At 36.7% G+C, this 52,838-nt stretch overlaps 3 protein-coding genes across 11 annotated transcripts; 2 read left to right on the forward strand and 1 right to left on the reverse strand.

The window, feature by feature from the left end:
- Window positions 1-5,515: 5,515 nt before the first annotated feature.
- On the forward strand, window positions 5,516-17,444 carry elovl1a (ELOVL fatty acid elongase 1a). 4 transcript variants are annotated; one of them, XM_077221728.1, is made up of 8 exons: window positions 5,516-5,781; window positions 13,435-13,526; window positions 13,730-13,920; window positions 14,457-14,537; window positions 15,031-15,087; window positions 15,219-15,324; window positions 15,996-16,135; window positions 16,712-17,444. In XM_077221728.1, the coding sequence occupies exons 2-8, from the start codon at window positions 13,466-13,468 to the stop codon at window positions 17,021-17,023; spliced, it is 948 nt and encodes a 315-aa protein (XP_077077843.1). In that variant the 5' UTR covers window positions 5,516-5,781; window positions 13,435-13,465; the 3' UTR covers window positions 17,024-17,444. The 4 variants fall into 4 exon arrangements, with proteins under 4 accessions (XP_077077843.1, XP_077077688.1, XP_077077768.1 ...); XM_077221573.1 differs by lacking the exon at window positions 5,516-5,781 and adding an exon at window positions 11,544-11,873; XM_077221653.1 differs by lacking the exon at window positions 5,516-5,781 and adding an exon at window positions 11,551-11,755.
- Window positions 17,445-22,723: 5,279 nt separating this feature from the next.
- On the reverse strand, window positions 22,724-31,598 carry cdc20 (cell division cycle 20 homolog). Its single transcript, XM_077221823.1, has 11 exons — window positions 31,333-31,598; window positions 30,351-30,562; window positions 26,788-26,930; window positions 26,560-26,656; window positions 25,103-25,228; window positions 24,821-25,017; window positions 24,082-24,176; window positions 23,784-24,009; window positions 23,564-23,689; window positions 23,358-23,475; window positions 22,724-23,255 (listed from the first exon to the last, which is right to left on the reverse strand). Exons 2-11 carry the CDS (start codon window positions 30,538-30,540, stop codon window positions 23,095-23,097), a joined length of 1,479 nt encoding a protein of 492 aa, XP_077077938.1. The 5' UTR covers window positions 30,541-30,562; window positions 31,333-31,598; the 3' UTR covers window positions 22,724-23,094.
- Window positions 31,599-32,339: 741 nt separating this feature from the next.
- On the forward strand, window positions 32,340-52,479 carry cc2d1b (coiled-coil and C2 domain containing 1B). 6 transcript variants are annotated; one of them, XM_077222314.1, is made up of 27 exons: window positions 32,340-32,456; window positions 32,647-32,780; window positions 33,004-33,091; window positions 33,380-33,521; window positions 35,202-35,302; window positions 35,402-35,515; window positions 37,071-37,208; window positions 37,307-37,610; window positions 38,690-38,820; window positions 39,409-39,487; window positions 39,611-39,664; window positions 40,170-40,312; window positions 40,542-40,614; window positions 41,144-41,271; window positions 41,353-41,482; window positions 42,309-42,481; window positions 43,683-43,808; window positions 46,310-46,368; window positions 46,459-46,575; window positions 46,757-46,830; window positions 47,081-47,139; window positions 47,221-47,272; window positions 47,865-47,964; window positions 48,189-48,279; window positions 48,448-48,570; window positions 51,636-51,674; window positions 51,759-52,479. In XM_077222314.1, the coding sequence occupies exons 3-26, from the start codon at window positions 33,029-33,031 to the stop codon at window positions 51,645-51,647; spliced, it is 2,586 nt and encodes an 861-aa protein (XP_077078429.1). In that variant the 5' UTR covers window positions 32,340-32,456; window positions 32,647-32,780; window positions 33,004-33,028; the 3' UTR covers window positions 51,648-51,674; window positions 51,759-52,479. The 6 variants fall into 6 exon arrangements, with proteins under 6 accessions (XP_077078429.1, XP_077078353.1, XP_077078576.1 ...); XM_077222238.1 differs by having other exon boundaries at window positions 32,343-32,456; window positions 32,672-32,780; XM_077222461.1 differs by having other exon boundaries at window positions 32,343-32,456; window positions 32,672-32,780; window positions 40,173-40,312.
- The last annotated feature ends 359 nt before the right edge of the window (window positions 52,480-52,838 follow it).

Here is a 52,838-nt window from a genome sequence, read left to right on the forward strand (position 1 = left end):
AAACTGTAGGCAAACACTTTTTAGTCACCCACTTAGAAATACATGTTTTCCCTCACTTTTAACTAATCCAAAGTTTCAAAGATGTGTGATTTTAAAATACTCATCTGCATAAAGGACTAGATTACCTGATGTTCCCAATCTCCAGCAGAGGATGTTTTCAAGTACTGCCTACGTAGGAGTCAGAGTGCCACCGCTGGGGACAAAAGATATAATAAAACTAATCGCACATTGCATAACATGGGTCGAGGTCACTGACAGACACTGTGCAATCATATGCTTTATGAATGAAGCTAGTTCTTTTATTTAGCATATATGCTATGTACAGTATGTAGAATCATCAGTCAAATCGTCAAATCATGCCAAGTCCCATTTATGTATAGTGCTATAATACGTAGATCGTTTCAAAGCTGCTTCACACTAATAAGAGTGTTAATTTTACATTCATCAATTATGAAACAAATTCAATTTCAGCTGTAAAGCAACTCTACGAAAGATCCCAGCAAGCAATTTTAAGAATGTTTTGAATATTTTCTAAACATTCCATGAACGATGTACAGATAATGTTTTTGTGCTAATGTTTTGAGAACATTATTAAAGACCAGATAACTCTGAATGGACGTTCTATTAACGTTACTAGAAGAATGTTTGTTCATAACTTTGAGAGAACTTGCCAGAATTTTTGCCCCCAGCAAACAAATTTAGGTTCTGGGAACATTCTGGGAACGTTAGTTTTTGGTTCCCAGAACGTTCCTAGAACTTTCCCTTAACGTTAGGGGAACGTTCCCGGAACGTTTTCCTTACGTTATAAAAATGGAACCAAAAAATAACCTACATGGAACGTTCCTATAACGTTCTTGTCTGGTTCCCAAAAAAATAACCTCATGGGACCATTCGGGAACGTTAGGGGAACGTTCTGTGTTTGCTGGGCTGCTGCTTTTCACTGCTAATTTAGAAGAGTTTCTGTTATGTTGGGGTGTTTTGGGGGGTTACCATCAAGGTGACGAGTGGATCATGAGCTTGGTTTGAGAAATGTACTATATTATCGTGCTCAATCAGCAATTTTTATGCTATGCTAATGCTATCAAAGCATTGTGTTACCAATTAGCAAGTTAGCATTTCCTGAATTAGCTAGTTAAAGTTAGCCAAGTTTTCTCTACTACAAATATTTAAGTTGAGATTACATGATAATTTATGTTAAATTAATGAATTGGCTTACTCAAATATTTCAAGTTAAGAGCAATTACAATGTCTGAGTACAATATAAAAATATGCAAGTTCTTACTTAAACTTTGAATTTCTCAATTTAACCCTAACCTTAAATAATCAAATAAAAGTTTCGCCAACTTATTCGAGTTTACAGTGTGTCATTATTCTGCTCAATTAAGTTCAATAACTATCAATCTGGCAAAGTCCATCAATTATGACACAAGTTCAGTTTAGCTAAAAGCAGCTCTACAGAAGGCAATAGTGTCATTATCAGCTCAAGTCAGTTCAATGTTCATTCAATTCAGTTAAATAAATATCACTGTTACAAAGTTTATGCAATGTCCAGCTCAATTCAGTATACATTTGTTCTCATTCGATGACCGTGCAGTTAAATCGATAATATTAATAAATAATATTACTGAATATTAATTGTTACTTGTCATTTCTTTGTAATTAATTGTGAAATTTACTAGCAATTGTTTCTACACCAATTATTTTCAGTGTATAAAATGTTAACACTGACAGTGATGCTTTTCCTCTTTGTAAACAACTGTGTCATTTGGCTAATTGAAATTCAGCAGGGACATTAGCGGTGTTTGCTTTCGTACAGTTTTTTTTAATCTCTTCCATATTAGGAAGGGGAATGTCATCTTCATTCGGTCTGTTTAACGTAGATGCGCTTAAGACTGATGATCAAATCCACTACTGTCTTTGTGAAGCCGTGCTGTGGCACATTTTTACAGAGGTTCCTGTACAGTAGCAGGCAGATGAGCTCGCCCATTTTGACTGATTCGACTTGGAGCTGGAAGGGAATGTGTAATGAGTCTTCCGCCGTCAGGACCCAAGACCATCCACAAAGGCCCCGAGTTGCCATAGGGATGGCATATCCATGGCAACAGAAGGAGCCGGGGGTGAGCGGGATTAACACCAGAGAGTTGGGTAACAAATGACGTTAACGGGTGAAGAAGAAGAAGTGACACATTTCCTGTTTGTGTGCTGGGCCCTTCAATACACCATAGTGTCTTTAAGCATAAAATTCAATATAAAAAATATATACTTACTAATAGACAAAATAACAGAGAGGAACTTATGTAACAAAAATTCAATTAAGTTAGGTAACTGAAATGAATTACATCAATAGTGCATCTTTTTTGTCAGTTCTACAGGTGGCAGTTCATCCTGAGATATAAACATCTTAAGTAGCATTAGAGAAGGTGCAAATACAATAGGCTAATTAATTTACTCCATTGAGAGCAAAATTAAATCAGAGCCATAGCTCAACAAATCAGATAAAAAAATTAATTTAAAAAACATTACAGCAGCATTGTAAACACCATGGCAGACGTCAGTGCATAAAAATGACAGAATAAAGAAAAGTGACTATCTGCTCTGTGCTGCTTTGGACATTTCAGTTTGTGTGTGTGTGTGTGTGTGTGTGTGGGGGGGGGGGGGGGGTCATGGGTAAACCCTACGTTACAGGGTTAATTGTTAAATAATTCAGTAATTCAATTCATCACACATTACCATTTCATTATTTCACACAATGTGTCAATAATGGGTAAAGCAAAGCTGAATATACAGTAGGCCTACATTTACCGGTTCAAAGTGTAAATTTGAGAACAAATAAAATACAAATCGCAATTTTGGGCAAACAAAAGTGTATATTTGTATACGAAATTTTAACATAAAACTGTATCCATATTGCACTACAACACTATTAGTGTAATGAACAATTCCATCAAAAAGCGGTATGTAGTATGTACACTCTGAGAAAAAAAGGTGAAAAGCTGTCACTAGGACAGAACCCATTAAAAAGGTTATAATGTTTACATTTAGGTACTAATATGTACACTTTTGGTACAAAGGTGTACCTTTTGAAAGGGTACATGCCCTAGTGACCGGTTTTGTAACTTTGTCTGATAGTGTACCTTTAATCAGACAAATTTGTTGAATTGCAGTTTTTCAGGTTTTTCTTCTAGCTTCCTGACCCTGCATGTAAACTGGCTTTTCATTCTGTTCAGACGTGGAGTTGTGCTCTCCTGCTCTACCACTGACTTCTTCATCCCCGACTCCAGCAATCCCCTCACATCATCCTTCTTGTCAGTCAGACCTGCATGAAGGAGTCCGCTATCACAGATCTGGGCGTTTTGACGCAAATAGTCAAATACTCCTCCACAGAAACATGTTCCTCAGTCTGACTCATGCCAAGGAAGTAGTCCGCCTCAAAGAGATTTCTTATAATGACAAATTCTGCAAATTGCAAACAATTTTGTAATTACTAAAAGCATACATTTTTCTAATTGCCATTGCCAATTTAATATGATCTTATTCATGAAATATTTCACACAAGGCAGAATCATTAACAGCCCACATCTGTAAACAATATTACTGTCATGGAGGAAACGAGCACAATGAGAGCGTGTAGGTGATGATGCTCTGCGTTGAATGAACATTGCAGAAACATTGCCTATGCTCTGCTGACTGAGGAGGATGCGGTGGGATGAATGAACAGTGTGGGCCGCCATCACTAAAGAGCTTACGGCCCCCGACAATAATTAGCCCGTTGGACCTGAGGCATGTAATTGCGACATCTATTTAAGTCTGTGCTATTGATGAGGCACTCTGACCTGCCGAGGAAGAGGATGGCCTTTGTTCCCTCTTGGGTGAGAAGTCCACTGAGGCAAAGCTACCAGCTGTGAACTCAATTACCAGAGAGGTGAGCTACCGGCTCTGTATCCATATCACAGCTCTGCAAGGCTGTTTCTCTGGGAGGTGAAAACTGCAAGATACAATGAGATTCTGTGAAGCCTTGCCACAAACATTTTGAGAGATAGAACAGATCTGAATATTCTGTGTCATTAACAAAATAAGGCCCTAAAGTCTGAAACATTGACAATTTCGGTACTTGCATTTATTGTTATGGTTAAAAAAACAAGTTATACCGTAAATTAACAAACCACAATAAGTAGAGGTAATGGCCAACTATATGATAAAAGTAGTAATTAACTGAAAGGCTGATTTGTTCAAAGGACAAGGATATTTTTTATGTCAGGTCAGGGTAAGTTGTCACCAGTTTTGGGGGTAACGCATTACGAGTAATGCGAGTAACGTAATCAGAAGTAACTAGGAAAGTAACAGGTTACTTATAAATTTACTACAAAATATCTAAGTTACTTTTCAAAAAAGTTACGCAGAGGAGTGTGTGCGCTGTGTGAACATGATGTGGTTATAGTAGTTATAGACTAAATGTGAGCATTTACTCATCTTACTTGAACAAAAACAGATTCAGTATTAATCAAAATGAATAAAAATAAACTCAGAATATTACACACACATGCAATAATTAATTATTTTAAATTACACAATTTACTTTTGAATTTAATCTCACTTTATTAACCAATGTCTTTGCTACTGACCTTCGATGATCCAGTCATAATACTAAGACAAAAATGACTTTAGATAAACATTACATTTTTGTTTCTTTTCCTGTGTGTCCAATTCTTCTGCAATTCAGAACAGCAGCACAGCTGAAAGGTTTGTTTGAGCTGCGCCCTCTACTGTACAGATGTGTATTTTGCCTTTCCTTTACATTTACACTTTTGGTGTAAAAGGGCCTTTAGATTTTCCAAAATATAACTTTTTTTGTTATTAAAAAATAAACAAGCAAGCCCAGCCCAGGTTAGAAAAAAAATAGCACAAAAGAAACGTAACACTTTCCATACAAAGTAACTAATATAATGCAATTTGTTATTTTTTTAGGAAGTAAAACAATATTGCAAGGCATAAGTAACCCAAAACTGGCTATCACATGTTTTATCATTTTTAACACTAACTATAACTGCACTACCGTTCAAAGGTTTGGGATCAGTACTTCTATTCAACAAGGACACATTAAATTGATCAAAAGTGACAGTGAATACATTTAAAATGTTACAAATGGTTTCTATTTCAAATAAATGCGGTTCTTTTTAACATTCTATTCATCAAAGAATCACGAAAAAAAGGTATCACGGTTTCCATAAAAATATTAAGCAGCACAACTGTTTTCAACATCGATGATAATAATAATAAATGTTTCTTGATTATCAAATCAAAATATTGGAATGATTTCTGAAGGATCATGAGACACTGAACAATGGAGTAATTATGCTGAAAATGCATAGATTACTGTGTTTATATGATCCTATTTAGGCTTTTAATTGTATAGATTTTTTTTGACTAATAATTTAATAATACTTTTTCAGGCACTATGTTGTAGACTTCGTGGAAAGTGTACCTTTTTGCTGTAGTACAGCGACGCCTACTGGGTGTCACTTACAACACAATACGGGAGTAGCAGCAGCACACAGAGACCATTTAGCTCATCAAAGTCATGTACATTGATTTTAATAACGCTTATCCGTATAAATCATGTTGAATTGCTCTCATCAGAAACAACTCTTTAAAGGTGTCCTTATACAAATTTATTGACATAATAAATTAAATGAAATGTCTCAGAAAAGAATGGATACAAAAACAATCCAGACCTTCCGGACGTCCAGACTGTTTCCTGCGTCATGACGCATGATTGATCAGGTGGGAATTTGGTGTATCTTTTGTACATGTAAACTTTTTCGTAATTTATTCTGTAAGGTGATATTTGTGGCTTTTACAATACTTTATCAGCAAGGTAGTACGCCACAAATGGGTTAAATATTCTGGCATGTAACTCGGTGAACTGTGGTGACCTGTGCATGAGCGTGTAACCCACGATGCACTTTCCTCAAAATGTTTTTCTGTCTATGAATTAATTTAAAATACAAGAAAATTCGTGTTATTTTCTGTATTTTCCTCTCTCTGAATTTTGGATAGTCTTCTTACAATTCACTTCTTACTAAAATAACAGATAACAGGCTAATTAACACGACACTTGAAAACTATTAATGTAGTTTATTGAGTTAATGCTTGAGCATTGCTAATGGATTTGGATTGAGTTTTAGGTGATAGAGGTGTAAAGTTGTGCTTTGTTAAGGACTTGAAGAGCTGCATCTTTTAAGTTCATTGAGTCTTCATTTGCTTTTCAGACTCCAGTGTTTCTCAGATTCAGCAAATGTTAGTATGTCTTTTGCAGTGGTGAAAAGAGTATGAAGAAATTTGCTGTCGAAACTCAAACATATGGCTCTGATTAATGTCCTCCCTTTTGGAAAACCCAGCTTAAGCTGGCCTTTGTGTTCTAGAACGTTCTGGCTGGTTTCTAGCTGGTCTGAGTAGCAACCCATGTCCTACTATCAAGCTTGACCACTTAAAGATGCTGGTTTGTTGCAGCTCCAAGACGGTCCGTCAACTAGTATTTTAGTCAGTATGCTCCAACTAGTATTTTAGTCAATATTTGTCAACACATGCATCTTTACTTGAAAAGGTCCAAACTTAAACCGGTTAAGGCATATTATTCTCTTTAAGCTATTATTGTGTTCAACCTTTCAACCTTCTCTAATATTAAGTGATTTGAATGGGCAACAAGTGGACTGCAGAATAATTTTTTTGGTTCTGGTAACAGTGCTGCCTTTCAGATTTTAAGCAAGTTTAACTTTGATGCTTTAAAGTCACCATGAAATCAAAATTTACTATTCTTATTTTTTTATGGAATTGCAGTATTGTTTTTCTTATAAATTATTTATCTGTGCACATAATTTATTTTAATACATGTTTATTAATGTGTTTACTGGCATGAGGGCGGGACAACCTGTCACTCACATGAGATTAACCAATAGTAAACCATAACCATCCAATCAATTCCCAATGGACAAAATCAGGTTTTGCCCTACTTTTTTTTTTCCGAGAAGCTGTTGCACTCAGATTATGGAAGCTTGTTTCTGCCACTGAATAAAAAATAAAAAAGGTAATTGCGACTTTTTATCTCTCAATTCTGACTTTGGTATTCAGAGTTGCATGATATAAGCTCAATTGCAAGTTATAAAGTCAGTATTGGGAGATATAAACTGCCATTTCTGACTTTTTTGTTTTTGTTCGCTATTCTGAGTTTATATTTCACGATTCTGACGTCTTTGCTCAGAATTGTGAGATATTAACTCACAATTCTGGCAATTTTTAAGCTTATGTATCACAACTCACAATTGCGAGTTAATATAATGTAATTCTGACTCTTTTTTTCTCTCAGAATTGCGTGTCTATATCTCCCATTACTGAATTTATAACTTGAAATTGTGCTTATATCACAAAATTCTGAAAAGAAAAGTCAGAATTGAGAGATGTAAACTCGCAATTGCCTTTTTTTATGATTTATTCTGTGGCGGAAACAAGCTTCCATACTCGGAAATATGTCAATAGGGAAAAAAAAAGACTTTCACAACTTCTGTTTCATGCTGACTTTAGCGATGCTTTAAGTTGTGCTTATTTTTTGAAGACAGAAGACATTCCGTGTGTCCTATCGCATACCATCCACCCTGAATAGCATCCGTGATCGAGTCGGTGACATAATTGCTTTGGGTTGCTGATGACGTTGCATAAATGAATGATTGAGGTGTGGATCTCTCTGTTCTCTGTGGTTGTAGTCATCAGACATCCTCTTTGCTCTTCTGACCAAGTTCATTATTCATTCATGATGTTGTATTACTGAAGTTTCAGTCAGTGATGTTTTTAATGGGGCTGTGTTTTCGTCGATTGACACGGCTACTCCAATTTCTGTTGTTCACCCAGTGATTTACAAGATTTCAAATCAAGTGAAGTGTTGCAGAATTGAGATTGTACAATAGAATCTGTGAATTGCACAAGCGTCCTTTAGATGACATCAATTAATTTGGCTAAAATTAAATTTCCATAGAAATACCTAAATAATTAGAATAAACAACAATGTAAAACTTTGACTTGCTATTTTTTATTTTAAAATTAATTTAAACAGCATGATAGCAGCATTATGATTTTAAGAGACTGCATGGAATAAAAAAATAATAATTTTCCAGACTAGAGAACTATTCAAAATGAACAAGCAAAAAAGGTGCTTTAAAAAAAGAAACCATGTCCATTTACATAACCTAATACACGTTCTCTTAAACACTAACGTTACGTTTAAAAAAAGAAAGAAATTAATACTTTTATTCAGCAAGGACACATTCAATTGATCAAAAGGGACAATAAAGACATTTATAACATTACAGGGGATTTCTATTTCAAATAAATGTTCTTTTGAACTTTCTATTCATCAAAGTATCCTGGAAAAATATCACGGTTTCCACAAAAATAAAAAAATCAGCCTATAAAAAGGTAATCAAATAAAAAAATGTATTGTGTTTTTGATTAAATAAAATGCAGTCTTTTAAGGCTTTTTTAGGCTTTTTAGGCCATAATAAAAATTATGGTGTGCATCAAAAACATTAAAAAATCTTACAGAATACTGACCCCAAACTTTTGAATTATAGTGTATATTTATATGAATCCCCCCCAAAAAAACCTAAAATCTTTGTTGATAGAAATTTCTTTGTTTATAGGAAAAAGTCCATTGAAACGTATTGTCAAATACACAAATAAATACAAATTTAAATAGATCAAATAATTAAAATCTAAGTTTTCAATTTTTAACAAATATTTAAAGATACATCTAATGTGTGATATCATGCCCTATTATTTACAATCCAACTTTTACCTTTAGTGGTTTATGAGCTCCTTAAATTTGCCCGAAAGAGAAAACTTGAAAGAAACAGTCCCGTTTCACTACTTTTAATAGTGGTCTTTCCCTCATATACAATTTAAAGGATGACTTATTTTGAGCCAGTGTGAGACTGATACCGAAGGATACTGAATGGAATCCATCATCATTTCTATTCAGAAACTGCTGATGTGTCTATTAGCACATGAATGCATGTATTAGCCTCCTGTTTCTGAAAGTCTCTCTCCAGCATCATAGCACTTCTTATGGATAGCTTCCATTCAGGTCTAGTCATCATTTTGATTCCTGAAAACACACCCATTTACTGTCATTCGAAATTACGTTAATTCAGTTTTCAGTCACAAGGGCTGGAACGAGAAGCAAAGGTTTATTCAGTAGAGTAATGAGAGAAATGAGAGACGGCTGATTCTTTAAATTGAATCATGTATGACCAACTGTGCTTTCAGACTCTCCCAGGTCATTAGTGTATGAGGTTCCTTGTTCAGTTTGACCTACAATTTGAGTATAGCTGTGGTTTGTTGTGTTGATGTCCATTATTTTCTTGGTTTAGGTGTGTTGAGGACAGTTCTTCTAACACGTATGATTGGCTAAAGAAAGAGAACTTCTAAAAATGTACCTATTCTGAGTATCTATTGGATGGTAGTCATTTATCAATAGATCTAACTGCATAATTATACATTATTAAACATTTGGTGTCTACCTGAGTCAAAGCTATAACCAGCACTGCTGTGGCTGGTGACACAATTGATCAAATGTCCAATGTGATCTCCTGGCTCATAGAAGTTGGTTTACTGCAGTTGAAGCATAAATAGTACTGGGATGGGGAAAAATAGGTCAGAGGTCACCAGATGATGCCAAAAAAAGTAAGTCACGTTTATCTCGGTCAGTCAGGTGTTGGGTGAAAGTACAGTGAAGGAAATGTATACATATGATCCTCAGGTGTGAGGTGTGAAGAATAAGGTGATGATAACCATCTGGAATGTAACATGAATTCCTGGGAGTGTGACTCATAATCGTAACGCAAAGAAAATCACACCTCGACTGCTCGCCAGGCATATAAATGAAAAAGTTTTAGCATCAAATCAGAAAATCAGATTGATTTCTGAAGGATCATGTGAAAAGACTTGATGCTGAAAATTCAGCTTGGCCATCACAGGAATAAATTACATTTTAAAATATATTATAATAGAAACGCCGCCCCTTCAAGTGCTGTGCTTTTTAATATCGCTGAATCAAACTGGCTGTTATCTACTGAGGTCTATTAGAAAAAAGGTTAATTGGGGTTCTATAGAGTGTATGTTTTGATATAAAAGGTGTTCTGGAAAGGATTCCCAGATATGAGTGAAGGTATATGGATGCTTATCTGTGATTTTCTTTACTTGGCTCTTGATTGGCTTCAGTGTTTGTCCTCAACCAAAGAAAGTTCAATCAACTGGTCATAACAATATCCAAGCTTTTTCTGTAGAAAGGGGTATTTTAGTCATATATGATGAATGCTATGATTACCCAGGTTAGAATGTGTATTTATGTAGACGTGAAATGCGATTGATTAAATGTAATTTCTTTTCAGCGGTTATGACATGACAGTCAAACTGCTTTTTGTGTCAGAGAAAATGGTTCGAGCTCAGAGACTCCCCACTCATGTCAGGATTTTTGTCATTCTTCACCTCCTCCCGGACTGCTACAAGAATGCGTCAGTTTGAGGATCCCACACCCTGTCCTCAACGTCTGAGGAACGGGTCAGACCAGTGCTACGGGAATCCATTGAAACTGACTGGTAGTGTCCCTGTGTAGAAAAAGTGCCACACTGGGCTCACTGACTTATAGACGTATAGACGTGTATCTGATGTCTGTCATTGTTGCTGTTATGATTTAAAACATTGTGACACAGCACATCTAGATAGAGCTTGAAATAGAGGCTCAGATTAGCCATTAGCGTAACACCTTAACACGTGAAATTAAACTGATTCAATTACACTAGATATCTTGGTTTTCTTAGAAAAGGGTTGCTACAATGTAACTTCCACATGATATTGCGTGGCAAAAAAACAAAAAATCTGCTTCAGTGTTGTTATTGTTAACTAAAACTTAAGCTATTCAAATATATTTTATTTGAATAGAAATAAAGTTGAAATAATATAAAATGTAATAAGTTGAAGTACTAAATTTACTAAAACTAAATTTGAAATAAAAATGACTAAAACTGAAACTTGAAATATATTGTATTTGTATAGATTTATAAAAACTACAATATATAAATAATACGAAATAACACGAATCTGTACACTTATTCTACACACATTATGATTTATTTTATTTATTTAGTATACCTGTCATTTATTTAGTATACCATAATATATATATATATATATATATATATATATATATACACACACATATATATTTTTTTTCATATGTTGCCTATACATTTCCATTTTTCTCTGGCTTTGCATATAGGCACATATTTGTGACCCAAGGGAAACACAAGACTTTTCATTGTTGAGCAGTCTCTGCTCAATTCTCGCCTACTTCCACTGCATAATAAAACCTAACCAGTATTAGAGGCAATCCCTGATCAGCCTCTCTCTAGAGAGAGCCAATCGTTGAGTTTTGAGGTGGGTCTCAGAGGGCGGTTCCTGTCAGTTGAATGCAGGCTACAGTCCCGAAACCAGGCGGGTGTTGTCTCTTTTGAATGAGCTGCTGCTCAGGTTTATATTAGGCACTGGGAGTGACTCCTCTGAGTGTGGCCTGTCTCTGCCTTGGCAAAACTCCCACTTATTCTATCACTGGGGGAAACGGCTGTGATTGAGGGCCACTGAAAGAAAGGAATAAGGACACTGGAAAGAACCAAAGTTCAGAGACTGTTTCCACTGCTTACTTGGGTCTGTCATCCATTTATTTGCCCCTGTGGGGCAGTATTATTATTTATTTATTTTTAGATATATTTTTAAATTTTACTTATTTATTTTTGGCTGGGTTGACTGTATCAACAGAAAGACAACAGGTAAGCTTAAAACATACTTTTGTATTTTTCGTTGAGTCTCTCACTGTCTCCTATCAAATTGTTTCTTGGGATAGTTTGTCTATTTTCTCCTTATTTAGGTGACAGAGAAGTGTGATGAGACACTTGATCTGGTCAGCTTAACCATCTTTGCAGCTCTCAGGATTTAGTTTGTTTGTGTGTGTGTCCCTTCTGTTTATGATTATGTTTTCTGTGTAGGATTGACTGTTTTTGACTCATTTTCGTGATGTTGTCATTAGCAGTTCCTGTCTAGTGAGTTAATCCGATTTTATGACGGGATAGATATCTTTGTTTCTACACCTCACCAGTTTGACTGGCTTTGCACTATTCATCAGAGTGCAGTTTGTACAGATGACATCAGCTTTGTTGATTCTAAGACCGAGAGGACAGTAAGAATTTTAGTGGATTTTTGTATTACAACAAATGCGTGTCTCCCTCCTCTTTTGTGTTTCTGTTCTCTTCTGATGAAACGGGTAGTGATGCATTAGATGTGTAGGCAGATAAGCAGTGAAGGGTCTGTTTAGTGTGTTTTGTCATCCTATCCTATTGTTTCACAGACAAGGCTTAAGCTAGTCCCAGACTAAAATGAAGGTTTGAGCTGTTTTAACTGAAAGCAACTCGCACTGATCTTAAAATATGTCACTGCCATTGTTTTGTCTCCAGTAGTGTTTTTTTTTCTTTCTAAGGCACGTTTATAAAAGCTACTTAAATGTCCTAATTGAACTAAGGCCTAATCCTGGCTCAATCTAAGCCCTGTCTGTGAAACCAGGCCTAAATCTTTATAGTCCTGTTCGGGTTTGTCTGGTCGGATCCCTTGCGGGTTTTGAGCAGTAGAAACACACTAAATAATCTGTTCATTCATTGACATACAGAGCTAGAAAGATGGTGGCTTTATGTTGTTTCCCAACATTTTTGCATGGGCAACAGATGTGAAATACTTTTGGAAAGTTGATGTGCTGCTGAACTATTTTAAATGACATTTTTCAAATTCTTATGCAATTATGCACGCAGAACTTCATTTAAAAGACTTCATGGTATATTTGTAGGAAGTACTATATAGTACTACGTGATATATTAGAGGTCTCTTATATTTGTACAATAAAAAATGACCTATAGTTATGTATTAATATTTTATTAATTTTAAAAAAACGTGACTGGATGACCATTTACTAGAATAAATGAGTGAAGGCAAAATGTTGACCACTGATCAGTTACAGGACCAATTTCCCTAATACATTCAAATCAAGATTTTGGGTTCAAAATTTGTCATTTAAAAAAAAACTGAGCCAACTACACATTGTAGTACACTCAATAGTTGGTAATAATAATAGTTTTGCTTTGAAAACATCATGAGCCACTCAGGTTGGGCTTTGTATCCTGGTCACATGGCCAGCTGTCTCTTGTTTGCTTTTGCTGGACTGCCATTGTTGACTCTGACTCCACTGTCCTCCTGATAACGGCATACTACTCTGACCAACCCTTTACTAGCTGGATTTTTATTGTTTGCTTGCCTAGTTTTAACACATTTACTTATGTCCTCCAGTTTATTGGTTGTCTGAAGAAATAAAGACAAGATGTTGCAAGAGGTGTTTTCGAGCATCATGGCGTTCTACGACTATCTTCTGAAAAGAACTGGTAAGACCTCATTGCATCGTGCTTGTTAGATGAGCAAAAACCATCAATATCACTGGCTTATGTGTTGTGCTATTAAAAACTATTAAAGCTATCAAATTTGTTGTAAACAGCACTACAGTTTGGCCACTAGTAGATTCTACTTTAGAAAGATGTAATACAGTCTTGTTTCATGTGGCTGATCGGTTGATGTGTAATTTTCTCAGATGCCAGAGTACGTGATTATCCGCTAATGCAGAGTCCCATTCAGATGACGCTCATCTTGCTGAGTTACGTCTTCTTGGTTTTATGTGTGGGACCACGATTCATGGCCAATCGCAAACCTTTCAGCCTCAAAACAACCATGATTGTCTATAACTTCTCTATGGTGGCCTTCAACTCCTACATTGTTTATGAGGTAGGAAACCTTTTCATTTTTCGTGTTTGGGAGAGTAACTAAACTTATTAATGTACCTGAACTGATGTCTTTGAGGAGAACTGCTAGAGAAAGATATAGTCGATTCAAAAGTGAAAATCTGCTCACCGTACAATAGTATTTCTTCTGTAGATCACAAAAGGATATGTTTAGCAGAATCTTCAAGTTACTCTTTTTCATATAATGAAAGTGAATGGTGACCATTGCTGGCAAGTTCCAAAAATGACAAATGGACACCATAAAAGTATCATAAAAGCAGACTTGACAACGTTATGGTCCATTTTTATGATACTTTTATGGTGCTTTTTTTGAGCCTATGGGCATCATTTACTTTCATTATAAAAAAAAGAGCAGTGGGAGCATTCTGATAAACGTCTTTTGTGTTTCACAGAAGAAAGTGAATCAGATGTTTGGAACGACATGAGGGTGAGTAAATTATGACAGATGAGAAAAGATGAACAAACCATGTTATTGTGCTTTTGTGTATTTTTTTTTTTCGATCTGTCTGACGCTTACAGTTCTTGATGTCTGGCTGGGGAACAACATACACTTGGAGATGTGACCTCTGTGACACCTCCAACAGTCCTCAAGCTCTCAGAGTAAGTTTGTTTCATTCTAATATGTTCTTTGTTATTGAAAGAAATGAATACTTTTATTCAGACGGAACGCATTCAATTGATCAAAAATTATTTTTCCAATAACTGCTTGTTCTTAAACTTTCTATTCATCAAAGAATCCTAAATAAAAAGCCTCACAGTTTCCACAAAAATAGTAAGCAGCACAACTGTTTACAACTGTAATATGTAATATTGTTTCTTTAGCATCAATTCAGCATATTAGAATAATTTCTGAAGCATCATGTGACACTGAAGACTGGAGTAATGATGCTGAAAATTCAGCTTTGCATCACATGAATAAATTATATTTTAAAATATGATTAAACAGAAAAAAGTCATTTAAATGGTAATAATAGTTCACAATATTACTAGTTATGGTGTTTTTGATCAGATAAATGCAGGCTTATATCTTACAAACTTGAAACTTTTGAATGGTAATGCATATTGCTAATTGTGTTTCTCCTTATACCCCTAGATGGTTCGAGTAGCCTGGTTATTCTATTTCTCCAAATATGTTGAACTTCTAGATACGGTAAGAATTATTTGTCAACATGCCTTAAATTTGTGTGTTTTAATGCTGTATTTAGAATAGGATATGCAAAGTCATCTGGCACAATATCCAGTAGCTTCCAAGAGTTAACAAGAACTGTGTCTGTGATCCAGGTGTTTTTTGTGTTGAGAAAGAAGCACAGTCAGGTGACGTTCCTCCATATCTTCCATCATTCCATCTTGCCCTGGACCTGGTGGTGGGGCATCACTCTTACTCCTGGTGAGTCTATCAACACTAGTCGCTGACCAGCAAGCAACAACCGTCTTTTTACCGTCTAGGTTAACTATAGACCCGATATAGTCCTGCTATGAGTAACTCAAAATTATCTTGAATTTGGTTTCATGTCGTTTTTGTCAAAATAACATGCAAGATGTATAATATTCCATCATGTAAGCAAAGTCAACAGTGATTACAAGGTGTTTGGTTTCATGTCTTTAAAATGTTCTATGCGTAGTCTGTGCGTCTATACTTAGACATCGACATGGTTAGACATCTGTTAAATTTTCACTGACAACCCAAATTCTGCCTTGTTTTAGCCATAGACGTCAGGGCTGTGTTTGGACGGCTATTAGACGTCTTTTAAATGCAAAATTGCTTGCTGGGTGGTTTAATAGATCAGTAGTTATTAACCGGTTTTGCTTCAAGACCCAGATTGTCCCTTTAGCCATGAAGTTCTGACCCAAATAGAATTAAAACTTTTTTTCATATGAAAATAAAAAAGGCTGAGATTTTAGGAAATTAGGAGGCATTTTTTGTCCCTATTAAAGACTACTCATTTCCTACATGTGGGCAAAGTATAAACAAGGGAATAAGGTATTAAATAGTGTATTAACTGGTGTAAAGATGTCTAATTTCAATTACTTCTATTTATTTTCATGTGAAAATGACAGTCGGTGGCATGGGTTCTTTCCATGCTTTGGTGAACGCTTGTGTCCACGTCATCATGTACACCTACTACGGTCTAGCTGCTGCAGGCCCGCGCTTCCAGAAATATCTGTGGTGGAAAAAGTACATGACAGCTATCCAACTGGTTAGTAGAAACTCATTTAAACTCTTAATCTTATGTGATTTAATGTGAACTGCATTTGCATCAATGTGGAACCAAAATGGCACGCATAAATTGAGATTGAAGTTAAGTTATAATTTATACTTGTCTTACAATTGTCATTACATTCTATTTCCATTCCATTCCTTTCCCTCAATACGGAAGCTTACAGCAGTTGTCGCTGAGTCCTTTTCTTTTGGAAGTGCATCAAAGTGCATTTGCTTTCACTGTGCAGAATATGAGAATAACAATAACAATAAGAATAAAATTCTTTCCGATATGTTGACAACACGAAACACACACTCTTTCAGGCCCCAGCTACAGTGTTTGAGGGCGGGTAAAAGTAGACGTTGTTGTCAGGCAGCCAATGAAGACCATAGGCTGACATTATGCAAATTTGTTACAAACCTACGTAGTAAGACTGGAGTTACAGACGACTAGTTTTTAAGTGATTCAGAATCTGTTCTTTCTTTTGGGAGACAGTAACTCCACTCCATTTTAAAATGCACTTTAAAATGATGGAGCTATAATTTCATTTTTCTTTCCATGTATTTTCCACAGATTCAGTTTGTACTGGTGACTGTCCATATCTCTCAGTATTACTTCATGGAAAAGTGTGAATTCCAAGTTCCCCTCTTCATTCATCTCATCTTGATGTACGGCACATTTTTCTTCATCCTCTTCTCAAACTTCTGGATCCAGGCCTACGTAAAGGGCAAGCGACTACCTGTTTCTAATGAGGACAAACTCAAACAGAATGGCATTACCACTGTGATTGAGCCTGTGTTAGTGGCCAATGGCAAACACTTGGAAAACGGCAATGTGCACTACACTAATGGATTTGCCCTCAATGGGAAAGTGAAGGAGATCTAAGTGGGCCAATCAAAACATCAGAGACATGATTGTTCGATTATTTTTGTCAAATGTTAATTTTTTTACGATTGCACGGGAGATGAAGCGGCACATTGGATCTGGCGGTGGGTCCCCCTTTCTTTGTATTTATGGATGTTGGAGGCTGGGGAGCACTATGCATGAAGAGAATTCGTCCACTGAAGTTGGCTTCGTTGACGTCGCTCTGAAACCTGACAGCAATGCTGTCTGTGGTTTAATCCGGTTGACCTTGGCTTTTTTCCTGGCATATGAGTCTCCCTGTTGTTTGCACACTGTACAGCTCTCACAAACTCAAACTTGACTGTAAATAAATATTTCCTCAGTTTATTGGAAATGTAAGAGTTGTCCATTTTTCTAGAGTTTGTTCGTAACTTATCAGTTAATAAACACTTTTTATAATAAATTGTATTTTTTTCTTTCTTTTTTTGCTTAATGCTTGTGAAGTTGATTTTTATTCAAAAATGAAATTAAACAAAACGTTGTTTACATGTGTGTATATATTATAGACAATCCATGCAACTTGCATCCTTCCCTTGCTGGGCAAAATCACACAAAGACTTAAAATTATACCTATTTTTTTGTCCAGAAAGCTTATATCATTTCATTTTTATAATATTTTCAATAAATAATATAGTTTAAGCACATTCTTTCAACTTAAATTCAAAACAACTTTCCAATACGTGTAATAACCAGCTCAAATCAGCTCAGAATATCTCACATTGGGTCAATATGGGTGTCTCTGCCGACCTCTTGTGGAAAACAAGTAATATAGCATGTTATTTTATGACTTGTCACTGTAGCAAATGAACAGAAATCTTCTCCTGGGTCCTGAAGTCAGTTCCTGAATGTATCTCTTCAGTATTCAGAATCTGTTTTTTTTTTTTTTTTTTTTTTTTTTTTTTTTTTAACAATATTAGTTTACAAACCAAATAGGGAACAATACAATGCCTATTACAAAATATACACTTTTCCATTCATATGTCCATCCTAAATGTCCACCTGTGTATATATATATCATACAATAACATCAAAGAAAACAAACATTCAATAATCATTGTAGAGGGAGTGCAAGGAAAATAAATACATAAATAAGGTTTAAATCTTACCAAACTTAAAAGGAAAGAGACTCATACATTGATTTATTCAGTTCTCCAATGGTTTGATTATCTTTAGATAAGTGTTTTAAAGATTCTAAGTATTTTTTGCATTCCTTTTTAAAGTAATTTAAAGAGGGTTTACTGTTATTCCACTTACTTTTGTGTATATGGTATTTACCCATTGTAATAATAATATTCAAAGTGTATAACAACTCTTTTGAAAGACCATCAGCATAAATCAAAACCTGAAACAATTTCAGTGATGGAATATCATCGTTTATATCCAGTATTCAGATTCACGTGTAGACATTATAGAAAATTTGGGTGCTCGAGCCCCTGCCCTTTTTCAAAATTAATCAAAAGTGCCCTTCTCAAACAAATATCAATGATAAAATTGTGTTCAATAAAATAAAATGCATTTAATTATAATTAACATGTGAATTTAGGCTACTTTAGTTTTGTACACATTGTCGTATATTTTTACGTTTCTGTAAGTCTGAGGTGTCGCTGCCATAGCGTTGCTGTGCCTGTGAGTTGCGTGTGACTGTCTTGCTTCGCATTGACTGAAGAGGTCAGTCTCCCTTTGAGGGACGAAAACTCCAGAGTAGGCTAGTGTGTGTGTGTGTGTGGACGGCAGGCGCAACCGTAGCGAAGGTTATGAGTTTTAAAATGAAAATGCACTGGTGTAAAACATATTCCACAGACTGCTCGGGAACCGATGCTCTCGAGCCAAATATGGTTCTTTCAGTGAGTAGGCCTTATGGCTCGACGGCAATTTTTAAACGTTTTTTTTTTTTCAATTATAAAAGGTATGTCAATTAAATTAAAAATCAACATATCACATATTTTAAAATATTACATAATTCATTGAAGCCTGATTGTTATGTAGGGCCTATAATACACCGACCAATCGTCATCTGGCACAAGAAGTTCAAATTTCATTGGACAATGTGAAGTAGAGCGGTAATTTTCCGGTCATTCATAAATTGTTTGAAATTAACATATCTGAATCTGCGTCGTTGAAACAGTGGATGCTAATTTATAACAAAGCACTGCACAAAACAGCACCAAAAGTAGCATTAATGGTAAGTAGTAAAAATTACTACAATTAAAAAAAATAGTTTTCTGTTTTATACTTTTAAAATGTATATAATGTATTTCTGTGATGCAAAGCTGGATTTTCAACAGCCATAACTCCAGTCTTTAGTGTCACACGATTCTTCAGAAATCATTCTAATATGCTGATTTATTATCAATGTTGGAAACATAAAAAGTTAAATAGAAGTCTTATCTATCACTTTTTTATATCAATTAAGCACATCCTTGCTGAATAAAAGTATTAATTTCTCTATAAAAAAAAGACAGAAAGAAAGAAAGAAAGAAAATGACTGACCCCAAACTTTTGACGGTAGTGTATATTGGTACAAAATATTTCTATTTTAAGATGCTGTTCTTTTTTTAAGTAAGTATCCTGAAAAAAGTATCAAAGGTTAGTGTATTATAATAGTATACAGGTCCTTCTCAAAAAATTAGCATATTATGATAAAGTTAATTATTTTCCATAATGTAATGATAAAAATTAAACTTTCATATATTTTAGATTCATTGCACACCAAATGAAATATTTCAGGTCTTTTATTGTTTTAATACTGATGATTTTGGCATACAGCTCATGAAAACCCAAAATTCCTATCTCAAAAAATTAGCATATCATGAAAAGGGTCTCTAAACGAGCTATTAATCTAATCATCTGAATCAACTAATTAACTCTAAACACCTGCAAAAGATTCCTGAGGCTTTTAAAAACTCCCAGCCTGTTTCATTACTCAAAACCGCAATCATGGGTAAGACTGCCGACCTGACTGCTGTCCAGAAGGCCATCATTGACACCCTCAAGCAAGAGGGTAAGAAATATAGCTGAAACAAATAGGCTGTTCCCAGAATTCTGTATCAAGGCACCTCAGTGGGAAGTCTGTGGGAAGGAAAAAGTGTGGCAAAAAACGCTGCACAACGAGAAGAGGTGACCGGACCCTGAGGAAGATTGTGGAGAAGGACCGATTCTAGACCTTGGGGGACCTGCGGAAGCAGTGGACTGAGTCTGGAGTAGAAACATCCAGAGCCACCGTGCACAGGCGTGTGCAGGAAATGGGCTACAGGTGCCGCATTCCCCAGGTCAAGCCACTTTTGAACCAGAAACAGCGGCAGAAGCGCCTGACCTGGGCTACAGAGAAGCAGCACTGGACTGTTGCTCAGTGCTCCAAAGTACTTTTTTCAGATGAAAGCAAATTTTGCATGTCATTCGGAAATCAAGGTGCCAGAGTCTGGAGGTAGACTGGGGAGAAGGAAATGCCAAAATGCCTGAAGTCCAGTGTCAAGTACCCACAGTCAGTGATGGTCTGGGGTGCCATATCAGCTGCTGGTGTTGGTCCACTGTGTTTTATCAAGGGCAGGGTCAATGCAGCTAGCTATCAGGAGATTTTGGAGCACTTCATGCTTCCATCTGCTGAAAAGCTTTATGGAGATGAAGATTTCATTTTTCAGCACGACCTGGCACCTGCTCACAGTGCCAAAACCACTGGTAAATGGTTTACTGACCACGGTATTACTGTGCTCAATTGGCCTGCCAACTCTCCTGACCTGAACCCCATAGAGAATCTGTGGGATATTGTGAAGAGAAAGTTGAGAGACGCAAGACCCGACACTCTGGATGAGCTTAAGGCCGCTATCGAAGCATCCTGGGCCTCCATAAGACCTCAGCAGTGCCACAGGCTGATTGCCTCCATGCCACGCCGCATTGAAGCAGTCATTTCTGCAAAAGGATTCCCGACCAAGTATTGAGTGCATAACTGAACATAATTATTTGAAGGTTGACTTTTTTTGTATTAAAAAAACACTTCTTTTATTGGTCGGATGAAATATGCTAATTTTTTGAGATAGGAATTTTGGGTTTTCATGAGCTGTATGCCAAAATCATCAGTATTAAAACAATAAAAGACCTGAAATATTTCAGTTGGTGTGCAATGAATCTAAAATATATGAAAGTTTAATTTTTATCATTACATTATGGAAAATAATGAACTTTATCACAATATGCTAATTTTTTGAGAAGGACCTGTAAAGTATATTATAATATAAAACAATTATTTCAAATTGTAGTAATATTTCACAATATTATTGTTTTTTTCTCCATTTAAGATCAAATAAATGCAGGCTTGATGAATATAAAAGGCTTCTTTAAAAAAACATTAAAAATAGTAGTGTCCAGACTTTTGGCCGGTAGGCTACTTATACTATTATACTTATAATAATATAGGCTATAATATAATATTATATATATATATATATATATATATATATATATACAACCCCTTTTTTACATTTGAGCCCCTGAGAAACACTCTGCACATCCCTGATTCACACACTGCACTGACAGACGGACAATCACCAGATAACAGTACGTCACTTCTTAGACATTCCAAGACCCGAAATGAGGTGGACAAAGTAGCCTACACAACTTCAGCCCACCGTCTATTCCTTAAGTGAAAGTACTGATTCTACTGGTCAAATATTACAAAGAAGTACTTTGAAAAAGTAAAAATCAATGCATTATTTTATTGTTGTATGTAATACTTACAGTACATTATGCCCATGAATCTATGCCTACCTACCCTCATTATAATGTCAAATTTATTTCTAGAACACAGTTCCAGTAGTGGGATTGATTGTGAGAATATGTGCACTCAATAACATCCACATTGGTCTCTGCCACCCAAATGGCTATTCCCTCAAATAGTGAGGGACTTATTTTCCAACCAGAATCATCCCGACTGACGTTACTACTTTGTACTCAAGGACCTTGACAGTTTTGAATTGTAGTGGAGTACAATATTTGTCTTTCAAATGTAGTGAAGTTGAAATAAAGTTTCCAGCAAAAATACTAGAGTACAGATACTCAAAACGTGTACTTAAAAGTACATTTACTTGAGTAGCCTACTATACTTGTTACCATCCACCTCCATCAATCTGCAAAAACAAGCGAATACACTGATCCGACAAAACCAGTGTGTTACCGTCCATCAGTGCAGTGTGAATTGGCCTTAACAGCAAACCTCAGTCTTAATTTCCCCCGCATACTTTAAATTAATGCTTGGATGTTTTATTTTATAATGCACTGATCCTTATACATTTTCCAGTTGTTTCTTAGCAATACATTAACACCATTTCTGAATTATAAAGAGCTTCCCATCATCAATTCAGACTATATCTTAGGCCAGGGATGCCCAATCTTATTAACACCAGATATCACCAAATATTGCATGGTTTAATTTCTTGTTCTGGAAAAGCCATTTATTAGCATAAAACACTTCCACCAATATTCTTTCTTTCTGTTTAAGATTTCAAGCAAGTAACAAAACAACTAAAAGGCTTTCAGTGGTTATTAATTGCACCATTCTGCCAACTTGGCAATACATGACTCCACTTAATAGCGCTTTAAAACCATGCATTAAAATACAAAATGTAACTAATTGAAAACATGCAGTAGAGAGCACCTATAAAGCAAAAAGCAGCATGTCAAAAGGGGGAAGAAATTCTTACAAAACTTTATTTGAAATTTTACATTTCTGTACATACTTTAGTGATTACTTTAGAGTTAAATATGCAAGAACTGGAGTATGAAAAATATATCATTATTCAAGTATTTAACTTTCAAAGTTTGTAGTCTTCTGGGAATCTCATTTGTACTCATTTTTAATTTAAAAACACATTGTGCCTCTGCCAAAACCTCGACACGAAGTTATGGTAGACACTCCCTTATTGCGTTTGACACGACAGCACGTAACATTGGTTTGTTTGTATCTCAAAGAGCTGGGCAATGCTATTCACAATGGAAGTTTCTAATAAACAAACCTCTTCAGATCTTTAAACCTTCACTTTAAAAAAAAAAAAAAAACTACATTATCGAATAAGTTGTTGAATGATGCTGTTGGTGGGCTTGGGTTTCTTGATGGCATCCTTTTCAAAACCCTTCCAAAGTCGAATGGTTTCATCAGCAGCAACAGAAGCCACAGTTGAACCATCTGGACTGATAGCCAAGTTGAGGACTCTGTCTTCATGTCCTGAGATGGATAAATTGGGAAGGACAGGAATTTAAGTGTAAATTCACAATTTAGTGTGACTGAATGAAGGGTGACCACACAAATTTACAAACTCAAACTTGCCTTCAAGCTCTGCAACTTTAGTGAGTGAGGGGTATCTCCAGATGATAACCTTGTCGTGAGCAAAACCGTGGCCAGACACCAACTCTTTGTAATTTGGTGCAAAAACAAGAGATGATACCTGGAGGGAAGCAAAAATGTAGTAATCGTTTCACTTAAGATAACATTACCTGTGCTATAGCATGCAGGGATACAGTGGGTAAGTCTACCTGTGAACAAGTATCAAATGCACTGACACAAGAGCCACTGTTGACATTCCAGATGCGAATATGACGGTCACTGGTGCCCCCTCCTGACGCAAGGATGCTAGGCTGCCAAGGGCACCATGCCAAAGCCTTAAGGGTGCAAAAGGGACACAAATCTCAACTATAACCTCAGTGTAAAATCAGATAAGGAATAGAGGTTCACGTCCTTCCAAATTCAAGTTACCTTGACAGCTCCCTGGTGTTCATTTAGAGCATGGACGGCTTGATATTCCGAACCCGTCGTCATTGGCCAAATGTACACCATATTGTCATTGCCACCGCTAGCTAAATATTTCCCATCTGGAGACCAGGTAAGGCCACAGACTTCCTGAGTATGCCCACCGAAGGTGAAGATGTGGTGGTCTGCTACTCGAACATCATGCTGATGAATCAAACCAGATCTGGAGCCACTGTGGAGAACAAACAGTGTTAAACCCCTTAAATGCATATAATCTGAAGAGTGCAAGGAGATGCTGTCTTACCTAGACAAAACATGATCATTCCAACTCAAGCAACCAACCCTTGCCGAATGGCCATCCATGCTGCGGAGACGCTTTTGGCACTGAACATCCCATAACTGCAAGAAATTGTATGAACCTTTCAGAAATTCAGCACCAAAATGGCAATTTGCAGAGCATTATCTTGACTGGTTTATGCATATAGCTGCATTCTCTGGATAAAATCCATCATGAGAAACTCAACACCGACATGCATCAATCAAGGATCACAGTATAACCGTGGTTCTCAACCAAGGGTCCAATGCTCACTAGGGGGCCTAAGAAAACTTCAAAATTTTATATAACTGACTTAAAACAGTGACTAACTTGTAAGACTAGTCTTAAGTTTATGCAACCTGCCCCATTCCTTAAACTAAAATAAAACACAAGAAACCAAATTAACTAAAGTTATGCAAGGTGACTGACTTAATTCATGCACTTAACAGTCATTAAGAACCAAAATGCAAATATATTATATTTAAGGTAATTTTGACCCGGTAAAGTCATAGTTATTTTTATAAGTACACATTTTTCTAGTGATGTAAAGCTCTTAGGGGTTTTTTTTTTACAAGTAAAGAGTGAATAAATATCCCCATAAGTCACAAATATCTAGAAGATTAATGCGATATCATTGGTAATAAAATACATTCAGTTATCTATGGGGCGCGGGGGGAACCATAGTATAATCATTCAACCACAGTATGAGAAAACAAAAGTCAATTACCTCGACTTTACAATCACTGGTTCCAATGGCCAAGAAATTGCCATCTTTGCTCCATGAGACAGAACAGATGTATTCATTATCATCCTCCATCTTCTTCAATAAGACAATGCTCCCCATGCCAGCATCCCACAAATACACTTGGTTGGCAAGGCCAACTGCCAAAACGTTCTGCCTTCCCCAATCCATCAGGTTCAGATCTGAACATAAATTACAACATTAGTCTCGCATAAATAAATCTCTTCAGATTACACTACATTGTGTAATGCAAAACGGTCAGCTCACAGAAGTCGTTTTTGATATCAGGGGCATCAAGAATTCGCTCTGGAAGGGTGGCAATGTACCGGCTCTTCTTAATCGAGACAGGTGTGGGAACCTGACTGTAGAGAACCTTCAAATTGTTCTGATAACCTGTGGGAGATGTTCAGTTCATTTGAGGGACCCATTCGTGAAAGGACGTTACCAGGCAAATTAAACTTAAAGGGATGGTTCACCCAAAAATTTTAATTGTCATCCAACTCACCCTCAAGTTGTTCCAAACCTGTATAAGTTTTTTTCTTCAATGTAACAAGATGATATTTTAAAGGGTAACTAAACCCCTGGTCAGAGCCTCACTCTGGTCAGAGCCGGTTGGCCACTGGTAATATTTGAAAAATGCTGGAAAAGTGGGCAGAGCCCAGCAGAGATAGAGGGGACGAACCGAGGTCGGGGCTGAGCGGGGAGCATGCACCTGAGACCCGCAGTGACTTGATTAATTGACAGCTGCGGTCAGACTCTAAAATGGAGAGCGACTGGAGTGACGCAAGTAGCTTTGCAACAGAGCGGTCATTTGAAGTTGAGGACTTTTCTCCCCCACCTTCACCTGAAGTGGAGGATGTTGAATTGTCTGTGGACACAGGGCCAGAGCCATATCAATTCGAGCCGCTGGCTAAAACTGGGGTCTTAACACCCGCATCTTATATTCATTCATTTTGAGGTAATTCTTTCCAGGATTATTATTACTATTACGTTCAGTATATTTTGCTGCTATGTCAAAAATATCCAGCAAAATGCGTGTTTGTTGACACCAGAGGGTTAACTTTAGCCTGAGGAACCTAAATTGTGATTAAAAATATATGCTCACTCACATCATGACGATTGTTTTCAATACTCGTAATTCCAACTCCTGACTCGCTAGAGTAGTTTTGACGGAACCAGATGCTTTTATACCAGGGGCTGCCAAGGGCGTGGTGAGCTCGCACCAAGGGCGTGACAGAGTACCGTCACAGAGTACCCCTACTTCAGGAGCTTTCCCTTTAAACTGAAGAGGGCAGCACTCTGACGTTTTTACACCATACATTTGACATTTGGGTATAAAGTCTTTTAATTTTCAAATGTACTCTAATCAAAGAACAGCATTTATGAAGCTCCATTCTTACAGATCATTAACTAAAAAAAGTTGTTTCAGTGTTGTTACCCTTTAAAGAATGTTGGTAACCAGATGCCCATTGACTTTCCTAATAGGGGGAAAAAAGAAAAAAAAACTATGGAAGACAAAGGGTGCCGTCAACTGTCTGGTTAACAACATCCTTTAAAATATCATCTTATCACACAGAAAAAAAGAAAAGAAAAAAAAACACTGTTAGGATCAAGTTGAGAGTGATTAAATGACAAATTTCATTTTTGGGCGAACTATCCCTTTAAACCAATAAGCCAAAAACAAGTTATTCAAAAATATTACTACTAAAAAATAAAAACCATACCCTCAGGGGCGTTCAGTGGCTTTCCTCCTAAATGCAAGATCTTTGCTTCCTCAATGTCATATCCATTTAGAGTCACAGACCAAGCTTTCTGATTTGGCTGCAAGGACATTAATTGACAGTCAGAAAACACCTATAACCTGATGCATTTATATTGATGTTTTATTGTAAGCATTTATAATGATGTTTTATTGTAATTTATAATTTCAACACTTATTATTTGGAACTTACTGCTGTAGAGGAGGAGTCTTCCACCGGCTCATTTTCTTTGGAAATAAGAAAACTTGCTACATCCAACTGTTTGTTATTTCTTGTTGGGATGAATCGATCTCCTCCTGCCTTAGAGGGGGTGTTTTGAGTCTTTCCGTTCTTCCCTTTTAAGAGACATCAGAATATTTAACACTGAAGACACTCCAATTAACTACAATGACCAGTGGCGGCTCAACGGGGGAGGCACAGCCCACCCAAAATTGTGAGGTGAAAATGGGAGAAGGTTGATTTAATGTTGATAAAATTCCCAGTTATTCATTTCATGTCTCAGAATGTGCATTTCTTGTAATTTCACCACTCTGAGGGGATAAAGGGGGAGGCAAATCCATAGCCGGAGACTTGTGCCTCCAATAGTACCAAAAAAACCCTATCACCGGAGTATTTTACTTTTAGCGATTAGGAGTGTTGAGAAAAGAAACAGGGCAGAGGTTAGCCTCCATTGGTATATCAATTATCGAAAAAGGCGTAAACTACGTGGTATTAGTTTGAACTGCTACGGTTAAACTACCATTCAAACAACAGCTACAAATTAAAAATGAAGGAAGACCCCATGCCTAAATTGTATATAGGCTACAGCAATCAGCTTTATTAGACGGCCGAACGTGCTCATTTAACAGAAAAATTTAATTTATACGTGTCGTTTTCTATAAATATTCAAGAAGTATTCTGGACATTTAAAAGGACAGAGGGATGGATTTTTGCTTCAAGTGATAGTCTAGGTAGGAAAAAATACGGCAATATATCGTTGTCCTCTGTGCAATACGATAATAGATTCACTGACACCCAATATTGATATTTTAATTAATAAAATAAGGCGCTCTAAAATGGATTTCCCTGCTCCCAGCTTCGCTACTTCATGGCTCCTCGAAGTGGTGCTCAACACATGAATGAGGGAACATGAACATAAGTTAAATAGATTTTTTAACGGGATGGCGGAGAGCAGTGAGAGTAAAATAGATGCAGCAACGTTTAGGTCCAAAGTCTGAAAAAACCTGCACTTAAAGTGATAGTTCACCAAAAAATGAAAATTCTGTCAGTATTTACTCACCCTCATGTGGTTCCAACCCCGTAAGACCTTCGTTCCTCTTCGGAACACGAATTAAGATATTTTTGATGAAATCTGAGAGCTGGATCACTCTCTCCATAGGCTTCTCCAGGGATTGAAACTTGCCAGCCCCGAAATCATTAAAGACATTGTTAAAATAGTCCAAGTGACTACAGTGGCTCAAACTTAAGTTTATCAAACGAGGAGAATACTTTGTGCACAAAAAAAAAACGACTTTATTTCAACTATTCATTTCCTTCTCTGTAGGCCTTGAGTCAGTTCACTAGTGTAATAGCGTAAGCTTCTGTTGTTTTACGTCACACGCATAACACATGACCAGCGTCGGCCAATAGTGAGCCTACGTGTGACGTAGCTCTACGCAACCATACTAAGTTAACTGACTAGAGGCCAACAAAGAAGGAAATGAATAGTTAAAATTAAGTTGTTGTTTTGGTTTGTTTTGTTTTTGTGCACAAAAAGTATTCTCGTCGTTTGATAAACTTTAGATTGAGCCACTTGGACTATTTTAACGATGTCTTTAATAACTTTTCGGGGCTGGCAAGTTTCAATCCCTGAAGAAGCCTATGGACTAGTATGGAGGAGTGATCCAGCTCTCAGATTTCATCAAAAATATCTTAAGACCTTCGTTCATCTTCGAAACCCGAATTGTGAGGGCGAGTAAATACTGACAGAATTTTCATTTTTGGGTGAACTATCCCTTTAACCTTTTCATGGGCATTTTGTTTTCATAGACCGATATCTTGATGCATTAGTATAGGATTGTCTAGCAATATATTGATTATAGCAAAATGGGTGTATCAGGATATTATTGGTATCGTGAGCTACCCCACAATTCCCACCCCTAGGACAAGGTAAGTGAACGTATATTTATATTGTCTTGCTGTATATGTGTCGTTTTCTATAAATATTCAATAAGTATTCTCGTAACGCTTTACAATAAGGTTAGTTAGTTAACATGATCTAATAATGAACTGCACGTATACAGCATTTATTAATCTTTATTAAATATCAATTTCAACATTTACTGACATAATGGTTTAAAATCTTATTAGCATTAGTTACTGCACTATGAACTAACAATGAACAGCTGTATTTTTGTTAACTAACAGTAAAGGGTCACTCCACCCATTTGCATTAAGATTTCCATTGTTAGAAATCCAGTCATACTATTGAATGGTCGTGCAACGCTCTTTCATTTTCCCCTGAGACGAGAGAAATCCTCTATTTACCTTTTTCACTTCCTCCTACAATGACGCAAAAATCGTCATTTTACGTCATTGTAGGAGGAAGTGTAAAAGGGGGGGATTAGGAGGAAGTGTAAAAGGGGGGGATTTCTGAGAAGACTACAAGCACTAGTTCCCACCCTTTCAAACCCGCCCATAGGGGGTTGGACCTATAATGCGCTAACAGACCTATCAGATCAGTGCCAGTGCGTTTGATTTCACAGGGAGAAACTTTGAAAATATGGCCGAAGGTACTGAATACACAGGCGGATGCAATATGGAGGATCTGGATTTTGACGAAGTTATGGTAGAAACGGTTGTTCGTGGCTATTATTATGAGCCACAGTATAGCGACGAGCAGCTGAGGGCTATGGAGGAACCGGAGGCGGCTGAAGCTACTGTCACCACAGCCGATACAGACGATCTGCTTGCCGCGGACGAGGAGCTCGCAATGGCTCGAGCTGGGGCAGATTGGTGGTGCCTGTGCTCTCACTGTGCGCCAATGGACACAGAACAAGAGTCTGTCTGCTGCCAAGAATTCCAGCGGTGCTACGGAATCGGAGGATGACACGGACGTGTGTGTTGTTGCTCACCCGAGTTTCGCACCCTATATGGATAGCGGCGTCCTGGAGACCTACTTTAGAATATCTAAGTTCAACTCGCAACGTCAGCCAAAGCCTACAGGGTCAAATGGTCGTCTTTCTGTAAAGTAAGTTTATTTTCACTTTGTTAACACGCTAACGTGGCAGGTTCATTGCACAAATATCTTGCAGTTAAACTAGCTACTGTAGTGGGAGTGGTCTGCAGAGCTGAGCATTACAATGCACTATGGGGATTGTTGTCTACAATCAACAAGCACTAAAAAGTCATTTTCTGCCTTTTATCGGCCAAGAAGGTCCTAAACTAGAAATTTATGATACTATACTACTACATATATGACCCACTTTCAATACATATTCATGTCTCCACCAGTGGAATGACCCTTTAACAAAGACTAACAAATACAGTAACAAATGGATTGCTCAAGGTTAGTTCATGTTAGTTATTACTTATTACATTAACTGATGTTAACGAATGAACCTTATTGTAAAGTGTTACCAGTATTCTGTAAAAGTGACCAAAAAGCATTTAAATTCCTTGGGAGTGGATTCAACCGCTAAAATTTTGTGCCTCCATTTTAAAACCCACCAGCCACCACTGACAATGACCAGGAGCTGGACACATGTGACTCTTACCTGGTGTTTTACTGGGGGTTTTGGAAAGGCTCACTGATCGGTTGACACTCTTGTTTGGTGAGAGGGATTTTGTGTTGGTGGAGCTGGATGTGCTGGCTTTCCTCTGCCACCTCGCCATCGGGGCGTTGGTGATCGGCATGTCCAGCCGGAGGACATTGTGGATGTCAGTCTCAAACCCAAACTGGGACATTACTACTACAGCGATGGTCACTCTGTAGGAGAAAATAGGCAGGATACAGAATCTGGCCACATGGAGCAGGATGAAGTACCATTTGATGTTTATATATAAAAACATAAATTGTATAGGCTTTCCATAAGCTTTGAAATAAAAGAAAGTGACATGTAACGTTAGGGGTGTAACCATACCCTCATGTCACGATTCGATACATATCACAATACGATATTATTGCTATACTCCAAGACATATGATACAAGGTTACAAATTATTATTATTTTTTTACTGTTGATTAAAATGCTAAATTTGAAATAACATTATGGGTTTAGGCCTAAATGAACAGGCTCGAAGCTTGTATCCCAACTGCACAGGACAATGGTGATTTTGAAGCTGAAAATACAGAATTATTTAGACTAATATGCTTGCACGCTGTCAGTGACTAGATATTTAAAATAATGTAGGCCACTTTTTACTGGTAACATAGGACATTTGGAATTAACGTCATCAGGACCCACAAATATTCCCCCATTGCATTATTATACATTAGTCAACAATAACGTTAGTAATGGTAGTAACGTTACCGAAACTAAAACTCTGAAAACTTAATTTTTTTCCTCACATTAATTTTTTGGTGAACTAACGTTATCCACTAAACATAATTGTTGAAATTATGTATTGCGATATACTGTGACACGATACATTGTTACACCCCTAGTAAATGGTTATAAACGCAACAGATACAAAACTGATTACTGCAGTAATGTTCAAAACTAGACTAAACATAAAATTATATACATTTAATCTTACCACAAATACAGCAACTTCGTTCGATGCACAACAAAATTGTCAATACAATTTAGCCGCTATTGTCTACGTGCAACTTTCGTGATTTCGGCCCTCCACAAACAGAGTCAAGACTTGTCTGAGGCTGTGCAGGTGAAGACAGCTAACGGATGAACGCCAGTTTAAATGTCTTAAACGCGTGTTGTGATTGGACAATTCAAAAAACGAAGGTTTTCGCTGTTACCAAGGCACCCAGGCAGAATGCTGCGCGCTGATTGGTGAATCGCATCATTGAATACTTCCTGACAGTATTACATATTAAGAGTCCTTTAGGATCGTTTTAGTTCATGTTGTTAATCCGTTTTGTCGCTCACTGCTGGTTTTACGAATTTGTATTTTGAGGGGAAAAAACAAGGTATGACAGAATAATGTTTCTGAAACATGCATTCTGAGTTGTTAACTGGAATGAGATTCACTTTATTCTGTGCTGCTCACATCATCACATATACAAGGAATTTTAACTGGTAAGACTTGAATGTGCTCACAGAAATACAGCAAATACTTAGACTAAATATACTTAAATATTTAGAAAATAGTAAGAACACATTATACAAGTACAGTTATTACACACCACAATGTGCAATAAATCAATTAATATAAAAACAATGAACTGAATATTGCACAGGAAAGATTTGTAAAAGGAAACGTGTTTGAATATGTAAATCTATGTGAATTTATGTTTTGCACAATGTCTGGCCTGCCATTCAGTGGAAATATTGAAATGGCATGAGAGGAATAATGATTCACCATTCTTTTTCATTGCATCTTTTTCAATATAGTGAATGCTGGTAACTGCCTGTTTCTTGACTGAGGCTGTCATTAGCCTAACATCTGAAGTCATACGTACATGTTAGAAAATATTGAAACGATGAATTTTTTTCGGTGAGATATCCTTTTATTTTGAATAAGAGTCTGTCCCTTAGAGGTTAGAACTTTTATTTTGAAAATGCTAAAGACCGGTGTGGTCTGGCCCTGTTGGGCGTGGCCTGTCTTCATGTTTTCGTTGCACTGGTTGCAGTGGCAAAACAAATCCAATGTTATATGTACTTCTATGTGCCACGCTGCGTTTTCATTAGAAATTCACCGAGGTAAACAAATTGACGTTTAATTTTTTTTTTTTTTACAGTCAGACGGTTATCATTTAATACGCGAGTATCATGATTTAGCGAATGGGATTTTAATAACGTTACATGTTTTTCTGTCGACTTGAAGTTTTTTCTGTCTGTGGTGAGTTTGTGTTGTTTTGATGCTGTCACTAATTCCGCATGATGTTTTTAGTTCTTTGCGTCACATAAACTGTCAGGTTTGTGAATCGCCTCGTTCGGTCGGTAGGAAGGAGGAAGTGGAGTGGGTTTGCCGTTGACGAGGAAAAGAAAGTAAACTCCTCCACATTTCTTTTCTGGATCATCGGGGTGAGTCAGCACAGCCCACGTGTTACCAGCACATGTGACTGTCGTTTGATAAACTTCCTCTGAACCTGCTGTCAGTCAACGATAATCAACCTTCACGCTGCTATTTCGTACTCACATGAAAACTTGTTCAAGACTATAAGATTATTCCTTCCTTAAAACCCTTGAATAGTTTATACATCACATTCTGACCTCAAGCATACATGTGTTGTTCTGTCCTGTAAAGGGTGGAGGAGTAGGAAAAGGTCGGGATGTTTGCCCGGAAAAACAAGCGAGCAGCGCCCAAAGGCCAAGGAGCAGCTGCAGCCAAACAGGTCAGTGTTCAGGCGCTTTGCATATGATTGACAGCTGTGAATGGTGTGAGGTAAAACATCTTAAAGCGACAGTTCACCTAAAAAGAAAAAAACAACCTGTCATTAATACTAAACTATACTTAATGACGATCCGTTTCATTTTTGGATGAACTATAATTCATACCTGTTGTTTACATTGCAAAGGGGCTGTGAGTTAACTTAGTTACCCTCAAATGATCTGTCCATCTCATGAGCGTTATAATGGTATTATTTGGATCATGTGACACATAAGCTTTTGTTTTACTGTAGATGGGATTGTTGCTTGATTTCAAGCCTGATGATATGATGGGTATGGAGGAAGATCTGGATGATCCAGCATTAGAAGCTGAATTTGCTGCCATTGTTGGGAAGAAACCCAATGCGGCTGCCAAAGGGAAAAAGGCTGGAAAAGGTGGGCATCATGATTTCAGTTTCTGTATTTGAAATTAATATCATGACATGAACACAGACTGTATCTGTTCAGCCAAACTTTAAAAGGTAGAATTTGAAATATTATCATCTAATGCAGGGGTGTCCAAACTCGGTCCTGGAGGGCCACTGTCCTGCAGAGTTTAGTTCCAACTTGCCTCAACACACCTGCTTGTAAGTTTTTAGTATGCCTAATGACCTTCAACAGCTAATCAAGACCTTGATTAGCTGTTTCAGGTGTGTTTAATTGGGGATGGACCTAAACTCTGCAGGACAGTGGCCCTCCAGGACCGAATTTGGACACCCCTGATCTAATGGATTCTATAATGTACTCTTAATACATGTTGTGGTAGTGCTAAGGTCTGTATTACCTGGAGAGAGATGTACATTAGCATTCCCATTCATCTCAGTGGCTGTTGCTCGGCTGATGCAGAATCCTTCAGAATGACATAATGACAGGAAAATTACATAATGACAAAGCTGATTGGCTGATGTTAACACAAATTCCTGGGCAAAAATGGCCTTAACACACCAAAAGTACTAAACACTAAGCTTTGGTCAGGAAATTAACTAAATTTAAGCAAATGCTCTATTTAAAGGGTTAGTTAAATTCTGTCATCATTTACCCTCATGTCGTTCCAAAACCGTAAGACTTTCGTTCATCTCTGGAACACAAATATTTTTAATGAAATATGAGAGATTTCTGTCCCTCCACTGACAGCAATGCAACTACCACTTTTTGACGCTTCAAAAATTTCATAAAGACATTGTATAAAGAATCCAATTGAATTGAGCGATATAGTCACATTTTTTTGAAGAGACACAATCACTTTATATAATGAACAGATATATGGCAAATTCCAAACAGCGTTTTTGCACCCTTGAAGGGCACTTTGTGAAGGGGACGCCATTTGTAGGAGCGTTCCAAGCGTAAGTAGACAACTGAATCACTTCACAAAGGGCCCTTCCACAGGTCTGTTAGTGAAGGGAACATGCAATGGTCACTTCAAGGAAGTAATTTAATAATTACTACTAAAAAGTTAATAATTTATGGCCATGTTCTGCCCTTCGAAGTGAGTAGGGTATAGGGATGCTCACTTCCGATTGGAATTTACCATTTTTTAGCCTTTATGACAACAAACCTCATTGGTTCTTGCGGAAGCTTAAACGTGCTGTGTATTGTGCGTAACACACAAGAATCCAACCTCATTGGTTCTTGCACATCAAGCGAACATGCTTGAGTTTCTTTCTATCATAACTGATGTGTGAGTTGATGAATGTTTGTAAGTTGTTGTTTTTTTTCTAATCTAAAGTTGGGGAAGGCTATTCCATGCTAAGTTACTTTATCTACAGTATAAGTGCAATTCGTGCTAATTTCCTGACCGGTGATTTGGGATTAAAATGGTGTATGTATATTTACTGTAAGATTTGTGAACGGTACATGGCAACTTTTGAATGACCTTCCCTTTTGGAAAGATGTTTTTTGCAGCCAAATGGTATAATTACAACATCTACTAGCAGGGACTAATTGTATTATGGTAACCAGCCTTCCCACCGGATAACGCTTCTATTGGCTGCCTTAATTGTCTGACTGTATGTTAAGAGGTCCTGCAAATGTTTTGGGAATGTTTAAATAAATTTAACTTGAATTTTTATGTTCAAGCTCCATTACCAATGGAGGATATTGAAAAAATGGCGGAGGCCTGCATGAAAGACATTGATGATGATGACGATGACAGTCTGGAGGAGGATGAAGACCTCTTGGTAAATGAAGCCTGTGATTTTTGGCAGTTTCTCAGGTATCCCTCTCACCTTCTGAATGTGTAACAGTGAGTTTAAAGTGTTTGTTGTGTTTCTCGCTAGGCCGAGCTGCAGGAAGTGGTTGATGAGGAGGAAACGGAAGACTCAGGTGCCGCAACCCCAACCTCCCCTGTTAGTGCGGAAACTCTTTTAGTAGAAAAAACACCAGCAGCCCAGGTATCATCTAAAATGTATTTAGGAAGCTGTAATCATATTATCTTTTTACAGTTGTGTCAGTTGTAATATGAAAGTTAGATTTAATCTTTCTTTAAAGATATGTGTTATCTTTGTCTAACATGTGAAGCCTAACTATGGTAATGGTAACCCATACTCAGAATTTGTCCTCTGCATGTAACCAATTAGGAGCAGTGAGTAGTTAACACACACACAATTAAACTGTGGGCAGTTTAACAATTTAAAGCAGTGGGCAGCCATTTTTGCGGTGGCACCTGGGGAGCGATTGGGGGTTAGGTGCCTTTCTCAAGGGCACCTCAGTTATTTAATTTCCTGTCGGTATTGAGAATCAAAGCCACAACCTTCGGGTTATCAGTCTGACACTCCCCCTAGTTCGTTTTTTTTATCATGTTGGTAATTCCATTGAATTGCCATATAGAGATTGAGCTCATATACACTACCATTCAAAGGTTTGGGGTCAACCTTCTTTCTTTTTTTTTTTTTTTTCTTTTTTTTTTTACACATTTATTTAACAAGGATGCATTAAATTGATCAAAATTGACAGTAGTCCAGTTTTTAAGTTATTTTACAATGTAAAAATAGATTTCTATTTAAAATAAAAACTTTTTAAAAAAATAACATCCTGACAAAAATAAATAAAACTGTTTTAAACATTGATAACAATCAGAATTTTTTTGCCATCACAGTAAATATATTATATTTTAACATATATTAAAATAGAAAAGTTACTGTATTTCAGTTATTAGTACAATTACATTAGTTATTGTAATATTTTACAATATTACTGTTTTTACTGTATTTTTGATCAAATAAATGCACCCTTGGTGAGCATATAAGAGACTTCTGTAAAAAACATTAAACAAATATTTTCAATCCCAAACTTTTGAATGGTAATGTTTATGCAGTTATACTATATTTATCAGCAATCATTTAAACTTGGGATGTAGAAAACTACATACTTTCATAACCAACTAGTAGGTGGGGAGTCTAAATGACTAGTTGATCCTATGGAAACCCTGTATAATTTGGGTCTACCAAAGATAAGATGCATATTAATAGAACGCTAGGTGGAAGTTGCTAAGAATCTGCCGCTAAAAATATTAATGCTAATCAACTTTTTTAACATCCTGACCATTTTTAATTCCTTCCTAATTGAGTTTTTCACAGAATCTTAGTTAAAGTCTCTCCAGTTGAAATGTGTAGATTTGTTCATTTAAACATCTCAATCAATATAAGCTGTCTTTTTAAAGGGCACAAGGCTTTTTTTAGGCTTTTTCACAACTTGTATTAATGACTTAAATGAGCTTATTGTTTCTTGCTTAAATTAATACATTCTTAGCTAACTGTGTGATTTGAATATGTACTTGGACACAGTCAGCTCTGATAACAGGTCACTCTAAATTGTAATGTAGACATGCATTTTCTGTTAAGCTGCTTTTGAAACGTTATGTATTCTGAAAAGCGCTATACAAATAAATGTGAATTGAATTTTGTGTAAGAAAGATGCCACTTTATATACGATTGTTTTTTCTCACAGGACACTAAGGTTTCTTCAGTTCCTGGGAGCATTGAGCACACCTTAGAGGAGAGAATAAACCTGTATAGAATGGCTGTTACCAATGCCAAATCTACAGGGGAAACCTCTAAAGCTCGGAGATATGAGAGAGGCCTCAAGGTCAGTGCGGATAAAGTGTCACTGCTAAAACAAACAAACTTTGGATAAAAGAAAATAACTCTTTTCATGATAATTGACACTCTCATATTCTTGTTTAGACACTACAGACTATGCTGGCATCAGTGCGAAAAGGGGGGAAGATAGACGAAACTGAGATTCCCCCTCCAGTTGCGTGTGGAGCATCTGATGGTCCCAGTCGGCCCCCTGCCCCTGCAGTGTCACCTGATCAGCACGGGGAGAGTGACAGCGCTGTAGAGATCTCTCCCGTCTCCTCGGAAGCCGCCCCTATTGTCATGGATCAAGCATTAAACAGTAGAGACGAGTCTTCCGGTGTAACGTCTCCAGCTTCACTGTCATCTCCAGAAGGGGAACGCGCAGGAAGTGGCACTGAATTGCAATTAGGTCAGTCATGAAGTGCTTTTTGTCGTAACGCAAAGGGAGAACATGCACAACCGTTTAGAAGTTTGGGGTCATTAAGGTGCTTTTCTTTTCTTAAAGGAATTAATACTTTAGAAAGGACACATTAAATTGATAAAAAGTTACAGTAAATACATTTTATAATATGACAAAAGTTTCTATTTTAAATAAATGCTGTTCTTCAGAAAATCCTGAAAAAAAAGTTTCTTGAGCACCAAATCAGAATATTAGAATGATTTCTAATCTAAAGGATCATGTGACCCTGAAGACTGGAGTAATGTTGCTGAAAATTCAGTTTTGCATAACTGGAATAAATTATATTTTAAAATATATGAACATGGAAAACAGTTATTTTAAGTTGTAATAATATTTCACAAAATTACTGGTTTTATTTTATTTTTGATCAAATAAATGAAGCCTTGGTAAGCATTCGAGATATTTTTGAAAATTCTTACTGACCCTAAACGTTTCAATGTTAGTGTAAAATCTTCAGAAATTCACGTAAAATGTTCAGTTACACAACTTAAATTGTTATGCTAATATTATAATTTGTAAAGAAACTTGTCTATATTAAAATTGAAAATATTACAAAATAGAAGCATTTCACTATTGGACTTGGATTTTTGGATGTGACTTAATGTGGTTCTGAGATTATACAAATTTTTACCTTTTGATCAATATTTTAATACATATTAAAATTCATAATACAATAATCCTTATTTTTGTATTAATATTTGACAGCAGTTATGTGTATTTACTAGTGGAGCTTATATTTGGCTTTTCTGGTTAATACATTATTCCCTGCTGTCCATTGTCCAACATTTGTCCAACCATTAGTCATAGTTCAATGTACAAATGCAAATGCAAAAAAAAAATATAGAAATTGTTTTAGGTCATTGTTTTTGTTCAATTGGTCATCGAGGCTGGATGTGGAAAGCGAACTATGTTAAAAATAATTTTTTCCCCCTTTAAGTTGTTCCTGACTAACTAATTTAACTGAAAGTTTGACATTCTGCATAGCTGTTCTTGTAAAGAGCGCATTGTGGTTTTCTCTGCTCCTAAAGCAGTCTCTACAGTCGGACAGCCCACTAAAGGCGTTCTGCTGGAGCAACAGAAAGAGTACAGGATGGCAGCTCTCAAGGCCAAACAAGCAGGAGAGATTGACCAAGCCAAAATGCATATTAAAGCCAGTAAGGTAAGATGTGGTTTCTATTCAAGTGTATACAGCCATGTATTGCTAGGTCTGTGCTGTTCGTTTCAAATAATGTCATATATGTCAAAATTCAGCCTCCTCTCAGGGCTTGTCCTTAGTGTTCTTGTATTTTTGTTAATTGTACAGTGTTGGAATTAGTTAATTCCTTTTACACTGTTGATATATGAAGAGATTTGCACATGTAGTTGTTTTCTTTGTCATGTAAACTCTTTTTTGGGTTTATGTTTTGCATACTCCTGTAACAAACGTGGCTTTATACATGGATCACACCCTGTTAATGTGTCTTTTTCTGTTTGCCTTCTGCTCTAATATGGAAATTTTGACTTTAACTTTCCAAAGACTCTGTAATTCAAAGACTCAGAGAAGTACTGTTTCAATTCGTGGCATCAACCACTTCAGCTATGTTGTCATGCAAGTTTGGATATTCTTCTTAACCAAGTGTCTTGTTCCCGTAAACCATGATTTCGGATAACTCACTTGTAACAAAAATGTGCTAAGTAATTTGGGGTATTCAAGACTTGTAGGAAGTAGACAAAGAGAAGCTCTATGCTTTTTGCTTGTTTGGCTCAGGGATTCGATGCAGCAATTGAGGCTTTGGAGAAAGGCCAGCCGGTGGATGTGAGCTCCCTTCCGCCCCCTCTGTCTCAAGGTAAGAACTGAATTGTCGTCAGTCAAGAGAATGATACTATTTAAGCCATGATGTGTCGCATATTTGTTATATATTTCCAAGGCATGTAGTATTATAGAGTAAAGGCTTAATTCTTTCCCACAGCATCTACTCAAGCCGCACCTCAGACTGCTGTTAAAATCTCACCTTCAGCTCCTGGTTAGTACACAAAGTATTTTCAGAGACGGAGCATATTTCTTTTTGTTTACGTTAACAGTGTCACTTTTTGGATTGACAACTGCATTTAAGAGTCTCGAAATGTCCCATTTACACAGCAACTTGCAGTAGCATCTCGAATACTGTCTGTATGAACGTGCAACGGGAGTTAAGCCATACCATTCTCTATACCAGTAACCATAGCGACCGTGACCAAAGTAATATCAAAGATGGTAACGCCCATAAAACCGAAAAGTCTCATCACTTTTGACACTACAAAATTCCGATCGAGCGGCGACTTCATCGATTCACATTGCACATGTTTTCTGAGAATGCGGTTGTGAATTTACGGGAGTTTGGTTCTAGAATGTGGTTGTCACTCCTGTAAATAAATGAACTGTGTGTGAACTTAATTGTTTTAAGGACTTTCTAGTAGTCTGATTATCATCAAACCCGAATTACTGTATTTGCTTTCTCCTCGTCTCATTTTGAGTTTTTTTTATACCAGCAGACAGTGTTTCTGGCCCGGCTCAGCCCAAGACTGTTCTTGAAGCTCTGGAACAGAGGATGGCCAAGTACAAAGAGGCCTTCACACAAGCTAAGGCCAGCGGGGACGACCGCAAAGCCCGCATGCATGACCGCATTGCTAAAGTTAGTAAAACCGTCAAAATGACACCTAAACCTCAAATAATGGTATATTGTTACCACTGAATGTCCTAGAACTTTCAGTTTCTCTTGCATTGTTTCCTTTTTAGAGTTTATCTGATTGTGGAAATCCATTCAAGTTCATATTAACGTATCACAGCTCATTTTACGCATAGCGAGGTGTTTGCGCAGACTTGTTGATTTCAGAGTATGTTCTTGTTTCTGTGGCTCACAGCAATACCAGGCTGCCATACGTGCCCATAAAGCAGGTCGACCTGTTAATTATGACGAACTTCCAGCCCCTCCAGGTCAGTTCTTTTGTTGTCAAAAATACATTAGACCTTAGATATCTTAGATATTTTGCTGACATTGTTTTGTGTATATGTACACAACTGTTCAAAAGTTTCAGGTCAGAAAGAATGTTCAATGTTTTTGAAAGTCAATTTTAAAAAACTGTTTTCTATTGTAATGTATCTTAAAATGTCATTTATTCCTGTGATGACAGAGCTGAATTTCAGCATCATTACTCCAGTCGTCAGTGTCACATGATCCTTCAGAAATCATTCTGATGATTTGCAGCTCAAGAAATATTTCTTATTAATGTTAAAACAGTTCTGCTTTAATATTCTTTGGTGAATATAAAGTTCAAAAGATCCGCATTTATTAAGTGGAAATGTTTATTAGCACTATAAATGTCTTTACTGCCACTTTTGATCAATACATCCATGCTGAAGAAAAGCATGTTTCTTTAAAAATAAAAATAAATAAATAAAAAATTCTTGAATGATATGCATGCTGAGAAAACTGGGAAACGTTAACTTAAAGCATTCCCTATAGGCTTTCCTCCAATCCCAGGCCAGAAGGCCGCTTCTCCAGACCAGGGATTGGCTGCTGTCCTGGAAACTGCCAATAAGCTGACATCTAATGAACCTGATGATGGTGAAGAGGAAGATGAAGAGGAGAAGGTACTGTACTAAATTCACAAGTTCCTTTTTTTCCTTCCTTTTTTAAAGAAGTGACCGTAATCAATTTTATTTGATTTCTAGGTTAAGGCTCCAAAAGCAGTAGAGCAGAAGAAGCCCACTCTTGCAGTACAGCCTACAGTACAGGAGCCCAAGAGGACTCCTTCACCTTCCCCTGACAGAACATCCAAAAGAGGAAGTGTGCCTGACACCGGTAGAGTTGTGATTTAAGATGGCCTGTTAATTGTGATGCTGTTGTATTCATAACTGATTAATGTGAGAAGTGTACGCAAAATCCCTGTCAAACGGGGAGAGGTTACACGTTTAGTTCATGATTTGACTCGATTACGATTCAGATGGTAACTATTCTGAAATTGAATAATTAAATGTAACAAAAATATCAATGCATAGTCTTTAGTGTACTAACTGAAAATGAACTGATTATTTTTAAAGCTAAAAAGGTTATTTAGTTAAGAGCAGTGAGTGATTCCCTTGTTTTTTGTTGCTTTATTAACATTAATAACAGACAGCAACGGGTTTATTATATTGAGACTTAATGCACAGATCTAATATAATGTTACACATCATATTTTTCCCAGCGGTTTATATTCATTCAAGACGTAACCGACAATGTTTACGTGAATACTCGCCAAGAGAGATATTTTGAAATAATTTTGTGTGTATCTGACCGTTGAAGCCTAATACGCCTCTAAAGAGAACTGAATTCGTGATTGCATGCTGTGTGAGAGACATATTTCTGTGCGTGCGCTTCGGGTGCGAGTAACGCAGATCTTTTTCGTGGCTTATTGCGCTTAAAACATCTGTTCTACATAAAGCACGTCCTGCACATACTCATGTATGTTCTTCTTTTCATAAAAACCAAAACATCAGATGCAAATGCTTTGCTCCCTAAGGACACACGCAACTTTTCTTTATTGATATATGTGTATATATATATATATATATATATATATATATGTGTGTGTGTATATATAATATAGCTCTAAAAACGGGTTTAAATCTGGTTATTGTCTCCTCAGCTCAGCAGCAGCTGGAGTTTCTGGAGGGCCTCAGAAAGCAGTACATGAAAGCAGCGCTGCAGGCAAAGCAGAAGAATGACCTAGAGCAGGCCAAGACACTTCTGCGCACAGCAAAGGGTTTGGACCCCATGATAGAAGCCGCCCGCAGCGGCAAGACTGTGGATGTAAGCAAGGTAACCACACTGTGTCCCTGTTTTTATAACAGATTCTTTAAATTGCCCCTATTATGCTATATTAAAAGTTGCTAGTTTTGTCTCCTTCAATAGGATTACATGCATCCAAGGTCAAAAAACACTTTTTTTTTACATTTATAATGAATTGCAGCGTCACCTTTTTTCTCACAGTGTCTGAAACTGTTTGATAAAGAATTCAGTCTTCCTAAACTGCACTGCTTGCACTGCACTGACATTGGTCAAAACTGATAAGCGGTCCAAGAAGCACAAAATAATGAGTTTCGTTCCGATTTCATTACGTTTGTCATTTGATGTTGCGCAACGTTGTGGTGATTTTTGGTCGGCAGGAAAAATGGTCCAACCAATTGTTCAGTTTGTAATGCGTCGAAAGCCTCGTACCGAGCGGTTTAATACGAATACGTGTATCGTTACACCCCTACTAGTTAGATGTTGAATCACAACATCAGCTTAACATCAACAAGTCTAATGTTAGACAAAATACAATTATCCTCCTGGACAAAATTATTACCAGCTCACATTTCCTTTCTTTCTTTTCTTCCCCATGAGAAAGAAATCACTTAAACTGAGCTGCTGCTGCTGTCTTTTCATCTTAACCTCGGACATGTCGCCACTCGCCAGCTGCAGACTCCCGCTTCCCAAACAGTCTGAGCTGTTGAGGGGGCAGGCCGGTGACAAAACTTTGTGTTGGCTTTCAAAATAAAAGCATGCGAGTTAAAGATTTCAAAATCAAATATTTTTCTCCTCCGCGGTATAATTTTTGGGTGGGACAAATGTGACTGTCTCCAATATTGGAGGGGACACGTGCACCCCGGTTCCTACGCCCTTGAGACCAAAGTGAGAAATTTCAGCTCCTTATCTTCCTTAGCACTTATATGCAAAGTGACAGTGAACTGTAACAATGGCTTCAGTTTTACTGTATCAGTTTCCAGTCTTCATCCTTTGGAAGTGGACTTGCTTTTGCAGTGCAGAAAAAAAGTGTCTTCTCAACATGAACCAAACTCTTCTAAATTTTTTACAAACCTACTTAGGTTCGTACAGGAAGTACGACCGGAATTACTGAAGACTCCGGTCAGAATCTTTTATTCTTTGGGAGTCAATAACTCCATTTATCTTGCATAATAGGGGCACTTTGACAAATCCATAAAGAAGTAATGATTAATAATCAGCTTTTATGCTTCAGGTGCCTTCACCGCCTGGAGATGAGGACGAGGACTTTATTCTAGTCAATCACAGTGATGTTCAGATCTCAGAGAAGGCTGAGGAGGTCTACACTCAACTCACCAAACTACTCCAAGAGCAGCACGAGGTAACCGGAAGGTGGTGAAATGAAGTAACAGAGAGAAAGGATCTGTGCAAAAAACCTAGTGAGCTGCCTTGCTGTCTACTGCCTACATAGGCAGCTACCTTTGAACTGGTTCTGAAATAAAAGTGAATGAATTTGAACACGTTTTATGTGCACGCCAAAAGCTTCTCTTCTGATTGCAAAAGTTTGATATCAATATGCTGTACAACACATTGATACTCTAATAAACATAAAAATACAAAGTGGGTAAAACAGTCGAGTTATAACCAATAAAAGTATATTTATAGTCAATATTTCACAAATATCATGCACAAGAAACATGCTACACTTGATTCCAACATAATTTGCTATTAGCATGTTGCTATGCAAATATCAATATATTAAACAAAAATAAACTTTAGGTAAAATGTATTATTCAATATAAGTATATTTATAGTCCATATTTCTCATTGTGCTCGCATGCTATACAGTTGATTTTAATAGTTTGATATTAGCATGTTCCTAATTTCACAACTATACTCTAATAAGCATAAAAATACATACTGGGTAAAATAGTCAATATATATATTCAGTTTAAGTACATTAAAGACAACTTTCCACATCGTGCTCACAATGGCCCTCATTTATCATTCTTGCGTAGAAACGGGCGTATATGTTGGCGTAAGATTATGCTTACACTCCTCTCACCGCCTGATTTATGAAGCTGTGCGTACCTTTGAAATCCAGGTGTACGCAACACCTGCCCTTGATAAATGCCGCGGCTAAAAACGATCGTCATTAGAATAACACGCCCCTATATATTCAAGTCTCCGCTTCCCCCACACCCTCATTTTACGCCATGGACACACGGAAGACGGCAAAGAGGAGACACTTCTCCGACGTGGAGATCGAGACCATCACCATCATGAAAAATTATTATTTTTATATTTTTTATATTATATTTTATTATTATTAAATAATTTTTTGTCAAAAAAAAAAAACAACAACAAGAGAACATGCAACATATAATCAGGGACTCATACTATAAATGAATATAAATTAAATAAGTGCAACTGCATGAAATAAATAAAAGCCAAACAAAATAAATAGTAAAATAAATTAAATAGTAAAAATAAAATAAATATTTCCAATGTCACATTCCAATATTGTCCACCACATAAAACAAATAATTTAAAAATAACACACAAGTACAGTCCTTAAATACAACAATGTTAAAAATCCATTCAAATAATTTAGTAACACATTTAGGCTAATAGTCATTCGTGCCGAACTTGAAAAAAGTAATGATAACAATATTCAGGCCTACTATTAGGCTATGTGTTGTAGCCATTAACTAAGTGCATTTAGTTTCATATTTGTTAAAAAATTATAATGTTATTTTTTCCCATCTATGTTGATTATGAAAAGTGAACATAGGCTAAGATAGAATGCGCAATATATCGGGAGACATGCTCAGACATGATTTTGGCCACTTAATTAAGTTTTGTTTTGTAGAAAGCCTTTCTTTAAAGTGAATTTCGTTTTGTATAAATTGTAATTAAATTTTAATATTTTTTTCATCAACCAATTGCCTGGATTTAATAAATAAGAAGCAAATAGCCGACAATATAATCATGAGTCATGGCATGGAGGCGCGGACGCGGTCCCTTGCATTGCACGTGAACTGGAGCGCATCTCATCACAAATTAACCTAAACTCAGTATATGCCTCACAGACATGAGAAATATATCTATAAAGAAAGCTTGAAATGTCTTTAAACGAAACAATTATAAACGAAAATAAATAGGCTAATCTCTCTATAGGCGCGTTCACTACAGAGATGGTGATCATCAATTTCATCTTTGTAGACACAACACTAGTTTATTAATAGAAATAAAATACACATTTATTTTTAAAAATGGCGTTTATTGCGTTATGGAAAAGAGCTCCTCATATCTTTTAGTTTGTCTAAAGATATGAGGTGTTTTGTGGTGTTAGGAATTGTTTTTCTGCGCATTTCCGCACTAACTCAAAACGTGCGTACATGTACACCACCTCCTGAGCTGGCGTAGGATTTGAGCGTGCCGTACGCCAACGTCCATATTGATAAATATCAAAGTCACCGTGGTTTTGGGGTACGCCATGTGTACGCTGGAAATTTGGTCTACGCACTTTTGATAAATGAGGGCCAATAAGCGCATGCTATTTTGTTGATTTTAGCAGAATTTGATGTTAGCATGTTGCTAAGATAAAAACTACACTTCAATTAAGCATAAAAATACATATTGGATGAAACGCTAAACATTTTATTTAGTATAAATAAGTGTTTATAATCAATATCTTGCTTCGTCTTAGGAATTTTTCCACTGAGCTTGTAACAGAGCATTCTGGTATAGCAATTCAATTGGGAGCACACGTGTGATTCCCTTAAAATGTTGTCTTAGTAGGTTGCTCACTAGGTTTTGGGACAGGGCCTTTAAGAGGATGTGGATATGTGAGTAGGACATGTTTCCTTTCTTCTTCAGAAATGTGTGACATACTCCAAGCAGTTCACACACATGGGGAATATCGCAGAAACAACCAAGTATGTATCGCATCAATGCCCCAATTTCAGTAAATCAAATTCAAGCGATTTCAACAGGCATTTCATTTATTCCCATTTTCCCCCTTTTAGATTTGAGAAGATGGGTGAACAGTGTAAAAAGAGCCTGGAGATTCTTAAACTGGCGCAGAACAGGGGGCTTCAGCCTCCTAAACATCACTTTGAGGAGAGGACATATCGCACTGTCAGGTCTCACACTCTTTCTGCAGATCTCACATTAATAAAAAAACAAGAAAAAAGCCTAATACAGTTTCTTGATCTGAGGATCCTCTACAGGAAGATCCTACTGTTCAACACCACCATCAGGGGAAATGTATGAAGTTTCATCAAATATCATTTGTTTTCTTTTTCTTGACTTCTTTTCTTCTAGGATCTTTCCGGAGCTTAGTAGCACAGACATGGTTGTGATCATTGTTAGAGGGATGAACCTTCCTGCTCCCTCTGGTAAGCTTTAAACATCTGGTCTTGAAAAAATAAACTAAACAAATGTATTTTTATGTATATATTTTATCCAAAGTGACTTAAAGTCCATTTAAGGCATACATTTTTTCAGTATGAGTGTCGCCTGGGAACTTTTGGGTTGAGTAACAGGAACTTAAATCAAATTCCAACAAAATAATGCAATCTTTAATAACCTCATACTAGTAAGGAATTATCTTGCTTTTAAAGTCTTCCCCTCTGCTTCTTCTGAAAGGTGTTGCAACAAATGACTTGGATGCCTACGTTAAGTTTGATTTCCCGTACCCCAGTACAGTGAGTATTAGTTCTCTGGACTTCATTTTACCCTATCATCCATTTGAGTTTAATAATTATGACTGTCTCTGTTCACTTTAGGATCAACCTCAGAAATATAAAACATCAGTCATCAAAAATACCAACAACCCTGGTAAAAATGTTTAGCTATTCATTTTTGTATCATTAACTAATTGGTATTATATAGTACCGTTCAAAAGTTTGGGGTCATTTTTTAAAATATAATTCTCTTAAGCTCACCAATGGTGCATTAATTTAATCAGTAAAAATAATAACATTGTAACGAAAGTATTTTTTTTTAATTTACTGACCATAACTGGTGATTGCATTGATGTTAATATATATATATATATATATATATATATATATATATATATATATATATATATATATATATATAAATTAATGGGGGATTATTGTGCAATTATGACAATCTGACTATATTTTCCTGCTTTACACACAGATACTTAAACAAACAAATAAATAAATAGACATGAAAATACTGTATATAAAATTGAGATTTTATTATGAGGAGACCACAGAGTAATAGGATAGACATGAAACTAACACAACTATGCAGGAAATCATTTGGCTGGGACAAATATACAGTTGTTTAGTGAACATTATATGAAAATATTTGACCGCAGGGCACCAAAATGAATTATTATAGAAAGCCATGTAATTAATATTTGCTGCTGAAATTGAATTATTTGTTGTCTTTGCAGAGTATAACCAGAGCTTCAAACTGAACATCAACCGTAACCACCGTGGCTTCAAGAGAGTTGTACAGTCTAAAGGCCTGAAGCTGGAAGTGCTGCACAAAGGGTGAGTGCTCCTCAGACAACAATTATCTCCGAATAATCCTAAATTTAGGATATTTACTAAAATTATAGTACTTTAAGTTTAATTTGTGTTGGAGAGACCCACAGGTCTAGAGAAACATCTGACCTGTGCTGGCCTGATTGAACTCTGTGACTGCTGTGGTGCATGCTGGGTCAGTGTGAGTAGGTGGAGCTGAGCTTCACACTGACCTCTTTGTCTTGTGACAGTGGCTTCCTGAGGAGCGACAAGCTGGTAGGAACAGCCCACCTCAAACTGGAGAAACTGGAAGCTGAAAGTGAAGTGAGAGAAATGGTGGAGGTGAGCGGAGCTGTTTTTGAATATCATGTGCGTAGGAGCTGGAGACGAGAGTGCAAACACCAGATGTCATAGCAAACGTGTGAACTTGAACTAAAATGGGACATTCACACACCATGAACACCCATCACCATGTTTACATTTGTGCACTGGCCTCATTTGTGTATGCAGCTTATGGATGGGCGAAAGGCCACAGGCAGTCGTCTGGAGGTGAAGGTGCGTCTCAGAGAGCCACTGAGTGGGCAGGACCTTCAGACGGTCACGGAACGATGGGTGGTGCTAGAGGAGCCACAGGTTAGTGCTACTGTCTCGTGACGAGCAATCTGCTCAATGACTCATTTCTTGCTATTAAAAGTGATTAGCGTCACATTTGCCAAAAGTTTTAACATTAAAGGGGAGTTTGTAGGAGTTTGAACACAGATGTGTGTCCACAGTGTGTGTAAACAATCAGCCTTTTTTTATAATCCCCATAAATCATAAACTGTCACTCCAAATGAGTGGTTCCAGAAGCCCCGCCCATGACTGGTGCTGATCTGCTCTATCAGCAGCATAGATCCTGCCCTGAGTGAGCCACAGCAGTCCGCCAGTTTGGTTTCCTCGCTGTAACAGCTGGAGAAACTATAAAAACATTACAAATGTTCTGTTTTTGAATGTACCAACGAACATAAGAGTCACCATAGACTCCCGACATCTGAGCCGCCGAGGACACCGTGGTTGAATTTAATTTATAAAGGAAATGTGCTGAAAAAAAGTCGTTAAAATTGTTATATATTTGCGTAAATCATTTTACTACCCCGGACTGCTTCACACTTTTATGCTGGATTTGCAGAAAAAGTTGTTTCTGAAAGATTTTTTAGATTAACGCGACGGTGAATGCTAGTCGATGAGTTGAATCAACTTAACTCCACAACAACTTCATAAATGTATCTACTAACCATTCAGAAACGCCCAGTTGCATTCTAAAAGTTGTAACTTCTTCTAGAGTCTCTCCATCAGTGTCCAACTCTGGTTCGACTATGTGTACGTATATATATATATATATATTTGAATATCTAAGACTGAACTCCACTACGCTAATGAAAATTTCTGACATTTTAGCTGCATGAGATTGTCAAGTTTTGTTGTTGCCGGAGTATCTTAAGCTGGAGCTGTAACAGTGTTGCCAACTATTTTCAAAGGAAAGTAGCTAAGGCCTTACCTAAAGTCGTTAAATGTCGCTAGATGACGTCATACGCCAATTAGCATATTCATGACGTCATCGCGTCGTACTTGCGTTCTGCCTGCCTAATGTGTTTTCTCTCTAAATTCATGCTCACATTCTGTATTTTAATAATATAATATAGCCGAATGTCCAATTAAGCTGTTCTCATTACCTTTATTATTTTTGTCAGACAATAAAATAAGTAGCTATGATATAGTTAATGACTCATTTTTTTTATATGTGTAAAATTATCTGAATTGAGAGAATTCGGGAACTGGGTGAGAGCTCTGTGAATAGTGAGTATTACAAGTAATAAGCACAAGAAAATAAAGGAAATTAAAATGGTCAAACTAAACTCTTTAAATATAGGCTAAAACAAAAGAGAAGCAGATAAGTGACAAGTCTGTGGAAAAACAAAAAAACTGGCGCGCTCAACACATGAATGTGCTGCTGCTCGTCTCAGCCATTCACTGAACAAGGGAGACGCAGTTAGAGAGAGTGACGGCAGGGAGAAAGCAAGAGCTTGCGCTCGCAGGACATTACTGGCAACATCTGGAGGTTACTGAGGTTTGTCTAAAAAGTCGTACTAGATTCGCTAGATTTGTCGCTAGTCGCTTTTTTGAAAAAAAGTCGCTAAAGGGGTCTGAAAAGTCGCTAAAAATAGCGACAATGGCGCTAAATTGGCAACACTGAGCTGTAATGGATTTTCCCTCTTCGGGAAAGGGGGCGGGGAACAGCAGCTCATTTGCATTTAAAGGGACACACAAATATGCTGTGTTTTTGCACACACCCAAATACGTGCAAATTTGACAAACTATAATAAATGATCTGTGGGGTATTTTAAGCTGCAACTTCACAGACACATTCTGGGGACACCAGAGACTTATATTACATCTTGTGAAAAGGGGAATAATAGGTCCGTTTTAAGACATGAGGTTATTCAAGGTGCATCATACAAAGTTAATAACACATAGGAAGAGATGGCCTGTGTAATGTATTTATATGAAAATATTAGTGGAAAAATTAAAAACACTTGTCAGATTACACATAATGACAGGTGAAACAAAGGCCTGTATGTTTAATTGGACCACCTTATAATGATACGTGAAGAAACTAGGACAGAAATATATTGCTGTTGAATATTAACATTATTACTTTTATTACTACTACTAATAGTAATTATTAGGAATATTATTATTATTATCACCAATAACAACAATATTATAATAATAGTAATTTAATCATTTATATTTTACCATTAAATAATATTCCTGTCGGCCCACAAGTGGACCAAAACCTTTTTAATATTAATAATTAATGAAAATGAATAAGTAATAAATTCATTTATAAAAATATTATTATTGTCATTCTACAATAATATTTTATTGTATTATTTCAGGTTCAGTGTGAATAAATGCTCGGTCTGTATGTATTAATCTTACACAAACTACAGTATGTTTCCATCCTCCTATTTTTATGTGAATTTTGGGCTATCGCATAAAAAAACGAATACATAAATTTTAAAAATGTGCATAAAAGATATACGCTCAATTGAGGCAGATAATTATTTATTTATTTTTTATCCGATGAGAAGTGCATAAACTAAGATGGAAATGCATTTACCAAATAAATCCTGGACACACAACAAAAAGCTTGCATGATTTTGCCTAAAAAACAGAGGATGTGATTGGATAGCTGGCCTAACCGGTGGACCAATTTCTTTGCACAGCATCTCGGATGTTGGTTTAGTCATTCTGAAATGCCATCAAAATGGTATGATAATTAACTCCCAGAAGTGTCTCACACGATACCATTCCCAAACACCAGGCATCCGCCCCCGAACGCAAAATAAAATGACAGCTTTTATTGCGTTTCGTCTGCACGCTTTAAGGCTCAAGTCATTTGTGATGTATTGAAAAAAAGCCACAGTGGCTTTCCTAATTACCACAATTTCTCAGTTTTCTTGAGCTTATGGGATGGAAACTGCTTTCTTTGCAAATGTTTTATGCGATATAGCAATTTTAAGCATGTTAAATTTGTAACTTTGTATGGAACATAAAATAATTAATGACAACTAATCGTTTGACAGTACTTCATGATTCTGACAGTCCTATTCCTGAGTTATTTGGTTTTGACTGTCATCTGTTGTCTGTGTTAGGTACTCCTGTAACTGACACTGTGATCTCATCTTCACAAAGTAAGAAAGTTTGCTCTATTTCTAACGACAGATACATTATCACATTCGTGTTTCACTTGACCTCACAGTGGATTTTTCTCTCAGGTCTCAGCGGGTTTTTTAGAGCAGATGAAGGTATGGACGGTGAAAGCTCAACAGTGCTGCTAGCCCTGGGTACAAACCAAGCGATTGAGATCGCGAGGAACTTTTCTCAAGCCGTTCACTGACAGACATGGTCACTGACAGAGACCGTTAGCTTTTTTTTTTCTATCAGGGTAAAAGAGGTTGGACCAGGATGTAACAGTTGGGGTGGTTATTAAAAATACAGCAGATATTAAAAGGAGTGGGAAAATTTGCACAGACTTGCGTGAGATTGATATACCTTTTAAATGGACCTTTTGAGATGGATTGCTCACCCCAACTGGTACATTAAACATTGAAGCTGAAGCCAATGAGAAGCCTTTTTTTTTTTTTTTACTGCTCTGGGATGCACTTATGCACTAATGCCAAAGTAATCACTGCTGCTGCAGTAAGATGAATGACTTAATCTGTTCTCCCTTAAACTAGAACCTATTCATGTCATATCTCCAATACTAATGTATGACTGCTATGCAAATGAGTTATATGCGACCAGCTATGCAAAAAGGTTTGAGTTTGAATCCCAAACATTATCAGACATTTCAAAACTTGTTTACACCCTATGTGAATACACAGCATTGTTTATACAGATAGGTCGTGCTAAAGTACTGCTGTTAAATATTACATTCTTTATACATACCATTAAAGCCATAAACCAGCTATTACTAGTTGAACCAGATGTAAATTATTCATCAAATGTTCTGAATAGTCTATTTTTTAATGTCTGCTTCAGTGGGTAAATGAGTGAGTTGTAGCATGTTTTGAAATTGTTTTTTTGTTTTCAGACAAACAAGCTTTTTTTCAGCACTTTTCTGATAATCACTCAGACTAGAACTGGTGCTGTAAGATTCGAGTACACACTCTCTGATCAGAAGAGCCAGTTTAGTTAGCAATAAGTTAAGTTAGCAAAAGTTGATAAGTTAGCAAAGGTAGATTTTCAAGCGATTCTGCATTGTTTTTGCATATATATGCAAAAACAATGCAGAATCGCTTGAAAATCTACTATATATAGTTTTATATATAAAACTAAAAATTGTATATATATAT

Source organism: Siphateles boraxobius, unplaced genomic scaffold, assembly GCF_051911475.1.
Source record: "Siphateles boraxobius isolate OS27281-9 unplaced genomic scaffold, OSU_SipBor_1 1, whole genome shotgun sequence".
Lineage (NCBI taxonomy): Eukaryota > Metazoa > Chordata > Actinopteri > Cypriniformes > Leuciscidae > Siphateles > Siphateles boraxobius.

What these genes read in the sequence shown, in the direction of transcription:
- elovl1a (XM_077221728.1), top strand. Translation starts at nt 13,466, where the DNA reads ATGTTGCAAGAGGTGTTTTCGAGCATCATGGCGTTCTACGACTATCTT. An exon ending in ACAGTCCTCAAGCTCTCAGA is followed by an intron (nt 14,538 to 15,030) that starts GTAAGTTTGTTT and finishes TTATACCCCTAG; the next exon opens with ATGGTTCGAGTAGCCTGGTT. An exon ending in ATGTTGAACTTCTAGATACG is followed by an intron (nt 15,088 to 15,218) that starts GTAAGAATTATT and finishes TCTGTGATCCAG; the next exon opens with GTGTTTTTTGTGTTGAGAAA.
- cdc20 (XM_077221823.1), bottom strand. Translation starts at nt 30,540, where the DNA reads ATGTCCCAGTTTGGGTTTGAGACTGACATCCACAATGTCCTCCGGCTG. An exon ending in AATGATCATGTTTTGTCTAG is followed by an intron (nt 24,010 to 24,081) that starts GTAAGACAGCAT and finishes TGTTCTCCACAG; the next exon opens with TGGCTCCAGATCTGGTTTGA. An exon ending in CATTTGATACTTGTTCACAG is followed by an intron (nt 23,476 to 23,563) that starts GTAGACTTACCC and finishes GCTTCCCTCCAG; the next exon opens with GTATCATCTCTTGTTTTTGC.
- cc2d1b (XM_077222314.1), top strand. Translation starts at nt 33,029, where the DNA reads ATGTTTGCCCGGAAAAACAAGCGAGCAGCGCCCAAAGGCCAAGGAGCA. An exon ending in ATTTCCCGTACCCCAGTACA is followed by an intron (nt 47,140 to 47,220) that starts GTGAGTATTAGT and finishes TGTTCACTTTAG; the next exon opens with GATCAACCTCAGAAATATAA. An exon ending in CTGGAAGTGCTGCACAAAGG is followed by an intron (nt 47,965 to 48,188) that starts GTGAGTGCTCCT and finishes GTCTTGTGACAG; the next exon opens with TGGCTTCCTGAGGAGCGACA.